At 41.6% G+C, this 60948-nt stretch overlaps 4 protein-coding genes across 7 annotated transcripts; 1 reads left to right on the top strand and 3 right to left on the bottom strand.

The window, feature by feature from the left end:
- Positions 1–4380: 4380 nt before the first annotated feature.
- Positions 4381–8686, bottom strand: LOC310871596 (phospholipase A and acyltransferase 3-like). The gene is made up of 4 exons (XM_083783207.1): positions 8622–8686; positions 7549–7657; positions 5885–6150; positions 4381–4722 (listed from the first exon to the last, which is right to left on the bottom strand). The coding sequence occupies exons 1-4, from the start codon at positions 8634–8636 to the stop codon at positions 4585–4587; spliced, it is 528 nt and encodes a 175-aa protein (XP_083639333.1). The 5' UTR covers positions 8637–8686; the 3' UTR covers positions 4381–4584.
- Positions 8687–16739: 8053 nt separating this feature from the next.
- ranbp1 (RAN binding protein 1) lies at positions 16740–24035 on the bottom strand. The gene is made up of 6 exons (XM_083783573.1): positions 23867–24035; positions 21837–21973; positions 21331–21488; positions 21057–21185; positions 20560–20628; positions 16740–18884 (listed from the first exon to the last, which is right to left on the bottom strand). The coding sequence occupies exons 1-6, from the start codon at positions 23879–23881 to the stop codon at positions 18763–18765; spliced, it is 630 nt and encodes a 209-aa protein (XP_083639699.1). The 5' UTR covers positions 23882–24035; the 3' UTR covers positions 16740–18762.
- A 6436-nt stretch (positions 24036–30471) lies between these two features.
- trmt2a (tRNA methyltransferase 2 homolog A) lies at positions 30472–36743 on the top strand. Of its 2 annotated transcripts, none has more exons than XM_083783905.1 (13): positions 30472–30575; positions 30957–31583; positions 32738–32846; positions 32966–33147; positions 33293–33407; positions 33841–33956; positions 34216–34327; positions 34662–34784; positions 35190–35265; positions 35393–35509; positions 35993–36089; positions 36210–36445; positions 36520–36743. In XM_083783905.1, exons 2-12 carry the CDS (start codon positions 30961–30963, stop codon positions 36385–36387), a joined length of 1848 nt encoding a protein of 615 aa, XP_083640031.1. In that variant the 5' UTR covers positions 30472–30575; positions 30957–30960; the 3' UTR covers positions 36388–36445; positions 36520–36743. The 2 variants fall into 2 exon arrangements, with proteins under 2 accessions (XP_083640031.1, XP_083640032.1); XM_083783906.1 differs by having other exon boundaries at positions 36210–36485; positions 36557–36588.
- Positions 36744–38028: 1285 nt separating this feature from the next.
- On the bottom strand, positions 38029–54808 carry dgcr8 (DGCR8 microprocessor complex subunit). Of its 3 annotated transcripts, none has more exons than XM_083783902.1 (14): positions 54684–54808; positions 53130–54110; positions 50824–50986; positions 47657–47799; positions 46962–47292; positions 46463–46660; positions 46254–46355; positions 46059–46157; positions 45272–45354; positions 43684–43784; positions 43474–43580; positions 42801–42928; positions 42501–42614; positions 38029–39122 (listed from the first exon to the last, which is right to left on the bottom strand). In XM_083783902.1, exons 2-14 carry the CDS (start codon positions 53814–53816, stop codon positions 39039–39041), a joined length of 2340 nt encoding a protein of 779 aa, XP_083640028.1. In that variant the 5' UTR covers positions 53817–54110; positions 54684–54808; the 3' UTR covers positions 38029–39038. The 3 variants fall into 3 exon arrangements, with proteins under 3 accessions (XP_083640028.1, XP_083640030.1, XP_083640029.1); XM_083783904.1 differs by having other exon boundaries at positions 42810–42928; XM_083783903.1 differs by lacking the exon at positions 54684–54808 and adding an exon at positions 54422–54625.
- Positions 54809–60948: the final 6140 nt, after the last annotated feature.

Here is a 60948-nt window from a genome sequence, read left to right as displayed (position 1 = left end):
GGCTATAGCCCATGTTCAAAAATGATGAAAAACGAGGTTCATCTTTTTCTTTTTTTAATTCAAAAAACGATGGGCTATAACCCATGTTTTTTTTTTTTTTTTTTTTTTCAAATCCTCAAAAATGATGAAAAACGGCGTGCTATAGTATGCCGTACGGTATGGGCTATAGCCCATGTTCAAAAATGATGAAAAACAAGGTTAAAAAAAATCTAAAATTCAAAAAACGATGGGCTATAACCCATGTTTTTTGAATTTTTCATTTTTTTCAAATCCTCAAAAATGATGAAAAACGGCGTGCTATAGTATGCCGTACGGTATGGGCTATATCCCATGTTCAAAAATGATGAAAAATAAGGTTAAAAAAACAAGTGAAGTATGCATGTATGTGCAGGTGAAGTATTTCTATATGTGCGAAATTGCGAATGCAGTATGTATAAGAGAAGTATTTGTATGTGTGAATGAAGCAAGTGAAGTATTTATGTATGTGTGAATGAAGTATGTAGGGGAGGATGGGGGAAGATGAACCACTTTTTACTTAAGTTGTCCTGGAAGCAAGGCAAAATGAGATGGCAGTCAAATCTAATGATCTACACATATTTCAGGATGTCCTCTATCAATTTAAATGATGAGTAAGCAGCTATGACAAAGGGCCGTGAAAATATGACCTTTTCAAAAAAAAAAAAAAAGTGGCTCAATTTGCCCCAGGTAAGGGGTAAGTTGATCCAAAATTGAACCACATGATATTTTAATGTAAAGAGCTTAAACTTGAACAGATAATGTATTCACATATTGAAAATAATTTAATAACAGTTTTCCCTTTTGCAAATAGTCTTATTTATCTGTTTATTTATTATTTAAACAATATAAAGACAATTAAATAAAGTTTGTTATTCAGAACCTTATAATATTTGCAATATTGTTAATACAATATAGCAAATTTGCAAACATTTGCAAACATCCAAATTAAAGGTCATTCAGTATAATTTGAGTAGCTAATACTTAATACAAAAATATGAATGGTGATTCACATTAAGAAAATTGGAAAATGTACCCCAAGGAATTGGTTCAACTTGCCCCATGGCCACTTTTTGACAAAACATGGCTAGCTTAATGCTCCAGGCTAATGTTTAGCTAAATGATTCACATGGGTTTTATACATTGGTATATCACCAACATGCATGATATATAAGTTTAGACCTGGGTGCTTTTGCTTTAACATAAAAATGATTATTCCAGAAAAGTTTATTTTTTTACTTTGACCAGCAAAAAACACTTCTTTGTGTATAAATGTACTTTCCACTTTGTCCATGTGTCTCTCATCTTCACAGTCAGGTTGAAATGGTGGGTGTCTCCTGATTTTGAGGTCACATGACAACTCATGTGTGTAGTTTTAAAGATACAGGGGGTGGTTCAACTTACCCGACGGTTCATCTTCCCCCATCCTCCCCTATGTATTTGCAAGTGAAGTATATGTATGTATCATGTATGTGCGAATTAAGTATGTATGTATGTGCAAGTGAAGTAGGCCTACCTAAATGTATGTATGTGCAAGTGAAGTATGAATGTATGTGAGATATGCATGTATGTGCAAGTGAAGTACTAATATATATGTATGTGCAAGTGAAGTATGCATGTATGTGCAAGTGAAGTACCAATATATATGTATGTGCAAGAGAAGTATACATGTATGTGCGAGTTGACTATGCATTTATGGCCTAAACGGCTTCCCATAAGAATGGGTGTTGCGGAGGATGAGAAACATTAGCATGTTTTGCTTACAACAGAGAAGCCTACATACTTACACCTAGCAACCCCATTCTAGCCTACTTAGGTTCATCTTACGGTGGACCTGTTTGCCTGAAAAGGAATTTTTTTAATGTTTCATAGTTTTAGAAATATAGTGCTTTCAAATTTACAATGAATTGATCACAGGGGTGTGGATTTAAAAGTCGCACGGACAGACGGACAGACGGACGGACGGACGGACGACAAGGACCCACAAATTATATAATATGAAAAGGTTTGTCAAGAACTGCTGCATCCATAATAATCTTCAGACACATGCAGTGTCTGCTGGTGAACACTAGATGGCAGCAAAACGTCGGTTTCCTAGTCTGTCCATGACAAACGACTTAAAACCTTAGAGTATATACTCTATGCTTAAAACATGTAGTTTCACCTGCTCTCTCTCTCTCTCTCTCTCTCTCTCTCTCTCTCTCTCTCTCTCTCTCTCTCTCTATTTCTCTCTAGAAGTGTATATTTGTATGTCTCTAAATGTTATGATGAATTGAACAAGGTAAACAAGTCTAGTGCTTTATTGGTCGTCCACTCACAGTTTGTATTGAGTTGTGCTGTAATGTTCTGTAATTCTGTAAACAGTTAATAAATACTTCAATCAATCTATCAATCACAGGCCACCAACACGTATGAATAAGTACGAATGAGTTGTCGTTGGATAAGATGTTGTCTACAATTCCATGCTGTGATGATGTCTCTAAATGGGTAAATGTCGTGTAAATTAAGTAATGCAGATGTTTAACAATAATGAATTATACCTCTTGAGAGCCTAAAATGAGAATGGTTACCAGCTCTCCATCCTTTAGAAGAGCGTACCAAATGGACCCGTTGGGGGGAGGACCACTTGGGACTGCCTCAAGGCCGACTGGTGGTCCCTGGACCACTGAGCATACATACAGCCACACCTTTTTTTAATTTATTTTTTATTCTTCATTTACCCAGGGAAGTAGTTGAGCAAAGGTGCTCATTTTCAGCAACGCCCTGCACATCGAAACACACACACACGCACACACACATTAAAACCTGGGAGCTGACCAGTACAACCACAGTCTTATACTGTTGGCCACTAAGCAGCTCCAGGGGGAGCAGTTGGGGGTTCAGTGCCTTGCTCAAGGGCACTTCAGCGGTGTTGGGCGAGTGATCACAATCACTTCCCCACCCAGATTTTTCCTGCCCATCCGGGGAATCGAACTGGCAACCTTTCGGCAACAAGGGCGCTCCTCTAACCCTTAGGCCACCGCTGCCCCAAAACCAGCCCACAGGTTAACCTATTTAGGCCTGACTACGAAATTTAAAAAATGTCTTCAAAATCCTGACAGTTTTCTGAAAAACCTTATGTTTCTGTATCAGTGGTGCTCAATATTTCATGTCAAGGACCCCAAAAATTATATTTAATATGCCTCCGCGCCCCCCCATCTGAAAATATGTAGTTCCAGGGACCTCCCCAGAAGCAAAGATTTGAGTTAAAATGTTCACTCTGTAATAATATATATTCAAAGATTTGAGGTGCATTTTCACTATAAAAATAACTAAAGTATAACATAATCACATAATGCACCAAAATGGGTTTTAACATGTTATTGTATTTTGTAGGCCTATGTCCAATTCACGCACTGTGACCTTTTGTAGATCTGTTATTGCATTGTGATCTTGTAGATCTGTTATTTTGAATATGTGTTTTTATACATTTCAATGGCACATTCTGCATAATGTTATACTTTTCCTTTTGGTATACTTTAAGTAGACCTAAATTTGGGGGCACGGTGGCACATGCAGTTGGTAGTGCTGTTGCCTCACAGCTAGAACCAGAAGGTCCTTGGTTCGATTCCCGCTGGAGAAGCTGTGGGCACTGAGGTGTGTTCTCTCCTCCGCACCGTCAGTGCCCATACCCGAGGGCAGGGTTGGAGAAAGGGCCTTTCTGTGTGGAGTTTGCATGTTCTCCCTGTGTCCCCTAGGATAGGTACCCTCACATGTTCTCCTCGTGTCCCCTAGGGCAGAGGTTCCCAACCACTGGTACTAGTAGGACTGGTGGTACTTGAGCCCTCCTCTGGTGGTACTCAGAGGAGTTGCCCCAACATTTTTGACCCACGGCCAGGCCAGCAGTCACCAAACTTCTGCTTGGAAGAAGACAGGGCATTTAAATAGTTACCTGATGATTGTCAATGAGGAAGTGCCCCTATGGTGGCCTCTGAGGCTCAACTTCAACTGGCTACATTCACCCCCATTTTTAAGTGGTGCAACCACTTCTACATCCAGCATGCAATGTCCGTGTACCTGTTTGTGATGTGTGTACCTGTGTGAGCACGAGTGGTGTGCGTGAAATTGGAACGAGAGAAGTATGTGACATGGCTGCCACCTGCTGGACGCAAACGATACAGAGAAGAAATTGGAACGATACAGAGAAGAAATTGGAATGATACAAATTGGAACGATACAGAGAACCAATAGACGGGAGTTGCACCACTTGGTTCACACTGGTGTGATTTTTCTTTCTTTCAAAAAGGCATCCAAAGGCGCCATTGGCAATCTTAGCCACCAGCGGGAGGCGTCCAAAGGTGTCATGTGGCACTGAAGGAGAGCCAATCAAATCATCACTATGGGGTGATCAGCCAATCAAATCATCGCTATGATTCATACAAACATACAAAACTGGGCATAAGAGTGGCTAGCGCCCCTCAACAAAAACAGAAAAGTCAAAGAAAAGTCTCCCAGCATCATGGTGATAGAGATGATGTATGCAACGGCATCTGGAACAGAGACCTGGTACCACCAGTTTCTCAAGCTGCTTCATTGCCATCGGTGATGACGTCTCCTATGATTCTCTTTGTTGTCATCTTTTAGCAGGCCCCCAAAGAGAAGGGCTCCCAACGCCACTGCTCCAAAAACAGCAACACCTCCTATTGCAACCTCCGTGGCTACACGAACCTGAATATGCATAATATACATACAAGTGAGGGTTAAAGACACATTCTGTACTCTTTACATATTTCTGATGCACTTCTATGCGCTTATCTTCTAATTTGACATAGACAATTTTAGGGTTGCAACAGTTAAGTGTGTTTTATTCTGTTGTTTACTTTAAAGGTATATTCAGTGATTTCACTTAATTCAAATATCACTTATTTTTTTGTTTTGGTGTGATAATCCTCCCTACTATAGAGTGTGCTGGCCATATAAGGAGTTCCTCCCTGTCCCAAGTTAACCCCTGGGGGTCAAAAAACCTTAGGTTTCGTTTTTGACTCTCTATCCTGATTGGACGAAAGGCTGGGTCCCACATCCAAAAACGAAACCTAAGGTTTTTTGAGTGAAATCACTGAATATACCTTTAACATTATGTTCTTCAGATGTATGTACACCTTTAATAACTGAACATAATGAGGTTTGCATTTGAATGGCTCATGCGGTTCATGTTTAAAGGTCTGCAAGTCACTTGCCCTGGAAGGATTATTGGTTTGATATCCCCCGGGGATGGCAATGGTAAATATGTACTGTATAGTATGATCTTATAGGACATGAAGGCTTCTTTGAGTCAAATGATCCTCAAACAGATAACTCAATTTGAAATAGTTGACATTTGGCTTGGCAAAACAGTTTCTGTTTGACAGTTATGCTAATAAAATCGGAAGTTTCACAAAGTTAGTCGAGTACAGCTGCAACAAAAACATGCTGGTAGTAGCAGATGTGCTTGGCAGCTTGGCAATCGTCTGGTGTGAAAACAAGCGAATCCTTGCACTAATCATCTGCAGTTCCTTGAAATACTGACAATCACATCTGCTTCACTGCAACGCGTTTGGTCAGTGTCTTGTCAAAATGAATGGCAGGTGCAGACCCTTGGTGTACAGTATCACGACGGTATTATCCTGTCATGAATCTCATGATGGTTTTAGGGCTTAGCTTCCTCCACTGAACAACATAAGGGATAGAAGCTTTACGCTGGGTCCATTTGTACAGTTAAATTAACACTAATTATTTAACTTTTTATAAAGATGGCAGTATTCATGTAATATTGTACACTGTGGTGTAGTTGCATCTATCCTGCTGTAAGGAATGCAGCCTGGACAGCTACAGTATGTGATGTGATACCCACCTGCCGAGACTCTGGCCTTCCGTATCTTAGCTCCGTGACAAAGTGTTCACAGTTGTTGGAGGCGACGCAGTAAGGTCGTATCTGCCCCACCAGTCTCCGGGCCATTCTGATGATGAGACCAGGCTCGCGGGGCGAGTACCGTTCGTCCAGCTCGTTGTTAACCTTGAAGTTGTCGGAGCCAACTACGTCGCACAATCTCTGGCACCTCACTTGCGCTTGATCCTGAGTAAGTGAAAACAGGCGGCCCACGCCACCCTCCTCTTCGGCTGAAAGGTGGGGGAGAGTGGAAGATGGTAGTCAGACCAGTAAACAACATAACCACTTTAAACCTGGCATCGCCATTTTGGGGATGTCTTTATAAAATAATAAAAATAGCAGACCCTACAAAGTTCAGTATATCAGCGTTTTTCACCACACGCACGACAAAGTACAAAATAGGGCGTAACTAGAAAAAGTGCCCTTCTGGGCACAGGTCTCCACCAGGAGTTGGCATACAAAGTTATCCACAGATCTGTGCAGTTAGAGGTAAAAACACTTTTCGGCCAGTTATAGCGCCACCTTGAGGCTGAGTTGAAATTGTTCATGTGGCATTTCGTCCTCGGCCTAGTGGGAATGTGGGTGCACAATTTCACGGAAATCACGCGATGTGTTCATGATTTGCAGCATTTTGTTTGAAACTGAGCACTCCTGTGAACTTTGGAAGCCAATCTTAACCAATCAGGATGGAGTCTGAGAAATCTGAAAGACCGGTTTCGTTGAATAGCTCTAGAGAGACTGTGTACCAATTTGCGTGATGTTTGGACAAAATCTGTAGGTGTACTGTGCAAAAACTTGTTTTGCACAAAGCGGCCTCCTGGTGGCGCTATAACAGGCCGTTCTGGAAAGTTTGGGGCAGAGGTTCATCGTTGGCATCCAGGGAGTGTGTGTGCAAAATTTGGCATCGACCGGGTTAACGGTGGCCGAGATTAGCTGCTCACGGACACACACACACACGGACGGACGGACACACGGACACACGGACGGACGGAGTGCAAAACATACTCTCCCCCCATGCCTTCGGCCTGGTGGAGACAATTAAGTGTTTTAGTAGAGAGACTACGTTATCATTGTAGGTGTTGTGTTACTATCAGGACTCTATAGAACGTCCCCTACCAGGGCCCAGGAAATGATTCTCCGTTTCAAAAAGTATTTATTTAAAGACCCTTTAAGCCTCATACAAAGCCAACTCTTGTCGTGACAAATCATGACAACAAACACAATTTTTCGGGCCGAACAAATAATTAGAAAGAAGAAGAAAACGGCAGGTTACAACCCTTTTTTTTTTAGTTGTTTTTCTTCTTTGTAATTATTTGTTTGGTCCAAAATATTGTGTTTGTTGTCATGATTTGTCACGACTCAAGTTGGCTTTGTACGACGCTTATAAGGTCTTTAAATAAATATGTTTTTAAATGTATATGGGAAAAATGCTTTGGGAATTATCTCCTGGGCCTGGCGTCGTCATGAAAGGGGGCGGGACTGCGACGCTCTATAGACCTTCTCGCTCTGCAGTTTACTCACTACAATGGGCCAACTGAAACAGCAAATTAGATTTTCTTCTGATTTCACGATGGCTTTTTGTTGTCATATTAACTAATTAACTACTGGCTAATGGAAAAAAGACTCACAGGGTGGCATCAAGTGAATGACCTCATAGTGTCCAACATAGACTGCCCAGTGCTGATACAGTCCCCTGAAGATCTCAATCAGATCACCGGGTTTAGGCTCCTTCTCAAACTAAAAAAGAAGCATGAACATTATCAGAAATTTAATTTCAAATAATTCGTAACGCTGTTAACATTTGCAAATGTTAGGCCTATTGAACAAATATGACATAGTTGACCAGTTTAGCAAACACTCCCGTCTCATGTCATGTGTTCCTTTGCACCATACCACATTTGCATAGTGGCTGGTTTGTTTGTTAACTTCTTGTTGCTGCCAATATGTCAATGTAACAGTTTAAAGTTGTTTTTGTGCAGTGGTGTAAACGTAAGTAACAGTAAGTACATTTACTCAGTTACAGTACAACTTTGTTACTCTGTTTTACTTGAGTATTTACATTTTTGATAATTCTACTCATACACTACATCATAGAGACAAATATTGTACTTTTTACTCAACTTACACTTTAGTTACACTTTCAGATTTAGAATATTAACATAAAACTATGTAAATTATTTTTGTGTGATGTAATATTTATAATGGGTTAAGCTACCCAGCAGCATGTAAGTACTGTAAATAAAATCAGCACCAACTTTACCAGCTGCATCATTAAAGTGATGAACACATAATTGCATTACTAATGGAAATAGACCATTTTGCACAAAAATATTATGTAGGACTTTTACTTTACATGATGATTTTTCATAGTCCTGACAATGGTCTTACATAATTTCACATTGTTGTGGCATAGGCTTGAATTGAATCATGGCAGTATGTACAAAGACTAATTTTATACAATTAACAATTACATTTCACATGTAATATATTCATATGAAGAGACTGTTTTCTCTCCCCAATAATGAACAAATATCAAATTGTAGGTGGCACTGTATGGCAAAGGACTGGCAATTGTAGGCAAACATTGTAATGTAGACAATGTTCATGTTGGTGTACACACTGAACAATACTTCAGATTGATTGTACAAGCAGTTCAGTAGCTGTGTGAATAACAATAGTACAAAAACAGGAATTCACTTACCAGTGTTGGGGCCATGACTATATCTCTGGATCTACCTCGGAGGAATGACTTGCATTGAACCAGTTCTTTTTTATATTCTGTGGAGGGAAAACGAAACCATGCCTCAGAGCCATAAGTAGGTTTCAATTTCCAGGTAACGGCAATGAATGAACTGATAACTAAAGGGCGGCTTGCAGCCTTCCGCGGTGAGTGAAAGTTGGGTAGCCTAATCATAACACTACATGTTTATAAACCATGTGTCACAGTTTGCAGGAGAGCATTGCATAACAACTACCAGGGTTGGGGGTTACAGTCTCTGTCGAGCTCAAAATGAGAGCATGGCACACCAAGGCTTGAGTTCCATTCACAGCAGTGTATTTAAATGAATGGAGCAGGGCATAAACCCTACTGGGATTTTGCCCCCCTCCACCCTATTGGGGCCATCCCTGCTAAAAAAAAGAACAAATTGTCACAGGGATAACCTTTTCGAGCCCAGGCCAGCCATAATCCAGAGATAGCACCGTTCCGGTACAGTGTACCGCGTAAATGACATGTTCACAAATTCAATACTGAAACACTAGCAGGATTATTGTCATGTCAAAATTCCAGATTGTTTTTCAGGAACCTCCAACTTTTGAACTTTCAGCTGACGGAGAAGCTGAAAGATGGATGAGCTAGTTAATGAATGCTCCCCCAGGACTAAATTAATTTGTCAATGAGATACCTGACAAACACGTCAACAGGCTTATACATGGAGGCTGTATGGAATTAGTCAGACACTCTGGTATATTTAAAAATCCATCTCTATTGTGTCCACCAGCGGTACACAGTAACAGTGTGCACAGTAACAAAGTATATTTACTTGAGTGTACTGTAATTACTGTACATTTGTTGAATATCTGTACTTTACTTAAATAGGTTGTAGGCTAAATTTCACTCTGCTACTTTTCAAAACTAAATTATTATTAAATTATTGTACTTTTACCTCCACTAGATTTCTAGGAAAGGAAAAAGTACATTATGAAATGATGATTTTGGGTGTAATTTGTAGCCTAATGTGCAGACTTCAATCTTATTCTACAGTTTTCACCATGGAACGGTAGCTAACTGTTCCGTACTCGATGCAGATTTTTACATTTGTAATGTGGACAGCTCAAGAGTTAGGAAAAAAAGAAAAGGGAAAAAAATCCTTATGTTTGAATGTGGATGTTTTACAAGTAGTACCAAGTTCCAAGTAGTACCTGGAAGTAGTCAGGTTCACAGTTTCTCATTAAGAACTATTATATTAAGCTATTATAAAAAAAACAGGAAACGCTCAATCAACCCCCCGACCCCAGCGAAAGGGGATTCTGCTGGATGTTCCCTGCAGCTTCACAGGATGTTTGGAGAATACCTTGGCTTTGATCAACTCTGCTGCGCTGCTCATGAAATACAGCTGGGATAGAGTACGTCCTGCTGCTCATGAAATACAGCTGGGATAGAGTACGTCCTTATTCTTCTTTACAGCTGCACCTGTTGGACTGGACTGACTCTCATATATGCGTCACCTGTTAGTTCCCCCTTTCACCTGCCACCGTTTTCATACACACACACTCTTTCGGTTTCGCTTTCCTAGCCTCTCATTCCCACTCTCCCTCTGTCATAATATATCTTTCACCTTGCACTCTGCATTCCGCCTTCTCTCCCTATCTCTGTTTCTCGTATTGCTCTGTCACTCTTTTTGTCTCACCTGACTGCCATTTTATTTATCTTTCTCTGCAATCTTGTACCAGTTTTATTACTGGAGTCACTCAGTGACTGTCACTGAATCCATTCAGTTTCCTTCTCCGCTCCCTCTTTCACTCTCTTGACCAGACTCTTCAGCTCCCTAAACCACTGTTTCCCAAACGCTGGGTCAGGACCCATTTGTGGGTTGCGGAATCACAATATTCCTTTGTTAGTTTACTATATAGTCATACTGTATACCTCCCTGTCCCTCCTCTCGCAAAACACTCCCAAGACTTCCTCTCCTATCCTCTCTTTCCCTATGCGGTAGGGTAGACTCTCCACCCTCTGTGCGTCACTTAGGTTCAGGCTCCTGTCAGAAGCAGTTCTTTGATGTGCTAATATTCATTCCCCATTTCGCATGCCTTTTTAAAGTATTGACTGGTCGCCCTGCGCACACAGCATGAGTTTACATGCTGTTCCAGTGGAAGCAAAGGGCTTGTTGTAAAGAACTATCAGTCAGTGCTATACCTATAAAATCACGATTTCTTAGCGATTGTATTAATTAATTCTTTCATTCAGGGCCACATTTTCCTTAACGGAATCATCTCGATCCCCATGTAGAACAAATAGCTGCCAGTTTAAAGGTAGTTTAGATGGTAGATGTTAGTCTGTGAATCTTGTTTGTGTTCATGTTCGTTTTCGTCTCACTGTAAAATGTTTACATTCATACTTTTCCTGACTGAATACAATGCCTTCCTTCATATTTGAGATAAATGTTCATTAATCTGTCTCGGTGACAATAGCAGAGACAGCTTGCAAAATGTCCACACCACGGTTCATAATGGCACGACACGATATAAGGACATCACTTCACATCCAGAGTAATGGGTACAGTGTGGCATATACTGTACTTTCTCTAGCATAAGATGAGATGAGATATACTTTATTAAACCCCGAAGGCAACTTGAAGCGTTACAACAGCATAATGTGACACATACATAAAGCTACTGGACAAACAGAAAAACAAACCCAAGTGGACATAAACACACAAGACCAGGACCATATGCAATTTGGGGGGAGGCAGTTCTTATGCATTTGTATCATAGAGTCTGATGGCAGTTGGCATGGTAGAGAGTCCATGCACCGCTCCGTATGGATTCTCTGGGGGAAGGTGAGCTTTCGACTGAAGGTGCTCACCCGAGTCACCCTGTCCTGTAGCACGACTTAAAAGGGGTGGAATAGCATTTCAGATGCTTTCTTTCTCATTTTGTAGCCATTGAGCATGTCATTGTAATTATGCACAGTATGGCAGTGCTACATGTAACCAAGTGTACCAAAGGATTTACTTTTGTATGACTACGCCACCTTGAAATAGTTCAAGGACTTAACTAGACCAGTAAACTGGGTTCCCCACAAAATGCAAGTTTGTTTATAAGGACTTGAGACTTGTTCCACAAAACGGAAATTTATTAAACGTTTAAGAAGATGAATACAAAACATTTATTATCATATCAGAAAATATAAGGCGAACAATCTTTTAAAACCAGGTATACTAAAGCCAATAAACAGGTCCAACACTATTGATAAAAAGGGGAAACGATGTCACATTTGGAGCCAGTGGGGCCAATAGGCAAAATAGTTAAACAGCTAATAAGGGGGAGCTAAACAGCTAGAACACACAACCGATGAAAGACTAAGAAACTAATAAATTAACTAACCACACGCACAGCACAGCACAGCATACAGTAGCCCTCCAAGCAGAACCCAAATGCTACTGAAGTTTCTGACATTTTGACGACCCAGATAGCATTGGGTCCTGTTGCACTACTACCATGCCAAGGCTGGTACGCACCCATTTTTAAACATAAACAACATGTTTAGCGGCTCCCCGCGCTCTTTGACGATATTTTTCAGTGTGAGGCTTTCTGAATATGTAAAGTATAAGTACCCATACATCCCACTGCGAATATCTCCTGTGGCGCGGAAGCCGTTAAGTATTTTTAATATAGGTTTGCCCGATTTGGAAGCTTGGATTCTTCTCTTCCTTCCTTGTTTATTGACACCTCATTGTACCGCCTATCTGGCTAGCTAGTGGCGCTATAGCTATGACACAGCAGATCAGAGGCAGGGACATAGCCGCACAAGCCAACCGCACACCGGGAGGCGGTACAATAAACGGTAAACAAACAAGAAGAAATAAAGCGACCAAATCGGTCAAACAAAGATTAAAAATACTTAACGGCTTCCGCGCCACAGGAGATATTCGCAGCGGGATGTATAGGTACGTAAAGTTCCCGAATTCAGAATAACTCAAGTAAAAAAATGCCGTCACTTGGCGCAGATCCTATTTTAGAGAGAATTTCTACTTCCGCGTACTGGAATTTCCATACGAAAATATAGGTCTGACCAGGGACCCAACATAAAACTCATCAAAATTTCAGAAAAGCTTTATGTAGGGTCCCGAGAGGGGCTAAGCATACAGCATGCAGGAAAAAACAGGAACGACACCGTGAAAAGAGGTGCAGTCACAGCCAAACCTTAGTCGTGGGCTAAACGTGAGATCCTACTGGTAGCAACCCATACGGCCAGTCAGCTAATTCACCAATTTGGCTCTCCTCGGCATCCAGATGCAACACTCGCCACCATGTGGGGGGGAAACAACAAGTCAACAAATGAAACAGCTCAAAGAAAACAGAAATGGCTCAAAATAAACTTAAACTAAACTAAAACAAAAGAAAACAAAACAGCAGTGGCGATTACTTCAAGTGTCTGTGTTCTGTCATGTTTATCCTTCTTGTGGGAACAGACCTCGTCACACGTGACCTAAACCTGGGTAGTAACAAATTGTTTGATTGTATACCTTTAAATGTCCATATGTGCCCTCACATTCCCTCCTGCCACATGAAAGAGGTCAGCACAGCACATGAATCATCAACCTGAATGATGACAGATATGTTTGGATTCATAATGAACATTATACAGTACCTGAATGGTAACAGCTACATTTAGATACAGAATGAAACATGATTAAGACAGTCTTGAGACATGTTGCTCACCCTGGCACTAGTATAGCTAAAAACCCAGTAGCAGACCCAGGTCTCGAGACCCTCGGCAGCATTCACCAAACATCTGAAGTTGGCTAGATGACAGCTAGGGCCTTTAAATAGTCACTTGATTGTCAATGAGGAAGTGGACTGTCCCTATGGTGGCTCCTGAGGCTCAACTCCACCTGGCCACATACAGTACTAAGGAATTTAAAAGTGTACTTTGCCTCCCCCTCAACTGCCCACAACCTCCGACTCCCCCCCACCCTCCACCCCCGACCGTCCTCTGTCCACCACGCGGACCCATTTCCATGGCAACTGGCATGAAGCTCAATTTCGCTGAAATTCGGCAACAGCTTTTAAGAATGCAAAAAAAAGTGAACAGTTGTATTTGCTGTATGCGCTGTGAAAACACGTCTTTTATTTGGTGCCAGAGAGCCTGCTTGAGCTTTGTCCTCTGTACAAATATGAGTGGCAGGGTCTTTTTGAGCCCTGAACAAACATCGCTGGTCTCCTCTACACCCCCCTCGGCCTCTGCCTCCTTCTCAGTGGCTCTCAGTTTACCATGGGACTGTTTTTGTGAATATTCCGTTGGCACTGAGATTGATCTGTACTTAATTAACTACTGTACGATCGTCCTTGACTGCAACCCAAACAGGCTGCATGATTAAGGGCCTAGTTGTGTTATAAACAGTAGGCAGCTACTTAACATAAAAAGGGACATAGTTGGAACACTACGGATACATTAAGGTGAAGGAAACCCTGGGTTGTTCTTTTGCAATTCAGGTTATAAACTACAGCAGATTTTAAAACAATGGCAGGCTAGTAAGCAACGCAGCTGCAGCAATTTAGGCATTTAGATGCTCTTATCCACAGCAACTTATAATTGTGAAATCGGATTTGGAATCAATAAACTAATAATATAAGAAAATGGGATACCAGGTAAATCTGTCTAACATGCTCTCTAGCTCACATTCCTAACATTTGTTAGAACCAAAAACATGACAAAAGGTCTCCACCAAACCAGGTCAGGTTGTGGCCTCCTGGTGGCGCTATAATAGGCCAATATGAAAAGGGTGCAATTTCTTCATACGCCTTTGATGATAATTGGATGATTTCAGGCATTTTGTTCCAAAAATGTGTTTTGCAAAAATCCACCTGTTGGTGGCACTATAACAGGCCAATGTGAAAAGGGTGGGATATATTCCTCAGCCTAGTAAGAAAGCGTGTGAAAGATTTCACGTAAATTGCATGCTGCGTTCATGATTTGAGGCTTTTTGTTCAAAACGGGCCAATCCTGCAAACTTTGAAAGCCAATTATAGCCAATTAGGATGGAATATGTAATCCGTCAGATCCGTCTTCAGCACATGACTATAGAGATACTGTGTAACGAAAGTCGGCCTCTGGTGGCGCTATAAAAGGCAGATGTGAAAAATGCAGGTCAAAGGTTTGTCCTGGCCTCTAGGCAGTGTGCATGCAATGTTTCACGCAGATCTGTGCAGTTATACCGTAGGTAAAAATGGTGAAAAGTTGCCTCATGGTGGCACCTGACGTTTCTTCCTAAAGGGGAGTTTTTATAGTTACCATTGTCGCAATATTTCTTGCTCTGGGTGGATCTTTGTTGGTTTGTAAAGTGTCTTGGGACAACTTGTTGTGATTTGACACTTTAATCAAATTGAATTGAATTGAATTATAACAGGCCGTTCTGAAAGATTCTTGGGGCAGAGGTTCATCGTTGGCATCCAGGGAGTGTGTGTGCAAAGTTTGGCATCGACCGGCCTAACGGTGCCGGAGATTAGCTGGTAATGGACGGACGGACACACACACACACACACACACACACGGACGGAGTGCAAAACATACTCTCCCCATGCCTTCGGCCTGGTGGACACAATAATTAAATGTATGTGTGTTGATTTAGCCAGTGCCATGTGATTGACAATGCCAAGCATATTTGTCAAAGTTACTCTTAAACAGTAATACTATTACTTATTACTTAAAAGTAATATAGTTACTTTACTTATTACTCCCTGCCAAAAGTAACTAGTTACTTATTACTTTACTTATTACTTTTTTTTCCTCGACCACAGTAATTGCATCTTTTTTCACCAAAAGTCTTACTTTGCATTTTCAACATTAGCAGTGTTTATTTAACTCTGAAAAGTGTACTGTATGATGAAGATGGGTCCTTTTGGTTCCATTTATACTTATAATTAAATGAACACCAAGTATTTTACTGTGTATAAATTCATAATTTACAGACTAAATGAAAACCACACCTGGGCTCAAAATGATAATGAAACGCAATCTTTGAACTACTTAAAGCAAACAAAGTGTTATAGCTGCTTTTTTTAATAACATAAAAAGTGGTGCCGGTGTCAACTCCACCTCCATGTTTTGTTCGTCCTTCTGCATCCGATACTTCACCCGTGCAGAATTCTACAGACAAGTGCGCATCGTTTCCGTATCCGCTCTAGAGTCTAGATCTAGACTGGATCAGCAGCCTGCAAAGCAACTCGACCCCAACCCAGTCTACCATAAAAGAAACACTGAAACCCACACACAGTACCACCAAGGCTTGTGGAAATAGTGTTACTTTTGGAAGAAAGTTAATGTAATATTATTACTCAAAATGTGAAAGTAACTAGTTACGTTATTAGTTACTGGTAAAAAAAGTAATAATATTACTGAAAGGAACATATTACTTTAGTTACTTGACAATTGTATATCACAATGTAATGGTCCAACCCCAAGTTAGCTAATTGTAAATTGCTTATACTCTCTCCCTACTCTCTCCCTATAATTCCTATCCATCACCATCAGTGAAACATATCACAATCAAACTGCTTACTATGCAAAACACACAAAGTATAACAATAAATAATAATGAAACACACATTACGTATGTTGGACTGAAGTGGTGGATTTCAATGTTGTTCTGCCCCGTAATATCATATTAATGTACCTATATGTGTGTATACTGTATGTATGTTTATATTGTCTATGGGGGTACACATGTATACATAGGTCTTATTTTCCATATCAGAAATGTTTTTTAGAATCAATGACGTTTCTGTCCTCAGAGTGCGGTGTAGTCATCAGCCTTGTCAGTTATTTTATTGTTTGTCTTTTTCTTTGATATTTGTGTTTTGTCTCTTTTTGTTGTAAGACTCTTGTTTGTATGTTTTTGCTATTTTGTCCGATCTGTAATTTTCTGATTAATCAATACTGAAATGCTTGTATGCCAAAAATCATAATAAACATGTTTAAAAAGAAGGAAAAAATTTACAAAGTGTGCATCATTAAATGCTGGTGTTAAAAACATATTTGTTGTATTAAACATGGTCATCAGGTATTCATGGGATTATTGCAATAATAAACAATGTCAACATGGTCTTTGAGCTTTTATTGTAAGTGGAGGAAATTTGTCATACCATTTAGAGTGCCAAAAAAAAAACACATTCATACACCACTACCTGCTAAAATAGGGTTGACTCAGTAAATTGAGGATTTACTTAGAAGGTATAATAAAAACAGGGCTCTTGTGATCAGCATTTTCTAGACCTCAAAACGAACTCTGCTTTCAAAATGATGATTTACACTGATTACCCCAATTACTGACACATTTCCTGCATTTTAACAGTCACCTGTAAAAGCATTGAACAGATGGCACTTCGATGCACTCTCAAGGCATGGGAGGGGTCAGACCAGTTAGGGGTATTTAGCACACAGACCTGATACGGCATACTCTTCCATTATACACACTCTACATGCTTTATATCTGAGGGAATGTTATGACCTAAAAAAAATATACAAACTGGACCACCCAGAGTTGGGACTCCAGCCAGAATTTAACCTACACCGAAACCTGACAAACCGTTGACTTTGGATTTGGTGTGATGATTGAGGGAAAGAAAAGCACTTGAAAAATATGACCTATAAGTGAATCTGATGATCACTCAACAGCCAGATGTCAGCAACTGTCTGGAGTGTCTTCACTTCTTCCTCCAAGTCCCATCAGAGCAATGATCACTGATGTTGAACCTAGAAAAAGGGAGATTCCTACAAGGCATCCACTGCACAGGCTTAACCTTACACTTGGCTGTATCTAAAAATGGAGGCATGGACAAAGGGGAGGAAATCGCATTGCGATGCACTGTAGTATTCAGCCCTCCCCAATGCACCTGCTCCTGCACTGACTCAATTATCCTCACCCTTCCTAGAAGCTAACTTTGCTTCATAAAAAAAAAAGACAAAGAAAAAAAGAAAGTGTTACCCCAATGTGGGAATTATCAATATCACAAGCCTCATTTCACAGTTTATCAAGAAAATACAACAACATTGAATTACAGGTGAGCAGAATGTATTCTCTGCACTCCAAGGTGTGTGTGTGTTGGGGAGGGGGGGGGGGGGGGGGGTAAGGAGGGTAGGAACTAGGAATGGAGATCTTTTTTCCCAGAAATTGAATACTACTTTAAAGGACAACTTCAGTTTTTTTCAACCAAGGTTCATGTTTTAGGTTATTAGAGAAAGTAAAAGGTGAGTGTATTTTTTATTTGCTGCTTTCTTTCGTTTTAGGGATTCTAGCTGTTTTTGACAGGGGGGCGGGGGCATTCGAACATGGGGCTAAATATGTATTTCTTTACAAAATTTTATAGCGATTTATTTTTTTATTATTTACTATAGACCTACTAGACCCCAAGAAATTACATCTGGCCACAAAAGATCACAGGATTTTATATATTGAACCTATGACACACAGTGTGGCTTCTTCCCCCCCAGTAGGCAGGGATGGCTCCAGGGGGGGCAGGGGGGGGGGGGGGCTTTAGCCCCCTCTGGTGGAGGCTTAGCCCCCCATAAGCCCCCCTCCAAACTAGCCAAATTGACTGACTTCTATGTAAACCAAGATTCATTAGCCCCCCCTCTAAATAGCCAGCCCCTCCATAGCACCCACATTTTCTGGAGCCGTCGCTGCCAGTAGGCCTCCTTTACATTCAGTAGATCCTGTGATCTTTTGTGGCCAGATGTAATTTCTTGGGGTGTAGTAGGACTATAGTAAATAATAAAATAATAAATCGCTATCAAATTTAGTAAAGAAATACATATTTAGCCCCATGTTCGAATGCCCCCGCCCCCCTGTAAAAATCCCTAAAACGAAAGAAAGCAGCAAATGAAAAACAATTTTTTTACTTTCTCTAATAACCTAAAACATGAACCTTGGTTGAAAAAAACTAAAGTTGTCCTTTCATTTCCAGCGGAACCAAGGACTTGTGATCGAGGCAAAATGGAACGAAAAGGAGAAAAAAGGGGGGCAAACAAGAGTGTAGTGTCCAAATTTCAGTTCTTTTAAAGTCTGCTGTAGAAAAACAGGAAAATAACAAAATAAAAATTGCAGATCAGCCAAGCAAGTTCAGTTCTTCTCGACAGTCACCTCCTTTTTCTCTTCCTTTTTTTCATCTGATGCCTTGTCCTCCTTTACAGAGAGCTCCTCCAGCTTCTCTGCCACTTTGTTTGCGCTGTCTGAGTCACCTCCTGCAAGACAATGTAATATCACATCAAAATCCACAAATCTAAGAATAAGAAGATCGCAAATTCTAAAACAGACCGCACTAACTTCCCAGATAACTCATGATCTTTTCCTGCCTTTTATTGAAGGTATTACAGTGAAGATAAGACAGGAAACGTGGAGAGATGTGAATGTCTCAGGATTGGGAATCAAACCCGCAACAGGCTGTCAGGCTGCATTGCAGCCTATATTTGGTATGCGGCTGGACCGCTAGGTCACGCTCCTCGAAATAAACACCAACACACACACTTAGTTGTGCACTGGCGGCAAAGCCGACGCATTTAGCAAAACTAATGGATTTACAAAGGGTGCAGCCAACATTAAACAATAAATGATTAGTCAATGCACAGATCACATCGCAGCAGAAGGCTATATGGATCACTGTGCTAAAGCCAAGCAGACATCTTCATATTGCAACACAAAGTTGTATAACATGTCACAAAATTATAGGAAGGAGCAAGTTGTTACATTAAGTTGCTAAGAGTAAGAGTTGCTAGTATCTCAGGGTCTTGTTCAAGAGTGAGGGGAGGACTGAAGGAGATCAACCGGACAATCAGAGCAGCACTCGTTACTCGTACAAAACCTGAGTAACCAAAATGACTGAATGCCGACTTTATCATTCTGTACATTATTAAAAATGCAGGTCAGATGTTTTTTCCTTGGCCTGTAGGGAGTGTGCAGACAAAGTTTTACAAAGATCGGTGCATGGTTGCATGCTATAACGGGCAGATGTGAAAAATGCAGGGAAAAGGTTTTATATTGGCCTCGAGAGAGTGTGCATACAAAGTTGTACACAGATCGGTGCATTTACAGGTAAAACAGGAATTGGCCTATTATAGCACATTTCGTCCTCGGCCTAGTGGGAATGCACATACAATTTCACGGAAGTCGCACAGTGTTCATGATTTGTTCGAAACGGACCAATCATGTGAGCTTTGGAAGCCAATCTTAGCCAATCGGGATGGAATATGGGAAAGATCCATGTTCATCACATGACTATAGATAGTATATGGATTTGCGTGATGTATGGATACAATGTGTACGAGTAATGAAATGCGTTTAGGAAAGAAATCTGCCTCATGGTCGTGCTATAAGAGGTTAGTCGTTGGCATCCAGGGAGTGTGTGTGCAGAGTTTGGCATCGGCCCGGGCCAACGGTGCCGGAGATTAGCTGTAAATGGACGGACAGACGGACGGAGTGTAAAACATACTCTCTCCCCATGCCTTCGGCCTGGTGGAGACAATGAAGTCGACAATCGCATTAAAATCCCAGATTCTGCACAGACGCACATATCTGCAAACACCCACATGATGTGCATTAAGCCTACATTATGGCCGGTAAAAGTTTGATCTCAGCCACGTTGGTCAGCCCAAACAAATATCTAGCGGAAATCGTTTTGTGGAAATTGGAGGAATGTATACACCAAATATTTTTGTATAATTTACTGACCCTGCCTTTTATAAAGGACAGGATTAGCACTAGCAGCCAGGAACAGTGAGTTTGCGTGTTCAGCAGATGTAATTATTGGTGGCTTTTTAAGGTTAATAAGCCCCACCTCCTCTATCTCTGCCTGCTTCTCATTTTAAAGTTGTGCTATCACAGAATCACTGTCATGTCTGTGGCTCAGAGTAATGCACATACCCGTTTCCTCTTGAGATTTTCTGACTTCCTCTTTGCACTCATCAAACTTCACCTTGAATTTCTGAGCGTCTGAAAAGTGAACACATATTTATGATAAGCGACATGATTTTACAAACAAAAACAAAGATATATACAATGTATTTCAAATCAAAGACAGATCTCACACATCAGTCTACATATTAAGAGCAGTTATCCTGGTGTGCAAGAGTTAGACAAGAGAAAGACATTCTAGATTCTATGGAATCCAAATAACTCATCAATTATGAGTCAGACGACTTTAATCCATGCAGGTAATATTGTGGTTAAGTTTACTTAGAAAGGCAGACTAACAAAAAGTGGGGAGAAAAATGTACTATGGTCAACTTCAGCTGGTAAAACTATTCTTCCAATAAACAGCTTCCCCAAGTTGCTTGAAGAATGCTTGCTTCAATCAATTATGGACCAATTAAATACATTTTGTTCAAATTTTAAGTGGATTGAAACGAGAGCATGCTCACTTTCTGCATTGAGGAAACGTATTGCCAGGAGTTCTGGTTTGGGACTTTCATCAGCGAAGTCTGCTAGTGTGTTCCATACCCAGGCCCTATCACTGCCGGCGTTGGGCTTCAACTCCATCATAGGCAAGACTGAAATCCAGAAGGAAGAGAACAGGGTTACGAATGTAAATGTTTGTTGATGAGCCATGCTTAGTTTTTGGAACTTAAATATTGTAGAAGCAATGTTGTAGTTGCTTGTTGTTGATAATAATTTGACAAAAATAAGCTGACTAACTGTGATGATTGGCACAGATCTTCAGGGTACGGTCTCTCCTCATCAGTAGGCGGATGGTGCCCTTCTCTTTGTGTTTCAGCAACTTCACATCACCAGTACCACGCTCCTTCCACTCTGCAGGTTCATTCTCGGAAGCAAAACGGTAGAGCTTGGCCCGCCTACAGAGATATTATTTGTTCACAGGGTGTCACTGGTTGTAAGATGCAGTCTCTCTCCTCCAAACATTACTACATAGAGATACTACATAAAGCCTTTGTGACAGCCAGTACGATTTAGAAGAGATTATTAATTTAGGACCCACGCAAATATAGTTTTGATGTCTCAATAGTCAATACTGTCACACTTTTTCCTAAATTCCCCACAAACATATTGTACGTTGGTGACCTTTGCTGCGTGTCTCCCCCACCGCTGTACAACCATCAATAAAGGCAAAAAGACCCCAAAGATATCTTTAAAAGGTACTACATGGCATGCATTATCCAACAGTTGTCATGGGGGTTTCTTACATTTTGAAAAGCTCTTCCTCGTCTTCCTCTAGCGTTTTCACCTCCTGCTCTGGAAGAGACACGATGGGCTCAAATTGGGGGTCATGGTTCACATCTTCAGTATTGTCTGTGGGTGTTTCATGGTCCTCTTGAGTGTCCTTAAAAAGAAGGTTTACAAACTCAAAAACTGTAGACAAATCATCATACACCTATAATTATCATCTCTGAAAATAAACAGCCATGCTAGTAATACTGTATAATATATGCACGCAGGCATGATTTGATCAAATTTGCTCACATCATTGGTTTTAGGGTTACTGTAACTATTGGGCACTGCTGTCTACAAACAGAAAGTAAGTATCAATAGAGGGATTTAAAAGATCACTGTTGGGAAGTACAGCCTTTGTGGGGGGGAACTGGCTGTAGCCTTTGTAACTGACAGTTGCTGGTGCTGAGCCAAGCATCTATGATGCAAGGTGGGATTAAATACTCCCACTATTTTTATTTCCATAAAGTTAGGACAAATCATGTACAACTACAACAAAAAAACAACTAAATTCACTTCCACTCCATTGCAGATGCATTTACATGGTATCAAAAGTATGGTGCAAGTGAAAATATGCAAAAGATTTTGACCAGAGAATAAGATTGATACTTTATTTCAGTGCCATTTCTAAAAGAGTGTTTTAAAAAAACAGAAATCATGAACAACTGGGAGCAAAATGTTTGGCTGTATGTATTTACAGCATGGTTATGGTGACAATCACACGATGGTGACAAGTGACAACTTGGTGGCATGAAACAGGATGAGGTTATTAGTATGCATTGGGTAAAGTAAGCAGTCATTGATTGTGGATGTATCATGTATGTATCCGTTTACAAAGTGGTCCTCCTACAACAATACTCAATATATAACTTTTGACAAACACAGTCACATCACTCTTTAGCTTGATTCAGCTAGTTAGCTTGCTGCATCAAAATAGAACTTGTACTAGCAACGTGGGTACTCAACTTGACCAGGCACGATTTTGAATATGTATTTATTTAGCAAACAGACTGACATTGCGTTTTGCTGACAAAGGGTATTGTATGTGTGCAAATGATACACCTGGTCTTTGTCGATTTAGACTTAAGTTCGAGGCCTTTAACAGCTAATGTTGGCCAGAATAAAAGTAATTGATTTAAATCATCAACTTGCTCCAATCAATGTGCACTTCATCAGCAGCTGAATGTGACTATTCAGATTACGGCGCTACATGGGATATTTAGAGCAAACAAGGCACAACAATCATGTGAGTGATCGCATCCAGTCAACACTAGTGATAAATGGCTACTAGTTAGCTCGTGTTAGCCACGTAGCAAATGTTACAGTGCTTGCCTCCTTGAGAAAGGACCCGTGTAGACAGTTGAACGGATTTGGTTAACTAGATCATCATAACGGAATCAGAAATGACTGGAGCTATGCATTAGCTGTACTGAGAGCGATGCCATCATGGTCAAATGTGTAGACAGTACCCAAGTTGTGGGTTAATTTATACTTTAGTCATAGATGGAAACCTTTCGACAAGCGTGGTTCGACAAATGTCGCATTTTCAAGTACTGAAATGGTGCCGCCGTGACTTGCGTCAATTACATTCCCCCTTTGAAAATGCGTCTTTTTTTGTCGCGCGACAAAGAATACATTAGCCCAATGCTATGTAGCTAACGTTAGCATGCTAGCTAGCTGGCCACTCTTACTTGTGAGCTTTGCTAAGTCTAAAGAAAGGCGGTTAAGTATTCAGGTGGTCACTTTTAGGACTCGGTGAAAATAAAAGCCAACGTTTTGTGATACATTTGTTTGCTTTAAAGCCTAAAAGGGAGAACGTGTCAGCGCAGTATTTCTTATTTTGCTGTTAATAACGACACAGACAGCATCATTGCCGGCATTTGTTTTGTTCCGTCGCTTCCTTTACAAACTTTAATGAATGTCAATTAAAATGCACCGTTTGACAGAAAATGTTAGTTTCAATCCACGCGCTACACACAACACTACGCCAGATGCACGGGCTCACCTTGGGATCCGCCATCACAACGTAGATGTTTGAAGATTGTGGAATTAGTTTGACAGACTGAACTGAAGCCAAACTCAAACCTAGAGCGCTCTCTCTTCCTTCCTTCCTGCTGCAGCTCGAGCTTTCGCGCGCCGAATTTCCTCCACACACCACACCGTGTCTGTCCGTCGCACAGAGAAGAGAGACTGCGCAGCTCCCACTGCAGCGCACGCCTCACCGTCCCGACTCCCGAATAATTATCACCTCGTATAATGGAATACAAGTCAAATAAATGTATCTAAAACAAATATCACTCATACATACTGTTAATCAAATTAAGTGTTTTATTATTATTATTTTGTTCTTTCGTAAAAGGGTGTAGTGTCCCGATTAACGTCACGTTCACGTCCATATACTTCAAATAAAACTAAAAAAGTATTATTATTATTATTACTACATTTATTATTACAGACCTCCTGAGAGGCCACTGACAACCACTGAATGAAATTAACTATTAAAGGGAGTGGAATAATGTGGGATTTGATGTTTGTAGGCTAGTTAGGGAACAATTGATAAAATACCACGTTCTATAAAATAGAACACAAAGTAATGAGAGTAGCCATATATTGCATTTGAGAATTTCGTAGACTTTGCGATTTTGCTTTGCACAAATGCACACTGTGGATAATGTTTTCTAACCGGATATTTGTACTGAACACGAAACCCTAGGGAACTTCCTGTTTACTTCCTTGATTGGGACAAGGAAGCTCTTAGAAGGAAGTGAAGTGGTCACGTGACTGGGCTGCGCCATGACACTTTCATGGACACTTCCATGGGAGCCAAACTCACACCAGTAGTGCAATGAATACATGGCAGTGAATGGAGCCGGCTGGACCAGCTCATAACAAACATTATACATGAACGTTTGCAAGCTTTGTCATATAATTGGTTCAGGAATATGAAAGAAGACATAAGTGATATCACACGTTTTTTCTGAGTGGTTGTTTTTCGACTTAATAACTATTTATTTTTATTGAGGTATTTATAGAAGAGCACATAGTAAGTTTTCTGCCTGGGCTGCTCTCTGCTCTTTGAAAAAATAAATCACATTAAGTAGTATGCACATCAAAAAATAAGACAGCCTAAAATAACGTGTTATATATATTATTTTATTTTCCAGAAGCATCACTTTACAAAAGGTCTCAGCCATTCATAAATAATGTTTGTTCATGAGCTGGTCACTGAGCTCTCATTGACTCCAATGCATTCTGCCAAACTTCCGGGTGTAGTTTGGCTCCCATGAAAGTGTCCATGAAAGTGTCATGGCGCAGCCCAGTCACGTGACCACTTCACTTCCTTCTAAGAGCTTTCTTGGATTGGGAGCAAGCAAATATAAGACATCCGGTTGCCTTCAGAATAAGGTGTTGTGTAATTAATGTAGTAAAAATGCACTTATGATATTTTTAAATGGCTTATACTAGAGTACTTATATGTGCCCTAAAAGGTAGTTGCCGATTTAAAATGACTAATAATTCCCATTAAATTGGGCACTCTTGAGACGGACTTTTGACTTTGATTGATTGATTGATTGATTTATTAACAGTTTGCAGAATTACAGTACATTTCAAGTACAACTCAATACAAAAACTGTGAGTGGACGACACAACACCATAAAGCATTACACTTGTTTACAATAGGGCCCACCATTTTCAATTCATCAAAACATTAAGAGACATACGAATATACACAACTATATAGTCAAAACAGGAAATCATCATACAGGAGGTAAAAAGGGAAAAGAAACATATACAGTGAGGGGGAAAAGGGGTGGGTGGAGGATTCAGATTTTACGGGGGCCAGTTTCTAATTGCAGCCGTCCGTAGGTGCCCTTTGAGAGCAGTTTTGAAGGGGTGAAGGGATTTGCATGTCTTAATGACTGTTGGTAGGGCTTTCCACATTTTGGCATAGGAGCAAAATGATTTTAGTCCCTCGTTTGTGCTGAATCTGGGTTGCACATGTTTTGTTGAACTCCCATAGTTTGTTGACTCCCATTAACTAAACCAAAAGAGGGCGTTGTTTCTCCTTTATTTGCGATAGATTCTCAGATTGCCTATAATTATAGCCAATTATTTTAGTGGTTTTATTATAGTGGTTTTCAACCAGTGGTCCCGGGACCACCAGTGGTCCTTGAGGGGGTTCCAGGTGGTCCACAGCTAAATGATGAAACGTTGGTAACCAAATGGATCCTTATAGACCGTTTACTCTGAGTGTAAAATAAAACCAAATGGACCCTTATGGGTCCATTTGGTTTCAAGAGTTAAATTATTGTTAAACATCTGCATTACTTAAATTACAATAAGTCTAAACAATTAGAGAATGTAGATATTTCTATTTTCATCAACGCCTGTTATCTCATCTAAATATGTTGTTCACTGGGGTGCATGGCCTTTACAAATTGAACACTGCAATAGAAAATGGCTCTTCGTATCAACTGGTGTGACACATGCACATGTTCGGGGAGACCTCTACAACAGTGTTTCTCAACCTTTTTTGTCCCGGGGCACACTTTTCATAGCCTAAAAATCTCGGGGCACACCTAGATATATGGTGTGTGTATATACTGTATATATACTGGCACTTCCTCATTGACAATCATCAGGTAACTATTTAAATGCCCTGTCTTCTTCCAAGCTGATCGGTCAATAGGTGCTCTTCTGCGATTCTGGCAGGAACAACGGAGGCCTGGGCGCTTTGAGAAGCAAGGCCTTCCTCCTGAAACCCTGGGTCTACTGAAGCAGTGGGACCGACTCGCCTTGAAGGATGGGCTGTTGCACAGGGTGTATAGAAGGCCAGATGGAGGGGGGTATGTCCATCAACTATTGCTACCAGAGTGTCTGAGAGAGGAGGTTTTCCATCGTCTACACCAAAACTATGGACACGAGGGCAAAGAGCAAACCACGGAACTTATCCGGCAGCAGTGTTACTGGCCAGGCATGGGACAGATGATCCAACGGTGGTGCAGGCGGTTTGGACGATGCAGCCTCTCGAAAGACACACAGCCTCTGGAAAGGTTCTCTATCCCCCATCAGGTCGTCAGGCCCCCTAGGTCAGGAGAGGCCTTGTCTCAGGTACGCCGCTCAATGTTGGAACCAGTACCAGGCAGCCATCCCGTTGCCCAACCCATGGTGAACCAAAAGTCCTGCTGCCGGAGGGACAAGGAAGACGAAGACGATGACGACGAGCTATACATCATGGTGGGCCCTGCTCATCCCACAAGGCCACGTCCAGTTGGTGTCCCAGCCAGTGACATCCCCCCTCACTGGTCCGTTGGTGGTGCTGAGCCCCCCAACTGCCCCTGTACATCAACCAGTGCTGAGCCCCCCAACCGCCCCGTACATCAACCAGTGCTGAGCCCCCCAACCGCCCCCGTACATCAACCAGTGCTGAGCCCCCCAACCGCCCCCGTACATCAACCAGTGCTGAGCCCCCCAACCGCCCCCATACATCAACCAGTGCTGAGCCCCCCAACCGCCCCCGTACATCAACCAGTGCTGAGCCCCCCAACCGCCCCCATACATCAACCAGTGCTGAGCCCCCCAACCGCCCCCGTACATCAACCAGTGCTGAGCCCCCCAACTGCCCCCGTACATCAACCAGTGCTGAGCCCCCCAACTGCCTCTGGGTATCCACCAGCCCCTCCTAGCGAAGCAGGTGCCATACGAAGGTCGACTCGGGAGACAGCCGGACAACACTCCAATCCTCATAATCTGCCAGTGGCGATGGGGGGTGCGGCTACACTCTCCCGGATACCTGGTGTGAGCAGCTCCACATCAGTAGTTTTTAGGCCTTGGTGTTAGACTAGGTTATTGTCGTGGACATGTAAAGAGCGTTTGGGAAATGTGTGCTTTATGCAATGAGCATGCACCTGAAAACAGAAACAATGGCAGCTATATCACATTGCATGCTTGGTTGAATGTTTGTTGCCTTTTTTGCGCTATTGTGTACTGTACAGAGATATTCTGCAAATCAAAAGGTTGTGTGGACAGGGGAAAGAAAATCTGTCTTTACACAGTAAGAAAATGAAACAATCGACTGAAACAAGCCAGACATACGTAAGCATCTCAATAATGGGTGACCAGATTTTTAGATATAAGGGTTCCCTTTTTGACACGGTAAATCAAACTTTATCCAAATGCAGCACTCCTCCCAGCTCCTTCAGCCACATGTCAACTGTCGGAGGTTTATCCGATTTCCAGGCTTGTAGTATTAAAGGTATATTCAGTGATTTCACTCAAAAAACCTTAGGTTTCGTTTTTGGCTGTGACCTAAGCCTTTCATCCAATCAGGATAGAGAGCCAAAAACGAAACCTAAGGTTTTTTGACCCCCAGGGGTTAACTGGGGACAGGGGGGAACTCCTTATATGGTCAGCACACTCTATAGTAGAGAGGATTATCACAAAACAAAAAAATAAGTGATATTTGAATTAAGTGAAATCACTGAATATACCTTTAACTTCCTAGCTAGCAGTGTAGAGAGCGAAATGGCCCGTGCCTCCCTCGTATTTGTTTTGGACCTGATCTGGTTCCACCACACCGAAGAGTGCAACTAGAGGTGCCGGGGGGAAGTCTCTTTTATAAGCTTTAGCCAAGAAACGTTGCAATTAATGACAGAAGAAACTGATGAGACAAGTCCCTTGTTCCGTTAAACACTTTCCACACATGGGAGAAGAATCTTTAAAGATTTTGTTTAATTTAGTTGGGGAATAGTACAGCCTATGAACAATCTTATATTGAATCAGGGAGTGCCTAACATTGATAGAGCTATGGTGAAAGTTGGCGATACAATCCTCCCATACTCCATCTGAAATCTCTATACCCACAATTTGTAATTTTCTGACCTTATAAAACTGCCTCTTGAGGGATAATGATGGCCAAACAGACTTACTGTTTGGACAGTTTTGTCCAAATTAATCTCTAAAAAGAACTAGAAACTGCATCGTGGTTCTATACCTCCATCAACCAGTTGCTATTTATATTCATGTTTGGATAAATGTAACTTATCACTGTTAGAATGTCATATTGTTGACCATTGACATTTGATGAGCACATTTTATCAGCTGTGCCAGAAGTCATCAAATTAAATCTTACGGTAGTCATTTCAATTTTGAGACATTTATAATGAGGCTCAATGGCAGATATTGGCACGTCAAAAAAGCACTTTCACCCAGAAACTCCATTCAAACTTTTTATTTACTGCAATGCACTTTTTTAATTTTTTAATGTCGTTGCCTTGCTTTTCTTTTTTCTTTTTTTCTCCATTGCTCTGTAAAGCACTTTGAGCTGCATTTCATGTCATGAAAGGTGCTATACAAATAAAGTTTTATTATTATTATTATTAACGCGTGGGTATGTCCAGATAGTTGCCTCGCGGAGCCGTCTTTTGTCCAGTGTCCATTCTGGGTCCGGAAACGGTACTTTTTTGAGCATTGACCCCAGTAGAAGGTCTGCTGCTGTGAATTTTACACCTCTCCCGCTTAGCGGAGAGTGGGGTGTGGTAGAGGACATCTCCCCGAACGCGTGGGTATGTCCAGATAGTTGCCTCGCGGAGCCGTCTTTTGTCCAGTGTCCATTCTGGGTCCGGAAACGGTACTTTTTTGAGCATTGACCCCAGTAGAAGGTCTGCTGCTGTGAATTTTACACCTCTCTCGCTTAGCGGAGAGTGGGGTGTGGTAGAGGACATCTCCCCGAACGTGTGGGTATGTCCAGATAGTTGCCTCGCGGAGCCGTCTTTTGTCCAGTGTCCATTCTGGGTCCGGAAACGGTACTTTTGTGAGCATTGACCCCAGTAGAAGGTCTGCTGCTGTGAATTTTACACCTCTCCCGCTTAGCGGAGAGTGGGGTGTGGTAGAGGACATCTCCCCGAACGCGTGGGTATGTCCAGATAGTTGCCTCGCGGAGCCGTCTTTTGTCCAGTGTCCATTCTGGGTCCGGAAACGGTACTTTTTTGAGCATTGACCCCACTAGAAGGTCTGCTGCTGTGAATTTTACACCTCTCCCGCTTAGCGGAGAGTGGGGTGTGGTAGAGGACATCTCCCCGAACGCGTGGGTATGTCCAGATAGTTGCCTCGCGGAGGCCTCTTTGTCTAGTGTACATTCTGGGTCTGGAAACGGTACTTTTGTGAGAGTTGACCTCAGTAGAAGGTCTGCTGCTGTGAATTTTACACCTCTCCCGCTTAGCGGAGAGTGGGGTGTGGTAGAGGACATCTCCCCGAACGTGTGGGTATGTCCAGATAGTTGCCTCGCGGAGCCGTCTTTTGTCCAGTGTCCACTTTATAAAGTCCATGCACTCCAGTGAATAGCATTTATCCATTTAGATAACTTTATTATTATTATTATTTAATTACTTATTTTTATACAGAAACATAATGTGTGTCTTATAGCATAATTTAAATGCTTAATTTGTAGTTTTAATGTGCAAATTAAACTTTTTTTCAATACTCTAGAGGATACTCTTATTTTGAAGAGATCGTCCACCGGAAGTCTTAAATTAGCTCACTAGATTAGCTCACTAGACAGTGCCGATCGAGGCTGAGTGAGCGAGTGGCCAAGATTGGAATTGGCTCAAACTGCTCGCCATCACTACCGCTACTCGCAGTTCAAAGTTCACCATTGCATTGCAGCACGTGGATAAACTAATATGGCAGCGCCCTGTAACTGAATGCCAAAGAAGGTAGGTACACTGTATCTCTCTCTGTTCCATAGCCTCTCTAGGTACACTGTCTGGCACATTATATATTTTTTAGATACACTGCGTTCGCAGTGCCGTTGTTTACACTTTACACGAATTGAAAATGTTGTCTACTGTTAATCATAATATACTGCCACAGGAGCAGGTACTAAACTAGCCTAAGATTTAGACTCGTAGATGTATTTATCGATTCTGACATTTTCAGATTGATAATGTCAGAATCGATAAATGCATAAATTAGCCCTGCTCATTCTGGTTTACTTGTGCACAAATAGACTGGCAACCTGGGCACGTCAACATTATGCATTCCTTGCCAGAGTTTTTGTACCTTCTTATGACTAATGTTTTTTTCCCCCCTCAAAGTATCATGGCAGATGTTAGTGGCACCCCAGATCCAGTGGCGGACACCCCACCCTCAGTGGAAGGGACTACTGCTGGTGATACAGAGGACAAGACAGACAATGTGAAAACAGAACATAAAGCAGAAGGCGAGGAGCTGTCAGACCCTAGCAAATACCGCTACATTCAAGAGGACCTCTTCACTTCAGAGATCTACAAAGTGGAGATCATGAACCTGCCTAAGTATGTTGGCTTCAATGATGTGAAGAAGTTCCTGGCTAGGCATGGCCTCAACCCGCACAAGATCAAACTGCTCGGCAGGCAGTCTTTTGCCTTTGTCACCTTCAAGAATGAGGAGGAACGTGACAAGGCTATGAAGATGGTGCATGGCATGCAGTGGAAAGGCAATGTGCTCAGTGTGAGGCTTGCCAAGCCCAAAGTAGACCCCATCCTCAGGAAGAGGAAGCAAGATGAGGGGGAGAGTGCAGGAGGAGGACGGCCCCCATCCAAGCGTCAGGAAGCGGATGAAGAAGAGGAGCCCTTCAGTGTACAGATTGCCAATGTGGTGACTCCGCTGTGGAAGGTCCCCTATGAGGAACAGCTGAGAAGGAAGGAGCAGGAGGTGGAGGCAGTCCTAAAGACGCTGGCCAAGTAAGGCTTTAGTGATGCAAGTCGACTGGGGTTTTACATTTTGACATTGGAAATTTAAAATTGAGTTAATGCACAAAGTAATTGCATTTATTTGAATTCTTAAAAGAAAGCTGGTACCAAGATGTATGCAATATGGGCCCCTTACTAGCATGTCTACTACAGGCAATTCATCTGAAAGTGTAAAAAGCATAAAAAAGCTTTACCTGTGTCCATTATGAATCGGTATGGCACTCTGACAGTCACACTTCAGAGTTAGTTACAATTCAGGCATTTAGCAGACACACTTTATCAAAAGCAACTCACAGTAAGCAAGGTACACGCATGCAAAACAAAGACGGTGTGCCTCAGTAATCTAGGATCATAGAGAGAACCTGGCATCAATCTAAACAATGTAATATCAAAAAATAATAATCTAATCTGTATATTGAAACTATAGGTAGCCCCTCTCGGAACCCCCCTCCCCCGGTTGAGCTCTTTTCATCGTTCACCCGTAGGGTCCCTTAGCATTTATTCCACTGTCTATGGTACACAGCTGTACATACCCTCCGTTCAGGGCAGGCCGTGCTGCGCTCCGCTTAAGTGGTCGTGAGATGTTTCAAAGATGCATAACACTGCTATAGGAGTCTTGGGAGACAACGGAAACATGGAAGAATTTTCATTTGGCTTTTTTTCTCCCCGTTTTGGCTGCTCTGACATTCTCTCTTCCTTCCTTCCTTGACTTCCTTATCTTCCCATTGTACCACCTCCCGCACTGACACTGGCTAGCTGTGCGTCCCTACCTTCCTGCCTCTGATCTGCTCTGTCGCAGCTAGCCAGTGTCGGTGCGGGAGGCGGTACAATGGGAAGTCAATAAGGAAGGAAGAGAGACCACGGCCTGAACGGAGCGTATGTACAGCTGTGTACCATAGACAGTGGAATAAATGCTAAGGGACCCTACGGGTGAACGATGAAAAGAGCTCAACCGAGGGGGTTCCGAGAGGGGCTAGGTACCAGGTAACCAAATGACCTAGCATCTCTCTACATTTGAACCATTGCATCAGATTGCATGGTCATCAAAGCTAGGTCAAGTGTTACGGCCTAAGAAATAAGTTTGAAATAAGATGCGTATCATACAGAATTCAGAGTATTCTAAATGTTGCATCTTTGTCTTTCAGAGAAATAGGCAACACAAACAAAGCAATGATGCCATGGCTGTTTTCACAGAAAGGGAAGTACAACAATAAGTGTTGTCCTCTGGAAGCCATTCGACCGTCTCCCTGCCAGGTATCACAAGTTGGACATTATTAAAGTCAATACACACACACACACATGCTAACAACTTTTAGTTGAATGTCATCAACAACCTTTTTGAAAGTCTATTTGTCCCTACTGTGTCATGGCAGACTGAGTATAGGAACAAGTGTGAATTCCTCATTTCTGTGGGTGCTGATGGTGAAGACAAGACTGTCGGCTTCCGTCTTGGAAAATATAAAGGTGGTTCATGTGCTGTGGTGGGACCTGCAGATACCACTCATGTCTCAGATGAGACCAAGAAAGTGGTCGGCGCCTTTCAGAAGTTCATTAGGTATTTGAATAATACACAACTTTGTGTGTCACTCGACTCACTTCATGATTGTGAAGCATGTGCCAGCCACTCAGGATATTGTTGTTGACGCACAGCAACATTCTGTGGCAATCGAAAAATGACCCCCCTCTCAATTTACACACAGGACAACCCCATACTTGGTATATGATCCTGAGACATATGAAGGGCACTGGAAGCAGTTGACAGTGAGGACCACAAGAAAGAAGCATGCCATGGCTATGGTGTTTTTCAACCCACAGGTATTGAAACACTGTGACTTGATGGGGTACAGGCTTTAGTTCCGACATACTATTGATCCGAAGCCTCAATCCCTAACCTAACCATAACCGCAAGCACGGGAGCAGCGCATGTCGGACCATCGCATTTTCGCATCGCATCGCATGTCCCCGCGCTTCGGACCTTTGGTGTGTCGGAAACGCGTGCGCACCCCATTTGATATGCCATGAAATAAAACGGACACATTTTGTGTGATTTACAATGTTCGACCTCTTATCCTTAAAGTTCTTAAATGTACATATTCACAGTACCGTCAAAGCTTTGATGGTGATACAGAGTTGACATTGGCCTATTAGCATCTATAGTAGAGAAAGCTTTGTCCACAAGTATAAGTTAATCTGAATAGTTTTGTTTAACATATTCCCAAGCATTTGACTTTGCCCAACATCTCTACAGAAACTTGAAGAGGAGGAACTTAATGCACTAAAGAACTCCTTAAGGATTCACTTCACAGAAGGAGAGGGAAAACACTGTGGTGTCACATCCCTTTACTTCATAATTGAGGGTCAAAGGTGAGGAATGAAGAAGTCAGAGAGCTACTATGTTAAAACACTTAAACCTTATTTTATGCTTAGTTACTCGTATGATGGTGTCGCGTGGCAAAAATACCCGAACCACAAGCTCACAACGCATCACATTGTAAATCTGCTATTTACGGTAAAGAAAATCCAACATATGCCATGGTCATGCCCAAAATAGGAATGCCAGATTTAAAGTGGTTAAACACAGTATAGGGGTCAGTACAATAATGGTCTATGTATGTTTGTCTAGGAAATCTCCTAACCTCGAGGACTTGCCCTGTGAGTTGGTAGCTGGAGAAGCGTACATTCACGAGGAACTTCTGGATCTACAGTTCAGAATATCCCCTCATTCTTTTTTCCAGGTAACTTTAACATGTATTGTTTGCACACTGTCTTCCACTTCTACTACTGACCACTGGGCTGCAGACAGTAGTGTCGTGTACGATGAATCCAGTCATTACATTCCTACTGTTGGCTACCGAGCAGCTCCACTAAAACAAATTGTAATGTCATTGCATGTACAGCATTAAGGTTCCAAATCTACTCCATATCTCTGCTATTGTTTAAGGCTAATTTATACTTTGTCAAACACAAACGATATACTTTCAACTGAAATTTTCACCATGGTATTTTTGTCATGATGTGGTCTTCCAACCAAATATTTGATTTTAGTGTCTGCATGTGTGCCTCCTCTAGGTGAATACGGGAGCGGCAGAGGTGCTGTACTCTGCAGTGGGGGAATGGGCACAGCTGCAACAAGACAGCACTGTACTTGATGTGTGCTGTGGCACAGGGACCATTGGCATCTCTCTGGCTAAGGTATACCCGTTACCCGGCCGTAGCAGTACTTGCATTCTCCATAGAGAACCCAGTGCACAGTAGGTGTGCGCTGGGTTTTTACTGGGAAACTAATTTTAGTCGCCGGTGATATGAGGACCCGTTGTCGTTATGCTACTTGTCTCTGGAATCGTACATCAGCGGCTGGTGAAATCTTGCCCAGAGACTCATTCCTGAGGCTCCCTACTTACACCATTTCCCTCTCAGATTACCTCCAGTCTCTCAGCACAAGGAAGTTCTTACTTTACATTGAATACTTTTTCTTTAATAAATGTGCCCTATGAAGCAGAACTTAGTGCAGACTAAAATAACTATTTATTTCCTACTTAGTCATTTGTTGTCCACAACAAATAGCATAAGTAGCGATATGCTTATTTTTCTCCACAGAGGGTGAAGAAGGTTATTGGGATAGAGCTGTGCCAGGAAGCAATAGAGGATGCCAAATATAATGCCAAACTCAATGGTAGGACATCTGTTTAGCCCAGTGATTATTTATTTCAGTAAAGGCATAATGTTTCCAAGGTACATATTGCAGAACACCTTTTAACCGAAGGATAGATTGTACTAATTGTTTGACAAAATGTTTTTAGGTCTGAGTAATATTGAGTTTCACTGTGGAAAGGCTGAAGATGTGTTTCCCAATGTTCTCAAGTCTCTGGTGTCATCCAATGTCACAGCCATTGTGGACCCACCCAGAGCAGGCCTGCGTAAGTAGACTTGTCACCATATTGAAGGCTAAAGTGAAGGAAATCGGTAACACACTAAAAATAATCATTTTGATTCAAGTTAAAACAAAGGTTTTTGTTAAGTTAAGCTCTTTAGTAAATATATTTTAAGGAAGTTGGCAAAATTTCAGCCAATCAGGAGAAAGTATCAGTTTAATTTTTATAGTGTTCCAGACCAGTTCCAATTTTGTCTGCTCATTTCTTTCATAACTTCCTCTCACGTGTTTAATCTGTATCCTGTCAGTTCTCATTCTGATTGGATACAATTGGTATCCTAACCTGAAAATGTATTTTGTTTAATAAAGGACAGACATGAAGACTGGTTACTGTCTGAACCAAAGAAAATTACTTACCCCTACTTAATAGTTGACAATCTTTTCAAATGCACAAGTTGTTTTACCTTTTTAGGCGTGTTCAGAATATCCATACAATAGCCATGCTTTACTATTCTTGTCGTTTGAACAGATCCAAAGGTGGTCTGTGCCATCAGGAAAGCGGAACATCTAAAAAGGCTGGTTTATGTGGCCTGCAATGCCAAGGCAGCCATGGTCAACTTCATTGAGTACGTTTGCCATTTATTCAGTTTTGTGCAAATGTGGACAAAAGCAATATAACTTAAAGAATGACTGCTGTCCACCATTTAAAATCTAATGTGTTGGTGTTGACCCTTCTTACTTTCCAGCTTATGCAGAGCACCTTCCAAAAGAGTGCAAGGGGCCCCGTTCCGACCAGTTCGAGCCATGGCTGTGGATCTCTTCCCCCAGACAATACATGTTGAGATGCTTCTGCTTTTTGAGAGGGTGGACTACAATTCCCAGAAGGATATGGAAGACGGACAAGAGACAACTCTCAAAACATAATCATGTAGAGTACAATGCAAACCCTGACAAAGATAGGCATTCTGTTACCTGTGCATAGTAGCTCAATGGGTTATAGGCACTTAAGCTCCAGGGTTAAGGTTATAATTCTGTTCCGTTACCTGTGCATTGTAGCTCAATGGGTTATGGGCACTTAAGCTCCAGGGTTAAGGTTATAATTCACAAGGAATCTTCATAAAGAAGTAGTAACAAGACAGTTTTAGCATAGCACTCTTTTTTTGTGATTACAATTTAAGTTCTGTTAATACATTGATGCCATGCTGTATTTTGAGTTGTATACTTGCATTATGTTTGTGCAAAATACCTTCCTGAATGAATAAACCCATTTTGTTAATTGAGCAATTCATCCCCTTATTGCTAGTATGATTAGACAGACATATTTAATTAGGACAATTTATTTGCATAACAAATCACTGAAGTTAGAGCTCAGTTGCAATACATACTTCATTTTCTAGGCAGCAACATCTCAAGCAAACAATCCATTGGAACGATGCCAACAAGTGTAAAAGCATTTTTTCCCCCCCACACTAAGAACATAACGGTAGGGATAACATTCTTCCACAATAGCCTTGTCTCTACCAAAATGAAGTGTCCACATACTGTAGGGAATGAACATTCTAGGAAAAGAAAGCAGACCAAACAATTAATGCACAGCTGTTTCACTTTGTATTCATTTCAGCAGGTATTGCAATGCATCCATTTCTTTGTATGTTCTGCAACATGAGTATTCCATAAAATGCATAATGTTGCGTTCACACGGGCAGATGCAACGACGCAGTCTACCATTCATTATCAATGAAGCCAGCGACATGACAATGTAAAGATAAATGATGCAGCAGCTCCAAACGATACTCCCATTCGTCTGTCCGTGTGAATGCACCATCAGTCTGATTTTAAGCTTTGGTTTGTACCGCATTTTGTCAGAGGTAAGCGTACCAACTTCAGTTTAACATTATCCTACTCCAAAGTTATAAAATGAATGTACCAGAACACACAATCAACTGTCACAATGTCAAAATGTACACAAACCAAACCATTAACTCTTAAAATCTGCTCATGCTATAGGCAGTTTTCTCCTTTGCGTATCAATGAAGACATTTAGGCTTTTTTATATATATATTTATTACCATTAAAAATACTAAATTGGTTAAACAAATTCTCAACGTTCTCAAGTAAAACACTGGATAGCAGCAGCCCCCCCGCCCCCCTTCTATCCAGTGGGTTGTTTATTTTCCCTTCTTTTTAGGTCCAAATGTATGCACTTGTGGAGCCCTTCATGAAATGGATTAACTAAGGCAACATGTACCTGACTCGACTCCTTTAAGGGCACTGAAATGGCCAGAAAATGATGGATTCCAAAGTGAGACACTTAGCAAGTGGTCAGGTTGGGGTCATTGGCATCGCATGATAGATTATAACGGGAACATTGAAACGCTAGCTACACGTAAAAGCATAAAAGAAAAAAGGCGAGTTAAATTGTTTACCTTGTATATCACCTGTTACAGCATTCTAAGCTTCTGTGCATCAGCTCTCTGTAGTGCTAATAGAGAGCAGGACGCTAGTTTGTCAGACCAGCCTGTATAGCAGTCTGTTGATATGTTCATTCTGTATTGCCAGAGTTAGTAAAAAAAAAAAAAAAAAAAAAGGCAATTCAAAGTATTAGTTCCCAACTTACTATTAATACATAAGAAAAAAAAAAGAAACTTAAATAACTCCACATACTAGCACTAACCGGTAACGGCATTATTGTTTTGCACTACCAGCATTAGTTGACATAAATATCCGACAGAACGTGAGTGCATAATTGTGGTTCTGAATAGTGATCACTTCACATGGCATATTTCAACGTGCAAACCAAAACTTCACCTGGCCATTGTAAGGAAGATAACAGAAAAGCATATTTGTAATAAACCACCCAAAATGTTCAGCAACACCAACCACTTAAAATGCCCACTAAACACATACAATTGGTTATCCGATTTAAGTTGGTCAAGTAAACATGTACTGTCTGGTAATCCCCTTGGGAGAAAAAACAGATGCCAGTACTGGAGGTTCCAAAAACAGCACTACTAAAACAAATAAAATAGGTAACCAGTGGTTAGATGCCGTAGTTCATGGTTCTTAACTCAAGTTATGAGGCAGATTACTACTTGAGTTAATTCTATCCATCTAATTAGACTAGTTTAGACCTAGGACAACTGAATGCAACTAATGATGTAGTAGAATTTAAAGCAGTAGCTCAAGTCCCCTGGTCTGAAGATGAGAACCTCTGCAGTAGCAAAGCATACCACGTCATGGTTCATACAATTATCACTAGTCACACCATGTTGTTTTCCCCAAGTGCAGTACACAGAGAATCCATCTAGAGAGGTAGATGTTTGCTCTGCTATCCATTAGTGCATTTTTGTCCCCTAGCCAGTACCACCCCACCACAGTGAACCGATACAAACAGCAGAGTAAGGGAGGAAGCAAGCCAAGTCCTACCAGCTTTGTCAAATCTCAAATGTGGTGTTGTATTGCCATTGTATCTCAGTGATGCATATAAAGACAAGTGAAAGGTGAAGTGAGCATGGTGCAAGTGTGTGACAGTGGCTGTACGTCAGTGCCACAAGTCAGTCGGTTGTCAGTGTTTCCTAGACGTCAACAGTGCAGAGCGGTTCACTGCCCGGCTGGGCGGACTCCATGATGGTCATCTTGGGTTTCTTCCGAGTCTCCTCCTGACAAAAGAAACGGGAATGAATTGACATCATGAGCACAATGCACACGAGTCACTACACAATATTGCTTTGTTGCAACTGGAGTTTTAAAGTCGTCGGCGAGTCATTAGAACGTTATGCATTTCACACTACAGGAGACTGAAAAAGGAAGGCACACTGATTTGTAGCGCACAGGAAAATATTTATTTGTAACAACGTTTCGACCACTGTGGGAAAGTCTTTATTTGTAACGTTTCGACCACTGTGGGTCTTCGTCAGGTATGACGAAGACCCACGAAACGTTCTTACAAATACAGATTTTCCTGGGAGCAAATCAGTGTTTCATTTTCATTGTACATGTTTTTGACCAGCACCTGTAGAATTTCTGGAGATGTGCGTGCTTCCTGTCGTATCCTAACACTACAGGAGACTGTCATATCTTTGTGGTGAAATGTTTGCAATAGCGTAGCCTACGTGCGCTATAGCGATTTTCATTAAATAATTCTGTAATTCCGCACACACACGCGCACGAGGTCCAAAAGTTTGCGCTGCTGCTGCGATGTGGGTTATCAACATTTTTCAAGTGACATGCGTAACAGCAATATTGGGCTAATATAGCTACCAATAATTTGTACGACACAGGGATTTACCCAAGGAATAAATGTGGCGATCAAAGCCCGATCTCGGGTTAGATCGGAAGTTTCGTCGGCGAGCGCCAAAAATGCTCCCAGACAGTATAATCAGAGCAAATATCGTGCAGTGTGTACGAGCCATAACAAGGTGTCAACGAGACTACAACTCCCAGAAAGACTGCGCAGGAGGATATGGAATATATATCTCTGCTGTCCAGAGGAAACCTCATAACTCCAAAAAGTTTCAGGAAATTAAAAATATACGTTTTAAGGAAATTAATAAAACCTTATATTTTTTAAACGATGCAACACTGCCTCATCAAAGTTGGTGTTGTGAATTTAGATATTGTCAATTACTTGCATGAGAAGGAGAGAGGTGGTGGAGTTTGCTGTTTTAGCAGACAGTTTGAGGGTCCAATGGAGTTAAGGTTTTGTCCAATGCATTTATTACTTTCCATTGGTTCAATATTTTCAAAACACACAGACGTAAAGGGTGTTCAATAGCACTGATTTATAGAATAAAATCAAAAATGGAGTTATGAGGTTTCCTCCGGACCAATGTTCCCCCTAACGTGCGTATTATCTACTAGTACAGTAATACCTATCCCAACATTTGCCCACAATTTATTTAGATTACACAGGCGAGGCGACAGACCGGTCTCCTCTCCTCCTGTGTGTTACTGCACAAAATAGGAGTATGAATCGGCCCTTAGTCGATGACAGTGAAGTGACAATTTAAGGACTTTTAAGACTTGTCTAATACCTCAAAGGCTCTAAAAGAAAAAGACCATTACTGCATCAACCGTAATCAGCAAACCATGCTATAAAAACTTGTCAAACATTGGCCAGATTGTTAAATAATATAAGAAAGAGGCAACAATTGTGAAAATAGCCGATCTACAAGTTCACAACGAGCTTGTTGATCGGCTATTTTCACAATATTTATCTGTGGAACCATTCTATTGCTTGTTTGGGTGGGGGGTTGAAATATGATTACTTGGGGGGGGGGGGGGGGGGGGGGGGGGTCACAGCCTGAAAAGGTTGAGAACCACTGAATATTCCTAAAATTGCTAGCCTACCACCTTGATATAAAATAAAAATGTTGTAACTTGTATTACGTAACCTTATGTAACTATTCATCGATTCACTATACCAAAATCAATTTGAAAAAAAAAAAAAAAAAAAAAAAGAACTTTCAGACCGAAAGGGAACATTGCTCCGGAAAGCATTATATTATATTATAATACAAAATGTTTGACCCTCAATTTTCTTTTCTTCAAATTTAGCTATGAATGACTGATAACTCAAAATCAATAAATCCTCAATTTTAATAACGTGATTACTTTGATTAAATTAGGTCTTTATTATCAAATCAACATTCATTTATGAATATATTTACCGTATGAATGTTTTATATAACTGGAATTATTAACTATATTAGTAGCCTAATCATTCTCTGCAACTGTAACTGCAACTGGTCAAAATCCCATTGCACAAGATTCATGCTTTTTTGTGTTTTATCAATCTATATTCTAAACCATGACATCTTGATTAATCTTTTTTTTCCCCCTCTCCAATCATCATCATACCAATTCCTCCCTTTTGTATAGGCCCTGTCATGGCTATGGTTTTGGGAAGGGTGCAGACAACTGCAGTACGTCCCCCCCACCAATACATGGAGTCGACAGCTTCTATTCATCTGACACGAAGAGCTGTGGCCAAGCATGCTGCCTGGGACAAACCTGCTGTCCCTAGTACTCACTCTTTGAACACATTCAGGGACACTGCTGTAGCCATCACTCGCAGCCAAGAAATGCAGATATTGTGGCAAACTCCATACACTTCACTTTAAACAGTATTAACTGATTGACTGCCAAGGAGGAGTTTGGGCGAGTTTTGCCCAAAGGCTCAGACTGCCAAGGATGAGTTTTTTAGATGGTATGCTCCCCCCCCCCCCCCCCCCCCAGAACAGAACAAATTCGTAAAAACTGACCAATAAAACTGGATTTATTTTCTTTTTTCATTATTATTAATTTATTTTTCCATTTGTGCTGTATACTTACAATTTTAAATTAGGACATGTTATCGGCCAACCATCTTTTTAATGTGGATTTAAAGTTTTCAAGGGAACTGATCACCTTGAGGCTGGAAGGCAAGCCATTCCACTGAACTTCTGCCGAGTATAGGAATGATGTTTTTCCCATATTGATGTGAAAATGGCAGGGTTTGAAATCAGTAGGGCTCCCTCTGGTGTAGTGCCTGTGAGTATCACTAACCTTTGAAAAGTAGTCACTGAAATATTTGGGTGCTACATTATTTCTAATCCTGTGAACTAGACACATTTTAAATTGGGATACTCTCTCCTCCACTTTAAGCCACCTCAGACTAGTGAAGTAGGCAGGGAGAAGGTGAGTTCTAGGATGCAACTTAAGGATCACTCTAACCAATTTATTTTGAGAGGTCCGGAGTTTCTTCTTGAGGGTCATAGAAATGCCAGTATACCAAGATGTACAGGCATAGTGACATTGTACAAGAGCCCCAGCCAGGATCTTTAGGGTGTTCTAAAAGGCTGGATATTCTAGCTATATTCTGGCTTACCTTTGAAACTACTTTTTGTGCCATATTTTCTCCTGAAAGCTTGTTGTCCAAAATGCACCCCAGGTAAGTAATGGACTCCTTGGCTGTCACTTCAAAGTCCCCCACCACTATTTTAAACCCAGGAGACATGATCTAACTCTGAGCAAGTGAGCAAAGCAGAGATTCTTACCCTGTCCTTGGCTAATTTCCTCATCTCTTCTTGTAGTTTGTTGAGGATGTGAAGGTTTGGCTTGTTCTTTTTGGCATACTGCTGAAGCTCAATCACACTCTTATCATTGCTTTCCTGCAAAAAGAGATCATATATATATATATTCAGAAGAAATAAGAACATAGCTTACTTACCTCAGTTCTTTCACAGAAAAAAAAATCTAGGAATCTTTGTAAAAATGCATATGGATACATGCACAATCAAATTTAGTTTTTTCCATACACCTTTAATGTTATAGCATTGAACAAGGTGGAGACCCACCTTCTTTACCATCTTGTTGCTCTCACGCCCGTACATGCGCAGCAGGGAGCCCCAGTTCTTCACATGGGGATGAAGCATCTGAAGGATCTTCTGAGATGCCAGCTGTTTGCCAACTCTCTTGTTCTTGCCTGTAGTAGCATTAGCAATACTATCATTAATGTTATTAGTACTACAGAATGCTAGCATTAGTGGTACTATGGTATAACACCCCAGGGAACATGGAAACATACAGCTTATAAAACAAGTGGGTAGGTATGAAATGTGTTATATCCATTAGTGCTGAATTTCAAAGTTAAAGGGCCACTTCGCCCCTTTTGCAACCAGATATTATTTTAATTATGTTTGGAAGACAAGAAACGCTTTTCTGTGGTTTTTACGTGGGTAATTTGTGTTTAGATATTTCAGTATTTCAAGGTGTCCATAGTCTCCATGGTGTCATCGACACTGGGCTCACTTCGTTCCTGGCCTACAATTCCCATAATGCTTTGGTGCACTGCTCCTCCTTGTGGATAGGGGGAGGGCTGTAAGTGCCCATGGACACTTTGAAATACTAAAATATCTAAAAACGCATATTACCCACATAAAAAACCCCAGGAAAGTGTGTCTCCCAAACATAATTAAAATAAGATCTTGTTGCAAAAGGGGTGAAGTGGCCCTTTAATGGTATACTTACACCATCCACGGACAGTGTGCTTGCCACAAGTCATCACATACTCGCTCTTCTGGTTTTTTCCTGGGATAACTTCAAATTTGATGCTGGTATCCCCCATTCCATGGTTTCTATGGCAAGGACATTTATATATAAAAAAGAAATGCCAAACACTGAGGGAAGGTGGTCATAAAAATGATTGCAAATGAATGCCATGTAAATAGTGCCTCCTACCTTTTAAGGCACTCATGAAGAATCTGGTATGGTGAGAGGAGACCTGCTTTGTTGGTCAACTCGTATACCCTTGAGTCTTCAATACTGATATGGTTAAAATACTGTGAGTGAGAATGCAGAATAATACATTGTTAAACCACTAGTTATACAAGAAGTTTTCTTTAGACATTAACAAGGAGAAGCAACACTATCAGGATTAGCTAGCAGGTACCGTTACTGTTAACCCATTAAGACCCAAGCCCGGTAAGTTTTTTAATAATTTTTAAAGATTTGCACAAATTTTCTAATGGGTCCAAAAATAGCAGATCTACAAGTTGATAGCGCGGCACGAAGTGCGCCGTGAGCTTAATGTATACATGCTATTTTTCAACAGCCAAGGGACAAATAAATCTCAAATGACAAATGCTTTCCAGGTCTGCATATATCAAAAGCCACTAGTCTTGAGACAGACCATCATTCTGCCCCGGGCCCCCCTCCCCCCACCCCGCTTAGCAGAAATGAAATATATTTTAAAATGTTCTTATTTGGGGTGTGTGTGTGTGTGTATATATGTGTGTGTATATATGTGTGTGTATACGTTTTTTCCTTCCAGAAGGACTACAGATTAGTAATACACATTCACACACACACTCAATTTTTGTCTCCACCAGGCCGAAGGCATGGGGGGAGAGTATGTTTTGCACTCCGTCCGTCCGTCCGTCCGTCCGTCCGTGTGTGTGTCCGTCCGTGTGTGTGTCCGTGAGCAGCTAATCTCGAACGATGAACCTCAACGCCAACGATGAACCTCAAACTTTCCAGAACGGCCTGTTATAGCGCCACCAGGAGGCCGCTTTGTGCAAAACATGTTTTTGCACAGTACACCTACAGATTTTGTCCAAACATCGCGCAAATTGGTACACAGTCTCTCTAGAGCCATTCAACGAAACGGGTCTTTCAGATTTCTCAGACTCCATCCTGATTGGTTAAGATTGGCTTCCAAAGTTCACAGGAGTGCTCAGTTTCAAACAAAATGCTGCAAATCATGAACACATCGCATGATTTCCGTCAAATTGTGCACGCACATTCCCACTAGGCCGAGGAAGAAATGCCACATGAACAATTTCAACTCAGCCTCAAGGTGGCGCTATAACTGGCCGAAAAGTGTTTTTACCTCTAACTGCACGGATCTGTGGATAACTTTGTATGCCAACTCCCTAGTTTACTTTTGTTGCCCTTTTATCCAACCACCAGATGAAGGCAAGCTGCAATGTCCTACATTCCTATCCTGGTGGAGACCTGTGCCCAGAAGGGCACTTTTTCTAGTTATATATATTTTTTCTTCCATAAATTAATGCTCCACTTCGCCATACAAGTGTCACACAAAGTAGGAAAAATAGCCCATCTACAAGTCACAATACATTTTTGGACAGAGGTTTCCACCCATCACCGATGATAAACTTATGCAAAGTGACCCTTTGTTCACATATTGGGTTACGTGAGTAACTGCATAGTCAATTCAGAGTACCAAAGTCACAAGTAACAAGTAACAAGTACAGCCTCTTTTTCAAATCTTTGTTACTTCTGTCAGTCTGGATGTGCTCATCGGTACCTCCAGTTCATCGCCCTCTACAGGCTTCTCCTCAGATGTCTGCTTCACAAAGTCAGGGATGAGGATTTCCAGTGTGGCTCGAGCTGCAAGTCACAAAGACAACAATGTTAAGTAGTGTACACGGTAAAATCCTAACTGAGACCGTTCAAAAATGTAAACAACGGGTGCATTTGGTTAGTTATAAACCCAGTTAAATTAACACTGTATGAAGATATCCCCGTCGTATTAATAATACTATAACTGATTGGTCCAACAATCAAGTCTGTGATTGAACTGGCTTTATTTTAGTTTCACATTTCTGCTCCTTCATGTCACCAGTCAATGTGGTTGGTATTGTTTTGATACTGCAGGATTTTTCTGCCATAAAAAATAAATACAAATAAAACAAAGGTCCTTAAGGACCTTTATTGTATGTTTCACTTTTTATTCCTCTACTCCAATCCTGTGCTGCTGTTAACAACCTGATTTTCCAGCAGGGATTAATAAAGTGTTTCATTTTAAGATTGTTGTACAGTGTGCATACATGGCACTTTGAAAGGAATATTTTCCTAAAATACAGCATGTGAGCAAATTATCCTCGTGGTTAGCACTATAGCCCAAACCAGTAAAAATCTCAATTCGATAGTGGAATAAAGTGAAGCAAAGCAGCTATAACTTTGAGATCATCAACTGGGTCCCTTTGAGCCAGGAACTTCACTATGTATTCAACGGTACAGTGAAGATGAAAAAAACAGTTGGGAAGCCAGCATGATTTCAACACACCCAGTGGTATGGTCAAGGACATTACCAGCTTTATTCTTAGCAAGTTTTTTACTGCTTGCAGTTCCAGTGCCGTAAGTCACTCCATCTATAATGACCGAGGCTCCAAAGGGTTCACTTGGGTTCTCTGTAAGGAAGAACCAAAACAAATTACAGGCTAATAAAAACTGTAAAAAATGTATAGGACAACTTCAAAGTGTCACTGAAGAGAATAGAAACTTACCACATTCAAAAAAGTTGTAAACAGGTCGGACCTTTAGTACACGTTGCATATATTCATGTAGTATGCAAACTTCCGATTTCCCATTAGGGTTGATGACGAATTCTAATAAAACAAAGTAGTGCATGGTTAAACCAGAGAGATACTGTACAGTATATTGAGTTAAGTAAAAATGGAATTCAAAATCATAGCTTCATAAGTCCCAAAATTACCTTTCTTAGTGGGTGCGTCTGACACTGACAGCGTGATGAGTTTCTGGTTGGCAGGTAGGATGGGCCTCTCCGACTCTGCCTGCTTCCTCTTCATGTCTCTGTTGAACTGCCTACGCTCGGCCCAGGTGCGGAACTTCTTCACAGTCACCTGCTCAAAGTCGAAGCGCTTCTCCAAGTACCTACGGAACTCTTCGAGATCTAGAAGAATCCAGTGAAAAACAAATAAAATGAATAGTACTTTGTTGTACCTTTTATCTGGAACAATCAATGTTCCATTTAAAAAGTGAAGTCTCCTAAAACATGATATAAATACACATCCCCTGTGAGAGAACAATGTCAAGATGTTAAGAAATGGGTAGCAAAGAATGTTTTATGCCATTACGTGATTGATTCAGCTCTTGATAGGACATAAAATAATGATGTATGATATATATAAGAGAAGCAAAATGAGGCATACAAATTTGCATAATCCCGCAATTGCTTTACTCTCCTCCTTTACCTATAGACTCATCCTTGCACACCTCGACCTTGGCTTTGACCTGTCCCAGGGCTCCCTGAGCTGTGTCAAAGGCATGGGGCAATTTGATCCCCAGGCTCTTGATTGGAGCCACTGGATTGGAGCTGACAACAGGCTGGCCCTCCTCTTGTTCCTGGGCTGTGGAGTCTGGCTCGTCAGCCCTGTCTGTGCTGTCAGCCATCTCCTCCTCACCCGGCTTGGCGGGAGACACCTCGGCAATGGGGGTTACCTCGCCATTGAGTTCCTTCTCCTCCGCGTCCTTCATCTTCCTGTAGTGCAGACAGGGGATGCTGGTGGTGGGAGCGTCATGTTTCTGTACCCAGATGAACAAGAAGGAAGGGCAGACGTTGATGTTTTAATGGAGTTACGTTTTAGCAGCCTATATTTAGCCGAAGATCTTATCCAGGGCGATGTACAATGCCTGCAACAGAATAGCGACCAATAGGTTGAAGACTTTGTCAAGAATTTCTTATTTCCTGGGAATGATCAAATTACTTTTTGCTAGTCCTAAACCCCAACGATGGAGACCCAGAATAGAATAAAGATTAAAACCAATACATTTTAAGATATCTGAACACAAAGATGTGCAATATGTGAAATTATTAGCAAACGTATTATACTAAGTCGAGTGTATGAAACTGTCTCACCTATCAATTCAAGCAAGCATTCTGTCTTACCCTGATACTTCCAGTCCCCAGAAAGTATGGTCTTGACCAGGTGACCACACGTGTCTCCCTGTGCAGATAGACTGGAATGCCTGAGTTATGGAATGTCATGATCCATCCATCAGGGAGGGGCTCAGTGGGCGGTCGACCCCGACCTAGGAAAGGCAGAACACACGATAGAAAGATACATGCACTAATTGGACCCCTCTGCTGAAAAGGATGACGATAATTTGGGTCACGTTTTACCAGTGGTTAAAACCAACCAGGAGACAAGAGACAAAAATTACCTCTCCTACCCGGCTCTCCTTTGTGATCTGCAGTATGGATTTTCCAATCGGTGAATACAACCAACAAGAATCAATACCCCCATTTAAAAATGTTTATAAAAGCATCCACATGCTTTTCATCTTAAATGTGCTTGTTCAACAAGGTGTTGCCAAAACATTTTATGATCTTGGATGCGCACATTGGGCCATTTCAATGTCCACGATTTGAGAGGATTAAAAAAAAGCTATACCGCCGGAAACTGCTCTACCTGTGATCTAAACATTAGTTCATTCCATTCAATCTTTAATAAGATTGAATGGAATTAACTAATGTTTAGATCACAGGTAGAGCACTACAGACCAATTAGCATATAAGTAATTAGTGATATGAACATCCTGACTAAGAATCAACCTGAGGAACACCATTAAGTTTGGTGCGGATATGGTATTTCTTGAGTTGCAGTCTGTCTATTCTTGGTTATAGTGGTGGACAGAAGTCACAGAAAACTTTTCATATGATTTTCTGGCTCCAACCTAGGCCAAGCCAGTAGTTGCAAAAAGTAATAAAAACACTTCATTGCTGTAACTGGAATTCTGCCTGATTCATACAGAACTTCAGATTCAGAAGGGACTGCATTTCCTACTTTGATCCTCTTCTGTGGTAGTTAAGCTTTAACCCATTCTGACCTGAGATCAGATTCATACGAGGTTTCCGCCGGACACACACTGGTCCTGATGAACCCATTCTGACCTGAGATCAGATTCTAAAAATGTCAGTCGCTCTTCGATTTAAAAAAAATAGCAGACCTACAAGCTCGTATCGCGCCACTCGGTGGCGCGATATGAGCTTGTAGATCTGCTATTTTTAAATAACTAAAGCATAACATGATGCTGACACCAAAATGGGTGCCCGGTCAGAATAGGTTAAGGACAACTTTAGTTTTTTTCAACCAAGGTTCATGTTTTAGGTTGTTATTAGAGAAAGTAAAAGATGAGTGTTTTTTTTTTTCCCCATTTGCTGCTTTCTTTTGTTTTAGGGATTTTAGCTGTTTTTAACAGGGTGGCGGGGGCATTTGAGCATGGGGCAAAATATGTATTATTTTACTAAATGTTATAGCGATTTCTTATCTTATTTACTATAGTCCTACTAGACCATCTGGCCACAAAAGATCACGAGATCTACTGAATGTGTCAAACTGACATATTGAGCCTATGACACAGTGTAGCTTCTCCCCAGTAGGCTACCTTCATATTCAATAGATCCTGTGAACTTCTGTGGCCAGATGTAATTTCTTGGGGTCTAGTAGGACTATAGTAAATAATAAAAAATGAAATCGCCATAATATTTTGTAAAGAAATACATATTTAGCCCCATGCTCGAATGCCCCCGCCCCCTGTCAAAAACAGCTAAAATCCCTAAAACGAAAGAAAGCAGCAAATGAAAAAAAATCACACCTGTGTGAACCAAGTGGTGCAACTCCCCTCTCTCTCTCTCTCTCTCTCTCTCTCTCTCATTAGCAGGCAGCAGGCACAGCATACTCCTGTTTCTGGCACCCCCTACTGGTATTAATAAGTCACATACTCGTGTTGTTCCAATTTCACGCATGGCACACCACTGTTTTGCTATAACAGGCCAATGTGAAAAGGGTGGGATATACTCCTCAGTCTAGTAGGAAAGTCTGTGAAAGATTACACATAAATTGCACGCTGCGTTCATGATTTGAGGCTTTTTGTTCAAAACGGGCCAATCCTGCAAACTTTGAATGCCAATGTTGGCCAATTAGGATGGAATATGACATATCGGACAGATCTGTCTTGCATACATGACTATAGAGATAGTGGTTATTTTAACTCTTTAATTAATATCAGCTCCATATTGCATATGAGAGAACATCTCCACTCTTCTTTTACAGAAGAATATAGAAATATATATTTCTATTGTATACATGCACTCCCGTGGACTGTATCTTTAAGACCACAGGCTATGCGCAATGACGCAGGCTCAGCCCCGCACTAGGTTATAAAACCCCGTGTCATTAGCTCTCCACCCATTTTCCTTTTCTTCTGACTTACAGAACCACGCTGTGTTATCACTGAAGGGTAAAGAATACTTGTCTAAATAGCTTCACAAGGACAAGTGCCAACACTTGTACCGAGAGGTGACTTGTTTTCTGTCCAATAGGTGAATAATCTATCTGGTGTAATAAATGTGTTTTTCAAAAGTCGGCCCCCTGGTGGTGCTATAACAGGCCGTTCTGGAAAATTTGGGGCAGAGGTTCATGTTGGCATCCAGGGAGTGTGTGCACAATTTGGCATCGACCCGGTTAACGGTGCCGGAGATTAGCTGGTAACAGACGGACGAAGGGACGGACACGGACACACACACACACACACACGGACAGAGTGCAAAACATGCTCTCTCCCCATGCCTTCGGCCTGGTGGAGACAATGTCCTTACTTCAAATACCAACAGCTGTGGTAGTTTTCTAAACAAAATCATCTTTACTTTCCTATATTACTAAATGTGTGGTTAGGGACCTTCACCAGTGATCCATGGCCAACAGTTGAAAACCCCTGCTCTACAGTAAAATGGTTGAAATATTATGTAAAATACTCAGTCAGTGAGAAAATTAACTACTTGTGCACGCCTAATTTTGGTATATCTCTGACACTAGCCTCTTTAAAAACGGAGTGAAACTGTAAAAGTCTTTACAAAACTAACAGCAAGGATGAATCACAGCCACAATACCTAGACAACAACTGCCCTTCATATCCCTGGATTATTCATGAGTTATTCACTGTTAATACCATCAAGTAAAAACATCTTGACACTTGACAGGCATAAATCCAGGAGCTTTGCTCCCCCACCCAAATAATACTCAATCCAACCGGCAGACCCGCAGCACCACTCACTCTTCAGGACAGTCTTAATTTTGGTCATCATGGGCTGGACACCTCCCTCTCCATCTGAGTGATGGTCGCTCTCCCCGCCATATTTATCCTCTGCCATACGCATCTTCTTGGGTACCGGTAGACCCTCCTCCAGCAGTGCATCCACGTCATTATCAAACTCCTCCTAAAAGAGACTGTGGTTAAGATCAAGGGGGAAGGGATAGAAGACTAGCCAGTCTGGGTGTGTGGGCGTCACCCATCCCAGAGCTCAATTTATGGCATTTTTCCCCAAGCACTTTCAAGGTGAAGGTGTGTAGTCAATCTTTCCTGAATTGGAATGCAAAATGCTTCCAATTGTATCATCTACAATGTTGTATAGATAGAGATTTTACTCTGGAAAGCCATTTCCCCATTTCCCCCCAAAACCAGGAGGTGAAAACTTCAATTACTACCTCACGCTAATATTCTAAACGAGATGCATGATGAAGTCAGAAATTAGGACAGAACATCGCCGTTCTGATCAAAAGCACGGACAGCGCCGTAGATTCAGACTAAATAAGGAGGATTGTTGGCCAGTGAACCAGGAAGTTAATGGCTGCTTTCGAACCAGACCGCAAAAGAACACAGCCGTGTTAAGTCACAGGCTGACAGCGGCAGCGCAGTGTTAAGAGGCAGGCAGAGCGCAACATTACATAAGCGTTTTTAATCCATTTAGACCGTACGACGTGTGGGAACGTCATAACTAATCCAACAGACGGGTTGCTAGGACTAGCGCATTTTCATTGATATCAAAGAGAAAAATATTCAGATTTTTTTTGGAGTTGGCCCCTCCTCCTCCTCCTCATCAGCGACTTATATCGCAATCTTAGCGAGGTAAGCAAGCAAAAATAGTCTCCCGGTTTTTGTCCGGAAGGGAAGGGGGGCTTACAGAGTAAAAGCGGCCATATCTTCCCGGGACCCTGAGCTTCTATTTTGAAAGAAATTTCCGGCACTGATTGTGTGTTAACAGAGTTGTTCAGGCATTACTTCGTATTTTAACGCGAGTTCCTCGTATTGAATGGAAACGCCAAAGTGATTTATTGATTTCCTCGTATGAATGGACTATTTTAATATAGTTAGATTACTTCTAGTTCCATAGCCCTAATGTTCTACCTAAAGTTGCAATCCTTAACTTTCATGTCCTACCCGGGAATCGAAGCCAGGTCCCCCACTTGAGGCCAAAGTCATCTTAACAATTTACAGTATTTTCTAGTACTTAATTCAAGCACAATCATGAACTTAGAAATTGCATTCAAATTCATTTAAAGCACAATGGCACTGGTTTGGGTTGTGCAAATCTACCATGATTTGACTCCATACAACACACATGAGATATTTAACTTTGTATTTGTTTACGTACTAATTACTAAAGAGTGCGTGATATGTACTTACTATGTAGTACTTATGTACTGATTTGTATTGTATTCATTACATGGAGAGGTAACCACAGAACCCAAACTTCTACCAAAATCTCATTATGTTTTGATTCTGTGCACATAAATTAATTTAATATGCATGGTTACTAAGTGGTTAAAGTAGGGTAAAGTGATTCTTTGTTAAACTAAGTGTTCGGTCAGTAACCAGAGTGTCCATGTCTCTCCAGCTCTTTAGGGGGAAACAAATGCATGTTCAGGTCAGGACCAATTGGACCCAATCAGGAGAGAGAACACATACAGGATACAAGACAAATACAATGACACTCTCCTGATTGGCTGAAACTGGCAATGCATCTGATGTTAAACACTATATACTCTAATATACAAAATATATTAGAGCCTGAACCTTTTAATCAAACAGATTTGTTTGAACCAAATATCACTTAAGTACATTTAAGCAGCAGTAATAACACATAGCAACTTAAATGAAAGCTTTAAATAAGTAAATGGTCGGATAAATTACAATGAAAATCAATATGTATGACAAAATACTAGTTTCTGTGGATGACAAAGTTTCTTCAATTTCAGTATAAAAAGGTACCATACTGTTTCAATTAAAAGTATACTGTACATGTCATAAAGTGGTTAAATACATTCTACTGCCTGCACTGAACTCAGTACTTGGCAATCAACATACTAATGAACAGCGAAGAAAATAATGATTTAAAAACACCATAGGCTGAATGAATATGCACAAGTGTCACTTCAAAGAAGGGACAAAACTGAAAAAACTGGTCAAAGCACAAAAGTACGATGCATAATTGCATACATTATTCACTTGACACAGGATGATAGCATAGGTTGAGTGTGAAGTTCTAGGCTCTAGTAAAGAGGGGTGGGAAGACGACATACCTCATAAGCGTATGTCAGGACCTCGTCTTCCGCCTGATCCTGCTGAACTATCACCTCTGACCTAAAGCCACCGGGCTCCCGGTCATCGTGATCCAGAAAGTTGTCACTGAAGTCATCCAGCTCATCAAGTACAGCAAACTCTACCTTGTTCTCCAGATCTACCTCAGACTCCTCTCCTCTGCCTGCGCCGTTCCCGACACCGGAGCTAGAGCTAGTCTCGCCTGCCCCTTGCTCGCTGGAATCATGCAACTCACCATTCAGGCTATCCATGCCAACCTCCATTGCATTGCCCTGCCCTATGCCAGTGTACAAGACCTTCCTTTCTTTGCTATTGCTACTCTCTGTGAAGCTCACACGGATCTTAACGTCTCGGAGCAACTTGAGGTCAGGGAGGAACTTGGTGACATGGGGAGCGTGGCGAGCTGTTCGGGGGCACTGGGGAGGAGGTCCCTCATTTGTAAGGTGAGTACAGAATGTTAAGGAGCCGTTAGTGAAGAGCTGCGGCTGTGCTTCCCCATCCCCTTCTGGGGTGTGTGTGGGTCCATCACCACCAGAGCCAACGTCCATTAGCTCTGCCTCACTGGACGTTTGCAGGGGAGGTAGTGGAGGTGCTCGGCCATCGCCCTGTCCGAATTCATCACTAGGTGGCTCCAAGGGGAGAGGGGGCAGTATATCGTCTATCTCCATCTTTACTTGCTTTTTAGATTTATACTAAATGGCTATTTACTCTCAACACTATTTACCTATATGGAACGGTTTCTTCCACGAGCTTAGTTGAAAGCAAAGCACATGCAGAGGAGCATCCCTGTGTATAGACCGTGTACCAGTGTTGAATATGCTAAGCTGACTACATTGTTCTTTTCATTAATGTAGACAGCTTTTAGAATTACTGTCTCAATTATTGGAAATCACAATGCATTCAGCTTAATGTGTGGTCTCTAGGCTCTTGTTCATCCTCCACGGTATCCCTCTGTGAGCGAGCTAAAATAGGAAAAAGAACAAGGAGTCAAGAGGAGCTCAATGTCGCCCAATAATGTAGATCTTCAAAATATGTCATGGAAGATTAAAGGTGGCATTTTCATTTCCATACGCAGGTTTCAACTACTCCCCAACACGTTAAATACGTTTATTTCCAGAAACCTCCTCAGAGTCTGCAGGGCAGGCCCCATCATCATTATTGCTATCATCATGCTAATGTTGCTAGCAAGCGTCAACAAGACGCTGCACCTGTATGCTGTAGCGATAGCTTGATAGCAGTAAACAATCAAGTGCTGCGTTATAGAAATACTTACCGATCTAAACGAGAATTTTCACTGTGCTTGGGTCCCTATATACGTCGCTACATATATTTTTTTCTAGAGGCACCGCCACACGTCTCTCTCATTAATTCCGCCATCTTGCAGAGAGAACCGCAACTGCAGACGACCAGACGCCTTGCAATACCCCTACCGGCTTTTTTAACGTTGATTGGCCGGGATTTGGCCTTATAGGTTCAACAATAATTATTGTTCGTATAAACCGATCAAAGTCATCAATCAACAGACGATCTCTTACCGACTGGAAAATATTCGAGGAGAATCCAGTCAATCCACCAGACAAATCAAACGCAAGAACTTGCACTCGTTGCAACAACTTAACATACGCTCGCGACTGTGTGGAAAGCCTGGTTTCTATTTACTGTAGTGGTCAGATCCGGCATAGAGCCTACTGTATCCGGTCGGTGGTGTGGAAACTGAAAGCCGCGTAACCCTGGTAACGCGAGGTTAATTCAAATGAGCTTTATTGACACGAGAAAACATGCGTTTACATTGGACATAGCTAATGTGGAACAGAACAAAATAAATAATTGTACTGATTGGTAGGGTTCGCTTCCCCAGAAGACATGACAACCTTCTTAGTAATTACCGGTATTTTGATTTAATGAACAATAACAGGGTAGCAACAATAAGGTGCAGTGAAGTTGAGTGAACTCTCTCTCTCGAACTTATTGCTAGCGATCTCCTAGCACGCTAACAACAACGTTACGCTACTTTCCGCTTCTGGTCAACCCCGGAACTGAATCCCCACCACAAATAAATCACGCGTGCACAGGCACGCACACACTCCCATAGCGCACATTAGTCTAGTTAGTGTAAAATCTTCAACAGCAGAAGCTGTTGCATGTGGGAATCCTTCCCACGCCTAAACCTAATCCACCCTGGCTCCGTCTTTTGAGCTAATTTAGAACTTCCTGTCTGAGAGCTAGCTAATTTAAGACATCCGGTTGCCTTCAGAATAAAATAAGGTTATTTAATTAATAATTATTACATTACATTATTAGTATTATTATTACATTACAGTTATTGTAAAGACACACATTATGTTTCTGTGTAAAAATAAGTAATTAAATAACATCAAAAAGTTATCTAAATGGATAAATGCTATTCACTGGAGTGAATATTCTATTATATTCTAAAAACAACTTATAAATCCTAAAGCCTTGTTTATACTTCACTGTGCAACGGTCCTATGCTGGACAATAGCAGATATGCAAACTCACAGCACATCTCATTCAAGACACTGAACTTGCAGATCTGCCATTTTTGAACACACTATAAAGTTAACCATTTATCATGCTGCTCTACGTGGCACTGCATTCTGTGACATTAAACCAAATGGCATTTTACACTCTATGACACTACTGTTCTACATTTTTGTCTAATAAAATAGGCTATTAATTTAATCAATCAAACTGCATTAACTAACAGAGATACTACTAACCAAGCTATCCATGTCAACATGCTCTATAGGAGTCTCAATAACAGGTATAAGTAACGTTTAATGTTTAGTAATGTTTAATGTAGCAGAAGAGGCCATTCATTGAACAGAGTTTTGCACAATTTTAACATCCCAGATCGATTGAAATATGAATCTACTGTGCTGTGCTACACCATGATATATTAAGAGTACAATAACATTCCATTGTGAATAAAAACCTATTAACCACAGTGTAATGCTAAAGGTTTCATCACAGGGCTGTCTGCTTCATGTAATATCATTAAAAGTGTTGTTGGTGACAGTTATATGAGTTGGAAGCATTAAGACCCATTTTAACCCTCAATGGCTTCCTTTCTGACAAATAACGTTATTGTAAAAAAAAAAAAAAAGATTCACTCGTTCATATGTAGCTATTTTGCATTAGAAGCGGATGATGAATTCCTGTTCTGTTCTTTACCTACAGAGAAATGTCTATTTGTATGTCTCTAAATGTTTGTATGTCTTTAAATGTTTTGATGAATTGAACAATGTGGACCCTGTTGTAAACAAGTGTAATGCTTAATTGGGTCGTCCACTCACAGTTGACAGTCTTTGTATTGAGTTTGTGCTTAAAATGTACTGTAAATTCTACAAACTGTTAATAAAGATTTCAATCAATCAATCAGGACCAAGGGACCCGGATGTAACGTAAGAGGACTACAATAGATTCGCGGTTAAATCTCGCGGGCGTGGCCTCACACCGGAAGGAAGTGCCGCCGCCCTCAAATACGGAAGAGACGCGTGGAGGTAGGTTTGGTCAGTGTTTGTTTGGAACGTGCCACGTCACCATCGCGGGTCCGTCTTCGGAGCAAGCAAGTGATTAAATGTTATTTAATACTTAACGCTGTTGTTGTTTGTGTGTTCAAACGTCTATCACTTGAAGTTACTTGTTATGATGTTTATATATGATGTTTGTACGAAACTGTAAAACAGTGTTTCAGTAGCCGAATGGTTAGTGTCGAAGGTTTATAAACAACTATGCCCGGCCTCAATGTTTACTAACCGTCGACAGTACCCACTCGACTACCGAAACACGGCTTTAAAGAGTAGTATTTACATATCTAAACACAACAAGTAACTTCAAAAGTGATAACATGTTTGAGCCACGGACCACCATTTCACATTAATAGACTCTCACAATGGTGGTCAGTGGCTCAAATGGGTCTGAGAGACTAGATGGCCTCAAATGGTGGTCCGTGGCTCAAACGCTGAATAAATAATCGACTAGAGGTGAAAATAGTATTGTTTGGTAGGTAAAAGGACAAACATTCTGTGAAAATTGGCACGAAGCAACAAACATTCTTTGAAATTGGTGGGAAACGATCCCGGGCACTCATGTTAACAAAGCTCAGTCACTAACCACTATGCTACAATCAGCATTATATAATCAAAGGATCAAAAGTAGCAATCTTCTACATTCTCTAATTGTGTAGTTTTTTTTGGAAATTAAGCAGATGCTTAACAACAATTGAACTATTGAGAGTGTAAAGATCTACTATTGGGGTCAATTTGGTTACCTAAATTAAATTGCTCTGTATTGTGACAGTAATCATTGCTATAGTGTGTGTTCAGTAACAGTGTTAAATAGCTCTATAGTGTGACAGTAATCATTGCTATAGTGTGTGTTCAGTAACAGTGTTAAATAGCTCTATATTGTGACAGTAATCATTGCTATAGTGTGTGTGTTCAGTAACAGTGTTAAATAGCTCTATATTGTGACAGTAATCATTGCTATAGTGTGTGTTCAGTAACAGTGTTAAATAGCTCTATATTGTGACAGTAATCATTGCTATAGTGTGTGTTCAGTAACAGTGTTAAATAGCTCTATAGTGTGACAGTAATCATTGCTATAGTGTGTGTTCAGTAACTTGCAACACAGCAGCCAAGTATATGCAGAACACATATACACGCATTTGACATAACACAAACAACAAGACAATTTACATACATAAAGACATGAAGAAAAGAGCAATATCCACCGCTTAGATTATCCTGTGGCTACTACAACTCCTGATTAAACCCTTTTCTATTTATTAAAGAGCTGGAGAGACAGGAATATTCCTGTTACTGAACACACACTATAGCAATTATTACTGTCACAATAACTTTGTACTTTTGCTACTGATGTTTGTGTGCAACATTTGAGCTGGTGTCAAGTCACCTTAATTCAAGTGATAGATTATATACAGGGGCATGCCATATGGTCTACCTGCACAGCCTTTGTGATTACTGGTAGATCACGATGTACCTTTTGGGCACCCCTGCAATACAGGATTCCTGTCCAGAATTGTTTTTTATTAAATATAGAGGGTTTAAGTGTAGGGTTTGTCATGTTGGTGTTCTCTATAACTTTTCGTCCTGGGCATGACGTTAAACTGTCCAGTGTAACTCCAAGTTACATGGGGTGGGTATGGTTTGAGAGTTTGTGATGCTCAGTTCTTTTTTTGCGTCTCGGTTCCTCAGGTGGAAGCTGCATAGTTGGGTTTTTGATGGGTTGGGTTTCAAGTGGCTGGTCGTTTGTTTAGATATTGAAAAGGAGGGGGGCGAGCGCGCTACCTTGTGGGAGGCCGTTCTTTTCGGCTTTCCATTTACTCCTCTGGTCATTTAACTGAGGAGGCTTTTCCTGACCATTGTGCGGTGTTGGACAGTGTCGTAGGCAGCAGAGAGATCTCTGAATGCTGCTCCAGTTATTTGTTTCCCCTCAAACCCATCCTCAATGTGTTGGGTGAGGTTGAGCTCTGTCCAGCACAGGAGCGGCTGGGACGGAAACCAGCTTGGTCTTTAGTCAGCTTGGTATCTATGAGTGGCAACAAGGCGTTGGAGTAGCAGCTTCTCATATAGCCTTGTAGGTTATGCAGAGGGAAATGGGTCGGTAGCTCTTTGTGGATAATGGGTCTTTGCCAGGTTTAGGGATTGCAACCACTTTGGCCTTTTCCCAGACAGAAGGGATGGTTTTCTGTGCTATGCATGTGTTCAGCATCCCCACAAGCCAGGTCTTTGCGTTGGGTCCCAGGTGCTGTAACATTTCTGCCAGTAGGTCATCAATCCCTGCTGCTTTTCCGGGTTTCAACTTTCCCATTGCAGTTTCAAGTTCTTCTAGGTCGAAGGGTTTGGTTTGAGGGCTGGCTGATTGTGGTTGGTCTGATACCACTGTGCGATGGTATTCTCCTGTGGGTCGGTGGCGGTCTTGGTCACAACTGGTGGCCAACAGTTGTAACCAACACCGCCACCGACCCACATAGAATACCATCGCACAGTGGTATCAGACCAACCACAATCAGCCAGCCCTCAAACCAAACCCTTCGACTTAGAAGAACGTGAAACTGCAATGGGAAAGTTGAAACCCGGAAAAGCAGCAGGGATTGATGGCATACTGGCAGAAATGATACAGCACCTGGGACCTATCGCAAGGACCTGGCTTGTGGGGATGCTGAACACATGCATAGCACAGAAAACCATCCCTTCTGTTTGGAAAAAGGCTGGAGTAGTTGCAATCCCTAAACCTGGCAAAGACCCATTATCCCCGAAGAGCTACCGACCCATTTCCCTCCTCTGCATCACCTACAAGCTCTATGAGAGGCACTACAATTTCTGAACAGACTATATTTACATCAATATGTCTGGGTCCCCACCTACTCACTCAGGGTTGACGTGTCACACCTGCAGTGATGGGAGGGGCACCAAAATGTGGTATTTTGATTGTTTAATGGGGGCACTCCCTTAGTATAAAAGTGTATGTTTTGTGTACACATGACCTGATGAAGATCAAATGGATCGAAACGCTGTCAGTATTTCAACAAAGAACGTCTTTCTTATACCTGTGGTGTGCGGGCTCCATCCAATACCTACACCAGTTGTGATGCAACAGAGTTTGCTGTGACCGTTGTGAATTATGGGTGGTGTGGTTTTTGCCAAGACGGTGGATTGTGGCCCATGCCTTCCTGCTGTTATTTGACATGTTGGTGTTCTCTATATCTTTTCGTCCTGGGCATGACGTTAAACTGTTCCGTTCGAGAGGACCAGCGACCCTCGAATGTAAACGGCCACGAAAGGAAATTATGTGTGTGTGAGGTGTTCTCTATAGGTTGGGTTTCAGGTGGTTGTATTGTAGTAGCTTGACATTTCTTGGAGGGCACTTTCAAGGACAGACTCAATCTTCTGGAAGTCTGCTTGTTGGGTCGTAATGCAGAGGTTGTCGGCGTAGATGAAACGCTGGCATTAGGCATTGGGTAGTGGCTGGTCGTTTGTGTAGATATTGAAAAGGAGGGGGGCGAGCACGCTACCTTGTTGGAGGCCGTTCTTTTGGGCTTTCCATTTACTCCTCTGGTCATTTAACTGGACATAGAAGCGCCTGTTGTTGAGGAGGCTTTTCCTGACCATTGTGCGGTGTTGGACAGTGTCGTAGGCAGCAGAGAGATCTCTGAATGCTGCTCCAGTTATTTGTTTCCCCTCAAACCCATCCTCAATGTGTTGGGTGAGGTTGAGCTCTGTCCAGCACAGGAGCGGCTGGGACGGAAACCAGCTTGGTCTTTAGTCAGCTTGGTATCTATGAGTGGCAACAAGGCGTTGGAGTAGCAGCTTCTCATATAGCCTTGTAGGTGATGCAGAGGGAAATGGGTCGGTAGCTCTTTGTGGATAATGGGTCTTTGCCAGGTTTAGGGATTGCAACCACTTTGGCCTTTTCCCAGACAGAAGGGATGGTTTTCTGTGCTATGCATGTGTTCAGCATCCCCACAAGCCAGGTCTTTGCGTTGGGTCCCAGGTGCTGTAACATTTCTGCCAGTAGGTCATCAATCCCTGCTGCTTTTCCAGGTTTCAACTTTCCCATTGCAGTTTCAAGTTCTTCTAGGTCGAAGGGTTTGGTTTGAGGGCTGGCTGATTGTGGTTGGTCTGATACCACTGTGCGATGGTATTCTCCTGTGGGTCGGTGGCGGTCTTGGTCACAACTGGTGGCCAACAGTTGTAACCAACACCGCCACCGACCCACATAGAATACCATCGCACAGTGGTATCAGACCAACCA

This window comes from Protomyctophum parallelum (assembly GCF_964188405.1).
Source record: "Protomyctophum parallelum genome assembly, chromosome: 15".
Taxonomy (NCBI): Eukaryota; Metazoa; Chordata; class Actinopteri; order Myctophiformes; family Myctophidae; genus Protomyctophum; species Protomyctophum parallelum.
This window is presented reverse-complemented; position numbering and strand designations above follow the sequence as displayed.

Coding starts and splice junctions, on each gene's coding strand:
- LOC310871596 (XM_083783207.1), bottom strand. Junction 6,151..7,548: donor CATTCACTTGATGCCACCCT/GTGAGTCTTTTT, acceptor CCCACCTTTCAG/CCGAAGAGGAGGGTGGCGTG. Junction 4,723..5,884: donor GAAGGCCAGAGTCTCGGCAG/GTGGGTATCACA, acceptor ATGCATATTCAG/GTTCGTGTAGCCACGGAGGT.
- ranbp1 (XM_083783573.1), bottom strand. Junction 21,489..21,836: donor GAGGAAGAGCTTTTCAAAAT/GTAAGAAACCCC, acceptor ATATCTCTGTAG/GCGGGCCAAGCTCTACCGTT. Junction 20,629..21,056: donor ACGTTTCCTCAATGCAGAAA/GTGAGCATGCTC, acceptor TTCACTTTTCAG/ACGCTCAGAAATTCAAGGTG.
- dgcr8 (XM_083783902.1), bottom strand. CDS start 53,816: ATGGAGATAGACGATATACTGCCCCCTCTCCCCTTGGAGCCACCTAGT. Junction 47,293..47,656: donor TGGGGACTGGAAGTATCAGG/GTAAGACAGAAT, acceptor ATCTGGGTACAG/AAACATGACGCTCCCACCAC. Junction 45,355..46,058: donor ACTTGCTAAGAATAAAGCTG/GTAATGTCCTTG, acceptor TGTGACTTGCAG/CTCGAGCCACACTGGAAATC.
- trmt2a (XM_083783905.1), top strand. CDS start 30,961: ATGGCAGATGTTAGTGGCACCCCAGATCCAGTGGCGGACACCCCACCC. Junction 33,408..33,840: donor TGGTGTTTTTCAACCCACAG/GTATTGAAACAC, acceptor ACATCTCTACAG/AAACTTGAAGAGGAGGAACT. Junction 34,785..35,189: donor TTGGCATCTCTCTGGCTAAG/GTATACCCGTTA, acceptor TTTTCTCCACAG/AGGGTGAAGAAGGTTATTGG.